The sequence below is a fragment of the Leucopleurus acutus genome (assembly GCF_964270905.1).
Source record: "Leucopleurus acutus genome assembly, chromosome: 9".
NCBI lineage: Eukaryota > Metazoa > Chordata > Mammalia > Artiodactyla > Delphinidae > Leucopleurus > Leucopleurus acutus.
Genome location: NC_139144.1, coordinates 86692224 through 86764312, shown reverse-complemented (window position 1 = coordinate 86764312; position 72089 = coordinate 86692224). Strand labels below are relative to the sequence as shown.

Here is a 72089-nt window from a genome sequence, read left to right as displayed (position 1 = left end):
AATTTTGACTTTGAATTGCTGGACATTGTTCAGTATTTTGGATCTGATGCTTTGATTTTTTTCTTTCCTACACTAAAAAAAAAAAAAAGAATTTGTAAAAGCGATGAATGAAGTTGCCACTCATCCATATCCTGACAGTGTATCCTTTCTTGGTTCAATGATTCTCATTAATTCATCTGTCTTTCAAGTCTTTAGTGATTGCCTTCTATGTGCCAGACACTATGCTAGGTGTTAGGAACACTACAGTGGAAAAGACAGTTTCTAATGTTACTGCTATCATACCTAATGAGGAAAAACCAAATACATTTTAACTGTGATTAGAGAAACATAGGGGTTTTAACTGGTGCCTGAAAGCAAAAAGGAGCCCCCCAACCAGCCTGGCACTGGACCCCGAAAAATTAGAGCTGTAAGTCAACAAAGGCAGAGCAGGAAGCAAGTATCTTCTCTTTGAATCTATTTTGAAAATCAATTTCTTAATCTTATTCGTACTTCATTTTAGTTTTCTTTCTCGAAGCATCCATAGATGATGTAATGCTTCTCCTGTGACTAGATCCCAAACCCCTCTAGTGGTTGGTTCAGGGCTTCCTGGCGCTTCCCACCACCACACAAAGTCTTGCTCTGGAAGCTCAGAAGCTGAGCCGGGATACAGCTTGTGGGAAAACCAAGATGTGAGACAAAATATATTAAATGCTCCTCAGAGCTCAGTGACAGCACTGTGTGCCTGTGAAGGGAATTTAGTGAAGTGTTTTTCAAATAGGTTTTTAAATAGCTTCAATCCTGAATGGGCTTAGCAGGCTGACAGCACTGCAGAGCCATGCAAATAGCTATCTGGCCAGACAACATCTGACTATCCCTGGGGGAAAGTCCCCATGCTCACCTCCAAAACCCACATCCCAGTTCCGGTTAGGATCAACACCAACACTGAGGCTTCCAGATATCTTGAACCGGGTCTTCTGCCACATACGATTCTTTAAAATCCCAACGGAAAGAAAATACAGAAAAAAAAAAAAAGACGGTCATTCAGTCCAATGAGAAGTTTCCTTTAGAACTTTGTTAATTTCTCCCAATCCCTCACGGGAAGGCCCTTTTGGAATTGCACTCATTTCCCTTGCCCACAGACTTGACCAGTAGTCCTCACACAGGGTTCTGCTTGGAGCTTCTCGGCCGTCTCACCGAGGCGAGAAGTAAATAAGCCCCCATCTCCTCCAATGAATACCTGCTAAACCATGTTCCGTAGAACCACAGTCCTCTCAAACGTTAACAATACAATAACAACAAAAAACAAAAATTAAAAAACAAAACAATAGTTGGGAGAGCCCGAGGGTTCTGTGATAGAATATTTTGGGAAAATAACAGGGTTAAATTGGCTAATTTACTTCAGAATTTCTAAAGGTTTTTTTTAATGCTTTAATGTTTTTTATCAAGCTCCAAGAGAGGGATACAGTGGGCGGTATTTCCCAAACTTGACTGTGGAACCCTTTATTCATAGGGTATATCATGAGATGAGTACTACTATTTCTACAAGTTCCTTCTGAACACGCGTTGAAAAATGCTATCGTAGTCTGCTCTCTTCAAAAATAAACTTGAAGCTCTGATTCATTCTGAATATACATGGGGTCACAGTTGCCATAATGGTGTTGTGTAATGAGATTTTTAAAGAAAAAAAAACTGCATAACTTGTTTTTGTGATATAACAGAGGATTTCTTCTACAGATTGTAAGTAAAATGCCAGATGCATTGTACTGCCTACCTAAATCCTACAGCAATCTAATTGTCAGCAGGTAACATCCGCCTCCTCTTTTCTATCAATCCTACCATCAAAACACAGGGATAATTGGAACAAATCTCCTAGGTGACTCACAGTGAACACTGAACTCTAATAGCCCAGCCTAACAGCTGAAATGGGCTCTGACCAAGGCAATATGGAAAGATATCATGTGTTGGAAAATGAAATGATTGTAAACATCACTATATGCCTCAATTCAGGGCCACTACTGAGAGATGAGGCATTCCATTTAGGGTAAATCAAGAACAGAAAATCACTTTTGTTTTGTTTTGAAGTTCCTACACATCTCCTTAAATTCTTGTTGAAGAGAAAAAGTCCAGGCTTCCTTTGGTTTGAGAGAACACTTAGCCATCAGAGCAGCAGGAAGATGTCCATCATATCCAATCAAAGTGATGGATGGGTCATTTCCATAATCAGAGGCAATCTGAGCAGAGACAACATATATGTCAATCTCACACTCCCCTTTCACCAGGGAACAGAGGAGAGAATATTAAGGCAATGTGTTTTTTCCAAACATAAACTAACACTGCTGGTCAGTGAGAGTCTTCCAGAACTACAGTCCAATCTCCTATTAACGTGTTTAATATGCCAGTGTCGATACTTTTATTTCCAATCAGAATAATTTACTTATATTAAATAAAAATCAGGTATCACTTATCCATTATCTCTCAAAAGCAGAATTCTTCCAATTAATTTTAGTGAGGCATTTTGCAATGGTGGGCAACTGTGTTTGTGGCTCAGAGGGATCTATGAACCAAAGAAATCTTCTCAGTTTCCTTAATCACCACACAGGCTATACCTTCTCAAAAGTACTCACGACCAACATCAGATTACTTAATTATGCAGAGACTTCTCTAAAGACCCAGAGAACCAGTTAAATTCCATTTGGGGAATTACATTTCTACTTGTGATCAATTGCAGTAGAGTTGAGGTTTCTGCTGGATTAAAATTTATTCATTTCCTGTGCTCAGCCATCCTAAGGCATTATTATTCAACTGTTAAATATCCATTTCATAATACCCTAAAGGTAACTGCATTTTAATTGAAGGGAAAAATGTATCAGCCGGTAAGCACGTGGTTGCACATGCTTGAATGATCTGATGTGGATTGATTTCCTTTGCTCATGAATTAACATTCTGATTTATAGCATGTCATTTTTGAATTACTTAAGAAATACCAGACTAGGTCACACCCAGCACAGTGTCCTGACTCTAATTCCAATGAACATGTGGAAGAGACATATCGCTACACCCTAACTTTAAGTGAGATTTGGAAATTTTTCAGAACAACCCAAAAACCCTCAACGAGTTCGTTCCACTTTGTATCTGCAGGTCAAAGTAAACTCTTCTAGCCCATTTATATTCTCTATCTAAGCTCCTTTTGTGATTTTATAGATCTCTAGTACATCGTGCCACAGCCCTAGGAGCTCCAGGCAGCAAAGCAATGTTCTCTAATCTGTTCTTATGCTGAAATCTGACTCTTGGTGTCCTTACTTGCCACCCTCTTAATCTCTTTTAGCTCACTATCTTTTCTTTTTAAATTTATTTCATTTATTATTTTTGCCTGCATTGAGTCTTCGTTGCTGTGCATGGGCTTTCTCTAGTTGCGGCGAGCAGGGGCTACTCTTCGTTGCAGTGCATGGGCTTCTTATTGCAGTGGCTTCTCTTGTTGCAGAGCATGGGCTCCAGACACGCGGGCTTTAGTAGTTGTGGTACGCAGGCTCAGTAGTTGTGCCTTGCGGGCTCTAGAGCACACGCTCAGTAGTTGTGGTGCGCGGGCTTAGTTGCTCCACGGCATGTGGGATCTTCCCAGGCCAGGGATTGAACCCGTGTCCCTGAACTAGCAGGTGGATTCTTAACAACTGCACCACCAAGGAAGCCCATAGCTCTCACTATCTTTTAACAGAGCACGCAGTGGCCAGCAGGTTGGGGGAGTACGGAGGTACATGCCAGGGTGCTGGGTGGAGCAATACCAAATTAGGTTTGAATGGGTCTGTTTCCTGACTGTGTGACAAGAGAAGGACTTGGGATGAGAGCATCAGCCATAGGACCACAGAGATTGCTGTGAGGTTAGGTGGGGCCTGACCCCAGAAAGACAAAATAAATGGGGAATTTGGAGCAAAATGACCTTATTTGCAGTTCACAGTGCAGTAGCTTGTGTAACCTACTCACCGGCATGGATCCCAGCCTCTAGCCAGATAGCCAGCTTGTCTCCTCCCGTGCTGAACTGCAAAACAAGCGTGGAAATGTGAATGGCTCCACCACCACACACCCCTTGTCTGTTCCTCTTTCTGTACTTGATGTGGTTGAGAAGGAGGAGGTGTAGACAGTGATGCTGTCAATTAGCTTTTCATTTAACGTAGGGTTTTTTTGTCCCTTTCCTTTAATATAAACTTAAATACAGGCTAACAAGAAGGGCATCATTTGATGTTTGTAAAAAATCATTGCAGATAACGTGATGACATGAAAATATGTTCATCATATGCCATAAATTTTTAAAAATAGATTACCAAGTAGTATGATACCATTTTTATTTCTTAAAAGGCTAGCTCATGTGTATGTATATATATGTACACACACAGACATAGGAGAAAAAGGGAGGGGGAAAAGAAAAGAGAGGAAAAAATAGAAAGATATACAACAAAATGTTAATAGCTATCAATCCCATAGTTGTGAAATTAGTAAAATAGGGATGTTTTTCATTTTTTGTTTCTCTGTTCTCCATTTTTTGCAATGATTGTGTTATTTTTGTAATAAAAATGCTTGTGGTAATCTTCTGAGTCCTTCATAAAAACAGGATGGTAGGGTCTGGAAGTCCTTTCCAGAGTTTAAATTTTATGATCTAAGGGACTCAGTTTTATTTGGAACAGTGGCTTTGCCAATTGAATCAGTAAATGGGGAGGAAAAGATTATTTTTGCACCATCAACTTCTATCTTCCTGCAGCATTCTAAACATCACAGATAAGGTAAATGAGAAATGTAAATCCCTGCTAAAAATTACTTTTCAAGCGTTTTGAGAGTTTTAGTTTAAAGTGTTTCATGCTTTTTCCTCCAAAGAGCTCACATAGGGAACTTTGGAAAACAAACAACATTCTCAACCACGAACCACCGAAACACCCGGGAGAAGGAAAGTCCAGGAAAATCCAAGGGGGAGGAGAATCTGGGGTTTCCTGACCCAACTGTAGGAGAAACAGGGAAAAGGAAATCAAAAGAAAAGAAGGTAGTAAATATGAGCAAATGTGCCGCGGTGTCATAAAGTAGGCAAACCACTCCTCCCAGGCCTCCTTCGGGAGAACCGCTCTGGAGAAATCCATCTGTCCCAGTGAGTCCGTTGGTCCTCAGCCATAACGTTTCCAAATTTAGCAGGGAGTTGTGACATTATCTTCCCCCCCCACCCTTAACAAACTCTTTCTAGGAAATCTGGGGAAATACTTTTCACTCTTTTGCAAGGCAAGGTGAAAAAGCTTGAAATTATCAGCACTAACTGTTGTCAGCATGTACAGGTTGAAGTAAAACCATAACCTTTTTCCGGCTAGCAAGTAAAAAATGCCTGCGTTTCAGGGCATTTGCCTTTGCCATTTGGTTGCCCATCATTCTGCACACCACAAGAACTGTTTTGGTTTTAAATGAGGCTCCAGCAAGTACGGAACTTTTATCTCTTTTTCTTTTTTTTTTTAAACTCTCGGTTTAAAAAAAAAAAAGAAAGAAAGAAACGAGTAAAAGAAAAACAAGGCACAGCACGGCTACCTTGATTAATTACAGAATACCTCCCCCTTCCCAGCTCACCCAGGGGCCCGAACCACCTCCCCCTTCCTCTGTTCCTATTGGTGCATACGCCTGTTTCCCTGAGAGCAAATCTATCAAGAGGAGAACATTAATTCACTCCTGCAGACCTGCGTCAGCTCGTGCAATAAAAAGAAGAAGAAAGGGAGGTGGGGGAAGCAGGGAGGTGGATAGTCAAAACCAGCAAGGACTGGTTAGGAGGAGAGGAAAAAAAAAAAAAAAAAAAAAAAGGAACAGCTCTGCAGGCAGAGACTGTACTGACGGCCCGCCTGGGAAGACGGGGATTCTAGAAGCATCGAGAGGAAAAAATCATCACTGCACCTGTGTACCTTGAGCTCGTTCATGGGCCGGTTTTTGAAAGAATAGACAATGTTCATTTTGCTCACTAGACCAGGGTGCTCAGCAACGAGGTTATCCATTTCTCAGGAAATCTGAAATGTTTAAGATGAAGAAATACACATTTGCAAGTGAATAATCTGGTGCATCCATTAGTGACTTTTCTCTCTCCTCCATTTCCATTCCCTCAGGGAATGGAGAGGGCCACTCGGCAGATGCTGTGGGACTGGGGACGCTGGAATCAAAGCTAAGAGATGATGAGTCACTGGGCATCCGTAGGGGCTGGGAAAAGGGAAGCCATTTTGTGGCAGCGGAGCCGGCTCTTTCCAGTTTTGTGCTTCAAACAAAATAGCACTGCTTTGGTTGCCCTGTGGCTTGCCTCAAGCCAGCTCTGAGGTGGAACTTCCCCAGCCAGAAAGCATCTTCCCCTCACTAGCAGAGGAACACAAATGGTAGTGGCACCAAAAAAAAAAAAAAGGTGGATTTAGAAGCAGACGCTGCAAAACGCAGCCGGGTTGGTTCAGGCCGGGGCATCGGGGTGCCTGCCTCAGAGGCACTTCTGCCACAAGCCACTTCGGCTCCTATTTGCAGGGCTGATTGCAATGCTGTACAGCTGGGGCACCCAAACTGTGTCCATTACTGGGATTGAGACATGTCTGGGCATGTCTGGAGAGTGATCGGCATGAAAACGGCTCCTCCAGCTGTTGCCAGCATTTGGTCTCCGTAGGACGTGGACAGCAATTTGTGAGGCCAGGCAAAGGAGGGAGCGCATCCTGTTTCGGCCACTCCCTTTTCTCCCTCACTCTCTGTACTGGTCCACAGTCCCTACTCTGAAACCCTTTAGGGACCATACATATTTCAAATTAAGATTTGTGTGTGTGTGTGTGTGTGTGCAATTTTAAAAAGAAAAATACATTTTACACATGTGGCAGTGCTCCATACTCAAGCACATTAATATTTCTGGCAGTAAAATAAGTGAGTAGCAAGTCAGTTCAGGTGAGATTTTGCCCCTAAATGAGTTTAGTTCGGGTCAGGGTTTGCCACCAAATAAATGCAGGGGGAAAATTGTTTTCTAAGTTCTCTGCATTTTAGAATTGCTGATTTAGGGAATCAGCACCTACCAGACAATCTCCTCTCTGGCTCTTTCCTGCTCCTCCACCTCTCTCCTTAACCCCCAACCCCCATCTCCTCATCCCCTCCCCCACCCTCCCAAATCAGTTAGTGCAAGCAGACACCTGTACCCCCCAAGAAAAGCTATGTGTCACAAACAGGCAGATGTAGCACTGTCCAGGTGATCCAGGTGAAGGAAGGGGCATTCTTCACACCAACAAAACTCAGGAAAGATAGCAGAGAAATTGCACAAGACTTTGCTGCCATGAGGTCTAGGAGAATTTGGCAGGTTGGGAGACTCCACCGTTGGCTGGAAGTCAGTGGTATCAAGTGTCCCGATTCCATCATCAGTGGTAGCCATGAAGCACAGCTCTCAGATGGCTTGTGGGTGGCACAGGTCAGAAATCAGCCAGGGGACCTCGAGGGGAGAGTGTGAGCATTAGAGGCTGTCTTGTGCTCACTTAAGCCACTCCTGGACACTTCTAAATAATGCAGTGGCTGCTGGGATGGGCAGATGGGCTTCAGGTCCTAACTTAAGGCAGTGACACTGATACTGGCTGTGAAATCCTAGGGAAATTTGGAGAAGTTAGGAAATAATATGAGAATAATTTCCATTAAATCACCAAGTGGAAGTATAGGCCTTGTTATCAGGGGAAAGCATGGCCCATTTCTCTGATGTTCATTTTGAAACACCTACCTCTTCCAAGGTATAGATAAGCCTCAAAGTTGAAGTTAACGTTCTGTTCTCTTCTCTGAGTAATATTTCTTCATTCTCCTTGTCCAAGAGAACCTAAGATAAATCAGTCACACCTATGATTAGTTTATAGCAATGCATTTGAATCTACAGTTGTGAGGGAAGTGGTGACATTCAGGCCCCAATCCCAAGCATTCTTCTTTCTGTCCTATAGGCTTTGGGGTCATGCCTTTCCCTTATTCTGGCAGCACCCTGAAAGGGGATGGGGCATTAATGAGACTTCGGGCCAGACAGATGCTGCAAATATAGGATGACAGTCAGTCCTGTGGCTGTGTTATGGCTCATTCTCCCTTTCTGGGAACCCAGGGTCAGAGGTAACCTCCAATTAAAAACTAAATGAGTAACAACTTATATTTGCCTACTTTGACTCACACTCTTCAGTTTGCCCTTTGTATTTCATGCCAGAGACTCTTTTTTGCCCTTTCCATTACATTTTTTTATTACCATATCCACTTGTACCAAATGCAAAAACGAGAGGGATAGAACCTTCCTACCCACTGCAGGGGTAGTCCAGACTTCAGGAAGGCCCTAGTGGTACCCACAGGTCCCTTCCCTGGCAGAGGGTACCCAAAGATAAAAGAGGATGGACCTTCAGTTCATATGGACCAGCAAGCCTCTGGAAGAGTGGGCTGTGGGATAATTACTTGAACATCTTCAATCACAATGGAATAAGCAATTCCCTCGGACTTTAAGGAAACTTTGACTGCCTGGATGCTGACAAAGGGAACTCAGACATGGATTGTCTCTCCTGGGATGGTGGGTGATTTCCAGAAATCAAGCTGAAAGGGATAAAAGGCCAAGGCAATGACTGGGTCATTCCAGGGAAATGGACAGCTCAGCGTGGATAGATTTCAAGAAATCAATTCGTTATCTATTTTACCTCAAGCCTCCAAGACTAGAATCGTTGTGGAATCGCTATGATGTTGCAAGAAGTGTTTTTAAATGTCCAAGCATCAGCATATGTGTTATATGGTTTTCCCCCCATATGGTTAAATATTAAAACTGGAAGAAGGTAAAGATTATTTAAAACTATGGCAGTTTTTTTAACAGTTGACATTCAGGTGATCCAAATCATTTCATAACAGAATATTAATACTATAAATTATTTAGGAGGGAAATAATGCATTAAAGTTATTCAATAATTTTTCAAAATAACTTTCACATTTGATTTCTCTTTTCGTTCTTACAAAACATCTGTGAGATAGAAGAATGGTATATTTATCCTCATTATACTGAATGGGAGAGAAGTCAGTATGACATTGGGCAAGTCACCTACCTTCTCTGAGATGCCCAATGTCATACAGTTGGGACTAGAGCCCAGGAGTTCTGGATCCCAGCTCCATGAGTGAGCATTCCATACTTCTCATCAGAGAAGACAAGATACAATCCAAAGTAAGAGATCTTAGTCATCGTGTCTAACTGTGGAGTATTCACTTTGGGAAACAGAAGCCCCCTCCAGGACAGATATCTGAAGATGTTCTTCAGCCTCCAATTCCACCAGAGTTTTTATTTGTTCTTCATTCCTTGGTGTGATCTCAAGAACTTGGTCTCTAAAAAATATTACCCACAGACATGACCTTAAAAACAAAACCTAGACACTGTTTCCTGTTGCTTTCTGCACATTATGTCTCCGCACATAAGAGGTTAATGCAGCAGTCAGTAATCTCTTTGACAATCAAGAAATTAATAAATAGTATACTGACCCACATCCCCAGAATGAGGAGTTGATAGAATGGCTTTACTTCCCCCAAGGAAATGTTATCTAAATAATAATTAAGAGCTGTACCTAATCCTAGCAGGAACTTTGCCAGTAAAGTTACCTTTCCTTTAGCTAATGATTATCAAGTAACACCTGCTGCTCATAAAGCATCGGCTTTTAAAACTTGTCTGTTCCTGTTTTTCAGAAATAAGTTTTTAAAAGGTAGAATAATTAATTTGGTGCTTATAAGTGCTCAAAAGAGGAATCAAATTTACATCTGGGTAGATGTTGTTAACTGAAATGTATCAGAGTGCCATCTCCAAACCCCATTCATGTGGCCCAAACTTGGGGTATTGCTAGGGACAATTGAAACCCAGACAAATCATGGTGTGTGTGTGTATGTGTCTCTCTCTCTACACACACACACACGCACACACACAATGAGTAATAAAGGATATCAAGGACTCCTTGGCAGCAAAGAGAAGTTGCAAAACAAGAAACAAATATCCTTTAAAAAAAGTTCAGTAGTAGAGCTGGATTTCTTATAGCCCTTCCTTGGTGACAGAGGTTTTTCCTCTCTCCCTTTCTCTGAGTAGGCTGACTTCCTGAATCACCACCCTGACCATCTATGCAGTGGGGAAGGGATTGGTACAAAGAGCCATAATAAGGGACCAGAACCCAGACCCTCTGAAATCAAGTATCATCCAATTTCCAGTGAACTCCAGTGGAATACATAAGTGATAGAATGTGAGCTCTTCAAGTCTCTTCTGCCTCCCAGTATCCATTGGCCATAGATGGTCTGAAAAATCTTCCATTTGAGTCTCATTCCTTTTGGTTAATGTATAGACTCCCAGGAGTCCTCCTTTAAAATGGGAAGGCACTGGGTAAAGTAATACATTGGGCTAATATTTCCTGGTGTGTGTTCTAAGGAATAACAGCCCTTTGAGTTGTTCAGCATAAATAAATAAATAAATAAATAAATGTGGGGAGGAGTTTGAGGATCAAAAAAAGGATAGTTGCAGCAACCTAGATCCCCTCTTATAGGTTTACAATATACACTAATTTAGTAAAAGTTCCTAGAAATTCTATAGTTTGTTTAACCCTCTGATTCCCAAATTTATTTGATCATCCACTTTTTTGGGCCAAATTTATTTGGCCACTTCATTAGTTCCCTGGAATACTCTTCAAGAAATGCTGTCTAAAGCTCTTCATAGAATCTTGAAACCAAAGTACTTTGGAGCAAAGATGGATCCTACAAAGCCATGAGAGTTGGATTTGGGCTGAAGTCTGCAGCTCTGGTCCTCCCACTTCATGAGGTCCCACTGCCTAGACACTAGATCTGAAGATGGGAGGACTTAAGGTGACATGGAGGATGAAGTCCGGAAAGGTAGGGAGGCGGATGGGAGAGTAACCCAGCACTTACTGAGATGACATAGAGACAATGACCAAACAGCTTTATTTTCACTGATGTCTGTCATCCCCACATTCTGATCATCAGAAGGGAAAAAGATTAAGGACAGAGAGAAATAGGGTGCATGTGCTCTGTTTTCACTTTTTTTTTTCCTTTAAATTCATTCATCTCTTTTTTTATCACTCATTCCTATTATTTCCACTACCCCCTCTCCAAATCTAAAAGAACTCTGAAAATGCTGAACGCTTACACTCATTATTCTGCAACAATCCAGTGAGATATTCTGTGAATCAGGTAAGCAAAATTCAAATAGGCATCAGAAAGCATAACTTACCCCACAGATGTTTCTCCACAGTAGATATGCCCCCAAAAGGACACCAAAAAACAGGATCAATCGCATAGTCAAGGATCTTCCAAGAGTCCAGAATTCAGTGTCACTCCTGAACTTTATTTATAGGGACCACAGCTGAGGCTGACCTGTTGGCAGTCTAAGAACTCAAGTAAATTCCCACATGGTAAAATTCCCACCTGCATGTCAAATTCTCAAGACTGTAGACACCCACCTGTGTGATATCACCAATCCATACATTTTACATTCTTTCAATGAGATAACAAACTTTGATGGAAAGAGAACAAAATTGCTAGAGCATACCAAGGGCAAATCATGCATTTATGATTTAGAACATAAAGTGCCACTAACTCTGACCAGTGACAGAAGCCAGATTAATAGACCTAGAGGTTAAAGTCTTTCCTGGGTCTCTGACAGAAAAGGGGCACAGCATTTATAGTAATTACTCAGGCATCCTGTCTATCACATTCCATTAGTTGCCTCATTTGTTTATTTTTATAATGTTTACCCTGAAACACTGCAATCACTTAGTCCATATCTGTTGTATCTCCCTGTAGATATGACCTGTTCCAGTCCTCACACTATATTAAAACAAAACAGAAGGCCTTTTTTTTTTTTTTTTGCGATACCCGGGCCTCTCACTGTTGTGGCCTCTCCCGTTACGGAGCACAGGCTCCGGACACGCAGGCTCAGCGGCCATGGTTCACGGGCCCAGCCGCTCCGCGGCACGTGGGATCTTCCCAGACCAGGGCACGAACCCGTGTCCCCTGCATCGGCAGGCGGACTCTCAACCACTGCACCACCAGGGAAGCCCACAGAAGGCCTTTTAATATTCAATTTTGAACTGTTTCTAAAGTGATCCATCTGCATTTGTACCAAATTGATGTCCCTGTTTCTGTGCTTTTTCCCAAAATGAAAATGTCTTTCTAATTATGACAATGAAATTGCTTGTTACAGAAAGTTTGGATTAAAAGGAAGTTTTATTTAATCACCAATAATTCCTCCACCCAAAGAAAACCATTTGGAGTATATCTTTCCAAACTTCTTTCAATGTTTTAGAACTTTTTCTTAAACAAAGTTTAGACCATAACATATATTCTGATTTTTAAACAAAGGTTTTTTTAAACAAAGGCAACCTTTCCTTGTCTATAAACATACATCTACATTGATCTGACTTTGCTCTTCATTGCAAAAGGAGAAGACACACCATTCTATTTTTAGGATTCATATTTTATTATATTTTAGGCTTCACACACACTATATTCAGCCTAGCAAGTATCAACCAACAGACACAAGGAAATTTTCATCTGTCCTCTTGTAACCGAAAGTGGGGTCCAGCTGCTCGCTGCTCAAAAGCCAATAAAGAGGCCAGGTTTATGGAAAGGAAAGTTTGCTTTATTTTGGATGCCTACAACTGTTGGGGGAGTGAGGGAAGGGCAGACATCTGTCCAAAGGCCTACTCCGACAATCAGGGGGCAAGAGATTTTATAGGCGGAGAGAGGGGGCTGCATGCAGAAACAGCACAGTCAGCTCTGACCGTCATCTTGAAATTGGTCATGAGGTGGTCTGACCAGCATCATCTTGATTGTTTCAAGTATAGTTGGTCTTCAGTTCCAGGGTCTGTTTGTTCCCATTTCCTTGAGGCCAATTCTTGGAATCGTGGCAGCTTATGTCATGGCTACAGCCTGGTCATCACGTAGTTTAACTTCTTCCACCTGGCAGGGGTTTCAGTATCTATAAGACAGCTCACAGGATAGGGCTCAGGATATTATCTATAGCCCTTGAGAAAGAACTAAAGGTCCTTGACTATGCTTAATGACTAAACTACTATTATTTGGTCTCCTTTGACTATTTTCCTTTGTTTCTGCATGTTCTCACTTCTCTGATTAAACTTATTTTTTGGCTAAAGTTTTTCCACAGACAAAAGGCAGGCAGAGGACCTGGGGGACAAAGACCAAAGGGTCCTGCTCCATTTCACTCAGTGTCAAATTCTTTATCTGCACAGGCTCTAAATCCCTGGGTTAGAATTTTCAAGTACCTACTTTACGGGTGTTTCTGGTTTTTTCATTCTCTTGGGTGTTGGTGAGAAGAAAGAAACCAAGAGGCAGAGACCATAATTCATCCTCATGTCCCCAGCACCTATCAAGTAGACAGTAGTCATATGAATTGAAATTAACATACTTCTGGAGAGGGCCTGTGCACAGAGACAAAGACCCAACACAGCCAAAAATAAATAAATAAAATAATTTTTTAGAAAAAAGAAAGAAATAAATTAAGGTACTTGCAGAATCAGTAAAAGCTTCTTGGAAAAGACGGGCAGATAGGATTTGCTGAGGAGAGTATGGATTTCTGGTGGTTTGGAAACATGAGAAAGGTAGAGAACTGGGGGGAAATGGTACACGATAGAGTTGGGAGGAAATTTGCCCCACTTGGGCAGACCTGACCCTGGGCATGGTGGAGAAGGTAGAATATGATAAGAAGATACGAGAAGGTGATAGAGGGCCTCACAGTTCAAGCAGAAGACTTTACACCTGATGAAAGGAGCAAATGTAGAGCCTCAGAAGGTTTCTGAGCTGGTAAGTGACTGCAGTCTTGAGAATGATGAATCATGCACAACCGATGCTTTAAGCAGGAAGCCAAGCAAGGAGCTTCCTGGAGAAATCCAGATTTTTAAACGACGCATCTGGGCTGGGTGGTGGCTGGGAATGCATGAGAAGGGCTCCAAGAGGCATTTCAGTGGAAGAATCAGAGTCCCTGGTGAGTGACTGGTGCCTGACTGGGCATAGGAGAAGTCAGGAAAAGGGTATATACCAGTGGGTTGGAAAGGAGGGGCAGATAGCCACCTCCACAGCAGCCTCTGAGCATTTCCTCACCCAGTTGTCACAGTGTGTGAAGTTCCACTGTAGGAATTTGTTTTATCTCCCTTACAATATGCTTTCAAAGAGGAATTTTTGCTGAGAGTTACTACCCAACGAGTTGAGTTCACTGTAAGTGTTAGGGACATGACAGCTCTCTTCTCTTCCTGAAAAAGATAGTGGGGATGAGCCTAAAGCCACATTGGGGATCCAACTGAAGCTCAGACCCCTTGCTCCTGAACCTCGGGCATTCCAAAAAGGAGTGAGGACTCAAGGATGATGCCTGAGATGAACAAAATGAACATTTCCTGGAATGGATGAAATCAGTAATTTTTTTTAATGAATAGAAGAAGTTGGAGGAGGAGAAAGCACAAGCCTTAGTAGGAAGCTGTAGGGAAAACTCCAGAAATCACTGTTGTTTCTCTCTGCTACTGACAATATAAACAGATGCTTATCAGAAGAGAGTATCATCCTTTCTACCACCTCATCATTCTGAAAGCTGGATAAAATAAGTTTTTTTAGATAGCTATATCGAGATATACATGACATACAATAAACTGCATATACTTAAAATATGCCATTTGAAAAGCTTTGACATATGTATATACCCATGAAACCATCACCACAATCCACATCATGAACCTATCCATCAACCGCAATAAAATCTGTTTTTGAGACTCACTGAGAAATCTCCAGATGGAAAGAAACCACTGAAGACCCCTTGCTTTGCAGATGAGGAAATGAGGCCCCAAAAGGGGAAGTGACTTACACAAATCCCCAGGAGTGATCAGGGGCTTGATCAGCAGGCATCCTCAGACCCTGGGTCACTGCTCCAACACTCTTCACTGTCCAGTCATCCAAGGTATTTCCACTCAGTTCTAGGAAAAGACCATTTTAGACCAAACACCTCTTTATCAACCTATCCCTGGGGAATCTGTAATTCAGAAAGAGAAAGATGATAGCTGTCTTTAGAAAAGTGTTCTTGGGACTTCCCTGGTGGCGCAGTGGTTAAGAATCCGCCTGCCAATGCAGGGGACACAGGTTCAAGCCCTGGTCTGGGAAGATCCTACATGCTGAGGAGCAACTAAGCCCATGCATCACAGCTACTGAGCCTGTGCTCTAGAGCCCACGAGCCACAACTACTGAGGCCGTGTGCCACAACTACTAAGCCCACGTGCCACAACTACTGAAGCCCACGCACCTAGAGCCCATGGTCCATGACAAGAGAAGCCACTGCAATGAGAAGGCCACGCACGGCAACAAAGAGTAGCCCCTGCTTGCTGCAACTAAAGAAAGCCCACCCACAGCAATGTAGACCCAACACAGCCATAAATAAATAAATAATTTTTTTAATGATGTATAAGAATACTAAGAATATGTAGAGACATGGAAAGATGTTTACAGAATATTAAGGTGGTTTTTTTTAGAATCCACTTACAAAACAAAACATGCATTCAAAATAATGACTATATAGGAAGGAAATACACCAAAAATTTAAACAAGTGATTTGGCTATACACTTCTGTGTGGTTAACAGTAACTTTAATTTTCTTCAATTTGCTTATAATTTACATAAAAATAAAGAAAGAAAAGACCAAACCTCCCTCTAAGGTGGGATGGGAAACCACAGGTCCTGGCATCTTTCCTTATACCTTGGTCCCAACTGGGTTTGGCATCCCTCCTGATGCTGTGCTTTGTAGCCTTGGCTTTCCTTTTGGTCTGTGAGTTCCTGATTTGGGTTCACCTTAATACTTCATTTTCCCACCTACCCGTACCTCGGGGCTCCTCAAAGCTCACGACCCTGGTGGTTCTCTGCTGCCCTCACCTGCCACCAGCAATCACCGTGTTAATCCAGTGGGACCCAGTTTACACTGGGCCCTGGCCTTCTTCCAAAGACAGCCTCTGTGCTTACTTAGGTCTAAAAGTCCATTACACAAATTCTTGCTTCTATTAAGTCAGTTGGAAAGAACAAATAGAATTCATAGATCATTTGCTGTTTGCAACACCAAGCTCAAAAAACCTCCAGTACAATAACTATTTGTCCTTCCTCAGCTGGAAGATAACCACCCAACACCATATTGTGAAGATCTGTCTTCTCATCCTTCTCTGTCTGCATCAGGTTCCCATTTATGATCACCCCAGCTCAGGTTCCATGAATGGATCCCTCATTTATGGAATACCTACTATGTGACAGGCACTGTTAAGTTGTAGGACTCCAAAGATGAATAAGATTTTATCAGTCAAGAGCTCAATGTCTAGACTAGCACTGTCCAACAGAACTTTCTGCAGTGATGGAAATGTTCTATATCTGCACTGTTTCGAGAATGTAGCCACCAGCCACATGCGGCTATTGACCACTTGAAATATGACTAGTGTGACTGGGGAATTGAATTTTTTAAATTAATTTTAACTCAAATTTAAAAACTGAAGCAGTGTAAAATATTCTTCCTTTAAAAACAATGTAATATTTTGGTAGGACATTTTAACTGTTGAAATTTAGCATCCAAATTGAGATATACTGCAAGTATAAAAATACACACCAGATTTCAAAGACTTAGTATGAAAATTAGAATGTAAAACATGTCATTAATAATTTTTATATTCATTACATGTCAAAATGATAGTATTTTAGATATATTGGGTTAATATTATATTATTAAAATTAATTGCACCTGTTTCCTTTTACTTTTTTAAATGTAGTTATTAGATAATTTAAAATGACACATGTGGCTTGCATTAAATTTCTATTGGATAGCACTGATCTAGAGATAAAAAAAGTGATATCTAAATAAATAGTCTTCAACTAAAATACATTATACATTCCTGGAAATGTATACAAAAGTCTAATGCATAAAAGTTAAACAATAGATTTACCTGATATAACAGGGTAGGGTAGTTAATTCTTAAGAGCTAAAATATATTATAAAATTCCTAATTTCAATATGCATTAAATAATAGTCCTTTATTCCAATTGCAAAAATAATTCATGTTGCTCATTAAGAACTGACATATTACAGAAATAACTCAGAAAGTTAAGGTATCCCTAGAGATAATTAACAGTTTGAGCTATATAAAAACATACTGTTATTACTGGTTACTTTTGTAAGTGTGAGATGATACTATATTTGGGCGAGAGCTAAATTATATTCCATGATATGGATATATTATAATTTATTTAACCAATCCCTTGTATATGACATCCAATTTTTCACTATTTCAAAGCATATTATAAGGAACACTCCTATACTGCCTTTGTATACTTTTTACATATTTTTCTGCTTCTAAAATAATATTCTTATAGTAAAAACATTCAAATATTGCTGAAAATTATAGCAAAAATATGACTACCTCTCATGTTGCCCTCTGCCCTGTCCCAATCTGTATCTCTGATGATTATTACCAGTTGGGTATATACATCTTATCAGAAATTTTTTTTCTGTGTATATATTAATCAGCTTATTTTTTTCTTTTCCAAAATTTTAGACAGACTATACATACTGTCAAACTTACTTTTTAACTTAAACATATATTTAGTAAGCAACAAGGATATACTGTATAGCACAGGCAATTATACCCATTATGTTGTAATAACTTATAATGGAGTATAATCTGCAAAAATACTGAATCACTATGCTGTACATATGAAACAAACACAATATTGTAAATCAACTATACTTCAATTAAAAAATGAGAAAAAAACACATAAATTTTCACACACACAAAGGTGAAATCATTATTTTTCTCAACTCATAAGGAATATCAAGGGTTGAAACCTCAGAGCGCAGGCTTGGCCTTTATAAGTCCCTGGGCTTAGTGTCCAATCTAGCCTCAGACATAGGTTCTAAAGGTTTCACTAAAACAAATACTTGCTACATTTACTTTTCCACACTTATTTCTATCATATGTGGAGAAGACCAGGCTCAGGGGAGATGCCATATATGCTCAAACAAAAGATGCAGTGTTGTGGGCTACTTCCCCTGAGAAAATCCAAATCCAAAAAGATGTGTTTTTAATTTTTTGGCTAAGCTCTCATCTATATTCTCTTGATGAAATTGTCAAACGATGGTAATAGGTATGTAATTTTTAAAGCTGTAGAATTTAGTGGTTGCTTCATTTGTATATAAAGTTTACAGAATCAAAAATTTTAAAAAGATGACACTGACATTACTTGCAATTAGAAATTTCCTTTCAAGATCTTCATCAAGATTTTTTTTTAAATGTCAAGAAACTTTTTTTCGAAGAATAAAAAACCTCCTGATTTGCTAAAAAAAATTATTACTTGGGCAAAGGGGGCCAAAAGGTAAAAAGAAAAAAACTATAGTTGATGTAAAAGAGACAGAAATTTTGAATCATATTCAAAATTTAAATTTAATGAATTAAGTAAGTAAAAGAGTGGATTGCTGGGGCAGAGGGTAACTCTTATGTTTAACTTTTTTAGCATCTGCTGAATTGTTTTCCCAAGTGAGTGCCAAACGTTTTTATAGGCGTTTTGGAAAACACAGAAGTGAAGATAACCCCTCATTCCAAAGAGCTTACAATTTACAGTAGATGGAGAGATGCAATTAACATGTATACATTAAAAGTATAATTATAATATAGCTTATAATTCAGAGCCAAACCATGCAACTCTAAATTAAAAGTGCATCTACACACAGTCATACATTTTTAGAGCTGGAAAGGAAAGGAAATATATATACATTCTATATATATATATAATTTGGACACCTTTCCGTGTCAGTACATATACTTAGGTTACCAATAAATGCTCATTGATAAGAAACTCATTCAACAAATTATGATAGAGCTATACAATGGAATACTATGCAACCATTAAAAAGATATGATATAGGTCTTTATGAACTTACATTGAATGATGTCAAAGTATATTTATAAGCAAAAAAGGCAAGTTGTTGAATAGTGTATATTAATTTTTTTTTTTGGCCGCACCGCATGGCATGTGGGATCTTAGTTCCCCAACCAGGGATCAAACCCTCGCCCCCTGCATTGGAAACCTAGAGTCTTAACCAATGGACCACCAGGGAAGTCCCAATGTTCCCCTTATCTTTGGTTGGTGTGGATTTGTTCTGTTTAACCAGTTGACAATTAGAAGACACTAGGATTTTTCTAATTTTTCATCATTTGAAACAATATAAATATGAGGTAAATCTTTGTGTATATCCATGATGATCTCCTTAGAATAAATTCCTAGAAGTAGAATAGTAGGTGAGAGGTTCATATCTGTAAGTTTTTAGACTTGAATTGCTAAATCCTTCTCTTGAAGGCTCTAACAGTGTACACTCTTCCACTAGTGCCCAGGCTTCTGGATTTTATTTGTACTGTGCTTGGAAAAGTCTTCCCTACTTGAGATTAGGATACTTTCTACTAGTGCACTTTTCTAGTACTTTTATGGTTTCCTTGTTTTATCTTTCAATTTTGTTCCATCTGGAATTAATTTTTATATAAGGAATTAGTTCACATCACCTTTCAGATATATTCTTCAGGAATATATTTTCCAGCATTTTATATGTGTTCTTTAATTTTGATCTTTTTTTTTCTACAAATGAGCAGAGTCAACAGGCTTAAGTCCAAATATGTAATTGATGCTAAAATGCACCCCTTCCAGCATGTCTAATGATTTCCAGCTTTGTCTCAAGTGAACTAAATCTATAAAATCTATTCTTCTTATCACTAACATCGACACATTCATTTTTCCATGTATAAATATCAAGGACTAACTATTCAAATAGATGTACAAACACCAGTGAACAAAGATATTGATGCCATTGAAACTAAACAATACAGTCATCTGAAATGTTCATTCATGAGCTCAAGTACAAAAATCCAAGTTCTGGGGTTTAGGAGTGTCAATGCATACTGTCCAAAAATCCAGTTTTTGAACATCAAACCTAAGAGAGGAAAGATTGGGGGTTCATGATAGCAAGATATGATGTGCTACAACAGGGGTCTCAACTGTGGGAACCCAACTTTCCTGGGAGATCCACAGAAAATGTTAGAGGGGTGATCTTTGAGATTGGTCTTAAAATTGAGGAGTAGTTCAACATTTGAAGAGTCCAACATTTGAAGATTTGGTGACTGGTGTTTCAGGCAGAGGAATCAAGTGTGGGAAGGTGGCAAGGCTTGGAAGGGGCTTCTTAAAGTCCTGATACCATCTTTCTCCACCCCGCCCAACTTCCCCTCTTCAAAAGGAGGGAAGGATATGATGCCAGACCTACTGATTGATTATTTGACCTCATTCGCAATAAATGTATTACTCCAACCCTGCATATACATTTTATACCTTCTTATCTTATCTTTAATTGTGTAATAAAAGGCTTTTCCCTCTTTAAAGGAACTTCAGACAAAAGCAAAGCAGGTCAGGAGATTTTACAGATGACAGCCAAATGACCTAATTTAGTCCTTTGTTGGTGTGGTGGCCTGGGGTACCAGGTAGCCTTGGCTTCTCACCCCTAGAATGCCTGTCTTCACCTGCAGAAGGTGATATTCTCCTTTTTGTCAAGGCCTGGACCCTGCCATCACACAGGCCACCTTCTTTCCCAACTTTCCAGCTATACTCCCAGCCTCTTTCCTTTCCTCAGTCCAAGCTCCCTACCTCCCACCTAGTCCCAATACACCCAAATCACTATAATACTTTTTAAAGTTTTTTTTTCAATATTTAAGAACTTAATCCTACTTCCTCTATTCCCTGAGTCCCAAGACTCTGCACATTTAAAATTAATTAAAAGATTTTAATACCGGAATTCCCAGCTTAGCAGCCATCAGTGTATATCCTTGAACCTCCCACTTAACACAGATGATTTTCTGAAAAGCATGCTGTGTGTTGTATTCTTTTTTTTTTTTTTTTTTTTTTTTGTGGTACGCGGGCCTCTCACTGTTGTGGCCTCTCCCGTTGCGGAGCACAGGCTTGGGACACGCAGGCTCAGCGGCCATGGCTCACGGGCCCAGCCGCTTCGCGGCATGTGGGATCTTCCTGGACTGGGGCACGAACCCGTGTCCCCTGCATCGGCAGGCGGACTCTCAACCACTGCGCCACCAGGGAAGCCCTGTGTGTTGTATTCTTTAGGCAGTGCTGGAGCTGTCACAGACCAGCTCACCAGAGCCACTATGCTCATTTCTTCCCAACTCAACGTTCAGTGGTGTCACTTTGTTAATGTGAAATAAGCAACAGTGGGAGTATTTATATCACAGAAATCAGCAAGTGCTACAAAATCAGGGCTTTTAACAATCAGAGCCAATTGTTAAACATTTACCAGCACACCACTGTTTTAAGGATTCTTTTGGTTTCCAGTAATAGAAATTCACTTGAGTTAGCATAAGCAAAAAGGGGAACTTACTATAAGAGCCAGCGAGTGAAGTGTCATGATGCCTATGAGAGGGTAAACCGATTGGCCTTAGGAATTAACTGGAACCAGGGACTTGAAAACCATCAGAACTTTCCATTGCATCTCTCTGCCCTTCTTTGCTTCATTCTTTTGTTCTTGTTACAACTTGCTTTCCCTGGTTTCCAAATCTATATGAAGGGAAACGTGAAAACCTACTCTGCTCTAAGTCCAGTCACCTCAGGAGACTGATCTCTTTCCTGGTCCCAATTCCAAATTCTCATGAAGGAACTTTGATTGGAAGAAAGTCCTACTGAAATCAATGACTGGACAGGGTGAAGGGATGGAAACAGGCAGGATCACACTGTAACAACATGCATGAGAATCAGGGAAAAAAAGAGGCTCCTAGAAAAGAAAAGAGATGAGGCAGTCAACCCAAAAAGTCCACAACATTTATAAAGACCTTTTCTCAGCTATTAACAGCTCTCACCATCACCACCACAGGCTCCATCAAAGGAGTACATGTACTTACTTAGTATTTATTTAATGTCTGAGCACCTTATAATAGGCAAAAGGAGCTGCTCTAGAAATTATAGAGGATAAAAGATGATTAAGACTCCATAACGGCTGCAAGTAAAAGAAAAGCCAACTTAAAATGATTAATAAGGGAAATTTTCTTGCCTAACAAAAAGTCCAAAAGTAGGATGATTCCAGAATTTCTTAATTTAGCAGCTCAGGACCGAGACTTTTCCATATTTTCACTTTGATATGTTTAGACTAATGTTCTATGGACACAGGTACCTGCCACAGTTGAAGTCATCAACATCACCCGCCAAATGAAAAGGGACAGTGCAGGTCTTTTTTAAGACTGAAGAGACTTTTCTCAGAATGACCCCACCAGCAAACTTCCCTTTCCAGAATTAGATCACATGCCCATGCATGAACCACTCACTGACAAGGGGAATGGCACCACCCTGGTTGCCTTAGACCGACTGGGACCTAATTCCTATAAGGGAAGGAGAACAGTGGAACAAAATGGGGAGCTGGAACAGAAGGAAAACAATTGATGGAGGCTACCACAGACGCTTGCTGCATCTGAAGGGGTGCAATCAAAGAAAAGAGACGAAAAGACTCTGGCCCTAAGTTGCATTTCTCCAAGCGCTTTTGTCTCATTCAACTCTCTGACCTGCCACGTCACTTTTACTAACCCTGGCTGCAGACCCTTCCACTGGGACCTGGTTTTTATCTCCCTGCTTCCCTCTTTTGGTTTACACTAATTAGTAGCAGAGTTGGCTCCCTGCCTGATGTTCTCACTGCTAAAGCAAGATTTTGAACACATGAAACTTCATAGTGACAGAGAGCCCTAATAAACAAAGACAATTATAGACTACAGGCCCCTGTAATCAGGCAGCTTGAGGGCCTGCCTGTGAAAGAGGCCAAGCTCAGAAGATAAAAGATAAGAACTAGAAACAGTACTGTCTGGGATTATAACATTTTTGTTTTTGTTTTTAAGTATTTCATGCACTTCCTTTTGTTCACTGAGTGGAGATCTGCAGTGAGAAATGTTATGCAAAAAAGGACAAGTATAATTTTTTTTTTGGAATATGTCTTTTTTTTGCCAGCTTCTCTGGGCCTCTCTAATAACTTCCAGTCTCATACAAAAAAGTTTGGTTTTCTATTTCCATCTGTAGCTTTGTGAAATTTAAAGTGCCACTCTTCTTTACAGTAAAAAGTGCCTATAAATGTACACTTCAGTTGGTATTAGATACTAAATAAAAGAGGAGGGACATTTTCTCCCTTTTGTCTCCTTCACTACCCCTGCATGTTTGTGCCTGATTTGTATTTCCTCTTACCCTCCAATGCACCTCTGTGGCCATATGTTCCTGACAGATAGAGAATATCCAGGTGGCCTGGTACTTGGAAACTTGTCAGATGTTATTCAAAGCAATAAAGAACACATCATACAAGTCTTTGGTATATTGTTACAGGGAAACCCTGTTTAGAATTCACTAATTGGGAATTTGTGATAATTTGAGGAAGGGCTGGCTGAAGTTAACCTTTGTACTATCTATGGAAAAAAAAAAGAATTCACTGCAGTTCTGAATAGTGTAAACAAGATTGGAAAGGGAATAATTATCTACTTAAAAGAACCAGTTGTTTTGAAAAGCTTTAGAAGTATCCTTTTACATACAAACAGGGTAATTATGATTTAAACAAAGGCTGGCCTGTTTCTAAGGCTTCTTTGAAATGTCAATTACAAATTATTTTTGTTTTTTCACCAAGGCAAAACCCACCCCTGTGTACCAGGCAACAGTTGGTTAGCTTGCTTTCACTTACTCTATTTGAAAATAATAAATCTAAAGTTCTTTTAAAGTTGTATAATTTAATTCAAGCTTTTCACAAATCTAGACAGTTCGTCCATCCTTTAGTCTCTGAGTGACGATTTACTAATTACTAGCATACAACAATCACGAATGCATGGAGTGACACCTGCCTTCACTAACGTGGTGGAATAGCTGGCGAATACAGAAAATCGACAAAGAAAACTCCTCCAGAGCGGTGGCTCCTATTTTGTATCCTACCTAGTAAGAAACACATTTTGCATTGATTGCAACTCAGTACACACACACTAAAACAAAAACAATACTTACCTTTATTATGTGCGACACTGTTATTTTCTATTCATTTGTTACTAAACGCTAGTCACTACGCACTAAATTGATTGCACAGTCTATTAATGGGTCACTGTTTTGAAAACACTACCCTGGAATCTGTTGGGAGATAGTATTCTTTTGTGAGAGAAAGGGATGGTGGTGGTGTCACCAGCAAAGCCCATTAAAAATTCCCAGGAAATAAAAATAGAATCTGGGTAATAAAGTCTAACCTTTTTTTTTCTTTTCCTTTGCGCTTCGCCTAGTTTCAGTTGCTCATGGCGTACTGCGCGCAGAGGCCTCGCACGCCGCACTGCAGCCCAGAGCTGCTAGTGCAAAATGGCCGCTTGGACACCTCAGCTCGGTGGGCCGTGGGCAGAAGCTCTGCGCACGACACTGCAATTCAAGATGGCGGCGGCAGCAGGCCGTGTGCAGAGGCACTGCGCCCAGCACTGCAATCTGGAGCCTTGAGCAGAGCAGCTGTGCCTGCCCCGCAAGATCTCTGCCTCCCTCCCTGCTGACAAGATCCCTACACAGCAGCCCTGCCCAGAGCCTGTTGGGAAGAGTGTGGACTCTAGAGCGAGAGGTCACACCTCCCCATTCTTTGATCAAAGAATAAAACTTTCCTTTCCTTTTGAACCAAACTCAGTCTCATTCTGTTGGCTCCAATGACACCAGGCAGGAGGACCCTTTTGGGGGCCCTAGGCAGGAGGGTCAGTAACAGTGGAAGGAGCTGTAGCTATGTGGTTTTCTTGATGGTGTCCTCCCCCAATTCTCTCAAAACTTTGGCCATCAACCTCACTGCTCTAGTCACTACTGCCTCCTATTCCTCAACATTCAGTACAAAGCTCATTCTTACCTTCACCAACCCTTTCAGCTAAGTTTCCATTTCCCTTCTTTTTTCAAAAGCCCACCCTGAGTTTCTGCCTGATCTACTGATAGTTTTCCAGCCTTACTCACTGCAAATGAGGTAAGATGATGCTATAAGGCCTCTCCACTGAACAGTGTCAGCCCTCCCCTGTTTTACTTAACTGCTCCCATCTCTGCTCAGCTTCTGACCCTTGGCTCCATTCTCCATGAACAGTCCTTCTCTAGCCTCTGGACTCGGTTTGGTATTTGGGGTCTGGTCTCTCAAGTTCTTATCTAATCACTGTTCATTAAGAACATGGATAATGTGTTATCATCACGGTAAAAACAAAATCTCTGTGATCAGACAAAACCCAAGACCCAACTCCCCAACTCACCAGCTCTATGACCTTGGGTATACCATTTAATTTCCCTGAGCCTCGGTTTCATCATCCATAAAATTGGATGCAAGCTTGTGAAGGGTAAATTAATCCTTATAAAATGCTTACTTTGGTGTCTGGCATATAGCAAGCACTCTCTAAATGTCACCTATTATCAGTATTATTATTGTTGCTGTTATTGCTACTGGCTTGCCTCTCCTTCCACCAAAACCACACCACCCAATCTTGGAGGGCAGAGGTTCAGAGTTTGAGACTATCTACCATGTAGCTATAGTTTCCAGTTCCCCTATTCCCCAACCCCTCTCCAAACACCTATGTGTATACTCTCATTTTTTGCCACATCCATCTCAGTTAAAACCTTCCCTGGGCTTCCCTGGTGGTGCAGTGGTTAAGAATCCACCTGCCAACGCAGGGGACACAGGTTCGAGCCCTGGTCAAGGAAGCTCCCACATGCCGCAGAGCAACTAAGCCCGTGTGCCACAACTACTGAGCCTGCGCTCTAGAGCCCATGAGCCACAACTACTGAGGCCCGCGCACCTAGAGCCCATGCTCTGCAACGAGAAGCCACTGCAATGAGACACCCGCGCACCGCAACACAGAGTAGCCCCCAGTCGCCGCAACTAGACAAAGCCCGTGCAGCAATGAAGACCCAACACAACCAAAAATAAATAAATGAAATAAATTTTAAAGAGAAAAGAATATATTGTTTTTTTTAAAAAAAAAACTTCCCTGCATCCCATAGTTCCCACCCTCACAGTTCCTGACAAGACTTGTGAGGCTTGATGTAGGTGGACATTGCTACACAGGTCAGTTCTGACCATTTATTTGCATGGATGGACCACAGATAGGAAGCAAGCCCAAGAATTCCATGCCTCCCCACAAGCAAGCTACCCAAACAGGTTACAACCTTCTACCATAAAAACCACAGGTACCCAAGTTTTTCCCATTCAGCAAGGACAGACTGAAGAAGGGACTGTTATGAAGCCCAGGGGCCCCACCTTGACAGCTCACACAGGCTCTGAATACAATGAACACCAAGCCACAACTGATGTTTGCAGCCCTAGTTTCACGAACTATCTTCCACTTCACGTGTTCTGTACCTTGCTCATTAATTCAGTTCCAATGAGCCTGGCCATGCTTTTGCTCCTCATCTTACAATGCCCTTGCCTTATTCCTCTGATTCAGTGTATTTCTTTCTTTGGCTTTGGCTGTCCTCCCAGCTGTGTTTGGTCTGTTTTTCAATTAACGTACTTACAAATTACCCTAATTAATCCCTTCATATTTATAGCCCCTGGTTTAACTCATCCATGATTCCTTCTTCCAGTGGACAGCTATCTCCCACCCCCCAACTCTGACCTGTGCTAGCCCCATAGATGAGACCATGAAAAGTAGTAGTCTTTGACATACATGACTTTTCGGATAATAGTTCATTGCTTATATTTTAGATCCACAAGCAACACATTTGGGGCATGGACCCATCGTACTCTGTTATCTAGAATACAGTCATTGTCCTCTTCCTGATGAGATTATATCAGCTTGGATATCACTTAGGGCTGTGTGGGAGGTGGCAACTGACTTACCTTGAAATCAGGATTTTTCCATCTTCAGAGAATAATGGCTAAGCTCACAGTAATTAAGAGCCCAAACTCTGAAGTCAGATGACTTGGGTCTAAATCCTGCCCCTGCAACTTACTACTATATTTTGAGTTTGTGTTTTTGGCTTTTGGTATTTGGATTTTGTTTTGGTGCTATTTAAATAAACAAGATAACAAGCATCTTGATCATATGAAGTTAGAAAATATCAGAATCATTCACTAAATTTTAGATATTGGCCCCTGCCCTGCTTTCTCTGCCTCTGCTTTCCTCAGCTCCTCCCTTTTGCATTCATGAATCCCTCTGCATATTGATTCAACTGCATTATTTATCTGCCATGTTTTCTGGCCCTGTGCTGGGTCACAGAGATACAGATAAGTCATGGACTCTATCTTTAAGGGTGGAGATATATATATATATATATATACACAAACAAATACATGCATTAAAATGTTAAGGGTGCTGAGATAGAGAACTTTTCAAGGTACATTGGAGCATAAGGGAGGGCACAGTGAGTTCTGCCTGAGGGGACAAAGTGGAGGAGGGTAAAATCAAGAAGTAAAGGAAGTCTTTGTGGAAAAGGTTGATGCTTGAAGTCGAAACCTGAAGTTGTCCTCTTTTCACTTGCAGCCTCAGACCTGTTCCAATCCTGAGGAAATCTGAATAAGACAGTCTCCACAAATAAGCTGAGAAATGTCACCCCATGTCCTGGATTCTAGCGGCCTAGTTCCAATGGCTGGGACTTCCACATTGCCTCCCGGGTCTCTTTGTTGCCGTTAGTTAAGGAACTTGAAATTATCAGGAGTAACTCCCAAGCCCACAGTCATAGTTCTGTTGTATTTCTCCCAATACCCCATAAAAGGCTCAGTTCTTAGTATTAAGCTGCAGTCTTTATCAATGTAGTATCCAAATTCGTCCCTAAAACTTAAACCCTTCTTTGAACTCCAGCACAGAGCCCCTGCTGCTTATCTTGTCCTTGTCAGCCCTCTTCTCTGGGATCTGGGCCTTGTTTGATATCCCACTTGGGGTTCTGCCATCCTCCAGAATAGCCACCCATCTACTAGGCCTGCTTGAATTCCCCACCACTGGGGTCCCCGCCTAACTGGAAAACTCAGCCCCAACTATGTCTGGATTGCGGCTAACTTTCAATAAAGACTCTTTCTTTGACAAATTTGAGTTAGGCTCTTCTGAGCCCTCTTCTCATCCAGATCTCAACCTTGGCGCCCATCCTGTCTTTGGCTGCCCAGTCCAGTTTTAGCAAGAATTCTGCTAAGTAAGTTTAGTGACAGTCCCCCACCCTTGATATCTGAGCACCCTTGACATCTGATCAAGTTCCTCATCCTCTACCTTTGCTGTATAAGTCCTTGGTCTGCCTTCAGCAAGAATCATGCCAGGTCAATTTAGTAGAAATCCCCCTACGCTTGATGGCTCCTCTTAGTAATTTTCCATCCACTGACACCCTTACCCTGCTCCTTGGTTATAAATCCCCACTTGAACTTGCTGTATTTGGAGTTGAGCTTGACTTCTCTCCCCAGTTGCAATAGACTGGACCCCTATTACAAATAGTCTTGAATAAAGTCTTCCTTATCATTTTAACACATGTCAGAATAATTTTTTCTTTAATACTTGTCATGCCCTTTGGACAATAACCACGGACAGCCCATGGCCCAGCTGTCCTTCTGGTCTACTCTAGGAATTCAGTCTTATTCCAGCTCCTCCTCACCAGCCCCAAGCTGACACATGTGCATCAATACAGCTTAGGTAGGTAATTCCCTGGCGGTCCAGTGGTTAGGACTCCACGCTCTCACTGCCGAGGGCCTGGGTTCAATCCCTGATGGGGGAACTAAGATCCCACAACCTCACAGCCAAAAAAAAAAAAAAAAATACAGCTCAGGTAGAGCCACCTGTAAATATGGATCTGGAGAATATGAGCCAATTCTATTCCAACCAACATTACCTAATTCATTCAGTCAATCAGATAATCAAAATATATGAATAAATTTAAATAGTTTCTAAACATAAATATATTTTCAAAGAGGCTCCTTATTTGTATTACAGATATAAACAAAATACATACACTCAAGGCATAAAGTATCTGTCTTGTGCTCTTCTGAATAAAAAAAATCACAGTGGATACAGATCTTTGATGCTCCAATGGTGCCATAAACAAATTCACTGGTCTGTTTTTGGACAAAGAATTATCTGAAAATTTTTTTTTTTTTTTTTGCGGTACGCGGGCCTCTCACTGCCGCAGCCTCTCCCGCCGCAGAGCACAGGCTCCGGACGCGCAGGCCCAGCAGCCATGGCTCACAGGCCCAGCCGCTCCACGGCATGTGGGATCCTCCCAGACCGGGGCACGAACCCGTGTGCCCTGCATCGGCAGGCGGACTCTCAACCACTGTGCCACCTGGGAAGCCCTATCTGAAATTTTATCTCTTGCATTCCAAGAATGTTTTTGTTGTTAGTAGAGAGACTTTATTGTAAAAGCCTCCTCACCTAGAGCTCTGGTCATTTTTTGTGTTTTATTCATCTCTTTCATTTGGCTTCAAGTAAGGTAAGGACTAGATAAAATTCAAAATTTACTGAATTTTATGTTAATACCAGGTCCAGAATTTCATTCTTGAATATCTCCCTGCATTGGGGTTGTTACCGAAGCGTTTTGAAGGAAATGGCGGGTCAGCCATTCATTGGTTCTCATGGCTTTGCAGTGGAGGCAGGGCCTTTCCCTGATTTGGCAACCTCCCATATTCCTTTGCCTCTGAGCTATTTTTCTCTTCTTAATACTGGCTGGTGATTGGTGGTGTTCACTTTCACTCTCCTTCCAAGAGGAGGCTCCCGAGTTAGATACTTCACTCTCACACTCAGTAGTATCACTGTCAGGTTGTGTCTGATTCACCCGGCTGAATTCAGAATGGTGCCTCGCTCGTCTTTGTTCAAGATATGCATTGACCAAAGCCACTTCTGAGTCAGTTACAAGAGGAAGTTGGTTCTGTTTTGGTTTTGTCATCATTTGCAAAGAATCCCTGGCACCATCTTTGTTTTGCCGCTTATAGGAAGTATCTTTGCTTGCTAACAACAATGAAACAAATCAATAAGTTAGGCACATTGCTGGTTACTATAATCTCATCTTACCTAAAAAGGAAGCCTATCGCGTGGGCTCACTCTTTGCTGCCATTTGCCAAGCCACCACTTTTCCCCACTCATTTGCAAGTGTTGGCAGCTGACTTCATTTTCCAGTACCATACCAAAACTCCTAAAAACCAAAAGGGTCAGATAGATGCTTGACATATTACTTTTGAAGTTTCATGGACCCTTGATATAATATCAAGGGAAAGGTCTCCAAACTTTTCCAGAGAAGGACCTTTTTACCTTTGCCTTGATGGCTTAAAGATGCAAGCGTGTATATGAATGTGATTTGGGTAGCAGAAAACTAAAAAGGATCTTCTCTTTATACACTGGTGTGCTGGAGTTGGCTCACACCAGCCAGTTCACAAGAACTGATAAACTTTCAGGAATTTTGCAAGATGGCTGTTAAACATAGTTATTGGTAAAAATTAAATTGTATAAACTTATCACTAAATCAATTTGTTACAAATAAATGTAATAAATACTCAAAACTCATCACTTCCTAAATTATTTTACTAGATTTTATTGTGAGGTTTGCTCTTGAAGCTACTATTTATGTCTGTTGTCTCTGGATATCAGAAATACTATGCAATGATGTGCTACTGTGCATCTCTTCCTAACTCCTATGTTCAGTGACATCATGTTGGTAACCTGAAATTAGTTTTGGTGGGAATAAAAATCAACAAGCACTAAGAATCAGGTCTTCACTTATGGTTTTCTTGATTGTCTAGACTTAAAGTAATGGAGAACATGTTACTGACATAGATTACATTTAAAGGTGTCATGCCTATAGCCGCTATATTGTGAATAGCACCCAAAAATGAGGAAATATTCTTCCAGAGTATTCTAAAACTATTATCCAGCTCAACAAAGATGTCATATACATCATTAACAACCAAGTTCAGTTCCAACATACATCTTTCTGTTTCTTTCATCTTACTCCTTAACTTAAAGGAAAGTATCAATAACATGCATATTAGAACTACACTCATTCATCTATTGCAGCTATAGGTTGGCTAAGGCTATAATCAAAAAAGTATTTTGTGAGAATCAGTGGCCTATATGGAATTTACCATAAAGTGTATTATATGTTTTATTATTTGTAAATTGTCTGATATACATCCTTTATGTTAGCAAAATCTTTTAAATGATATATACACACATTTTTGGAGAGCCAGTTGTTAGACATTTATCAGCACACCACTATTTATAGGTTATTGAAAAAGATGTCATATATAGCTCATAGTTCTGTGGTAACACTAGCAATAAATGTGTGTGAAAGGCAAGCTGTGTGACGGGAGAATGCTGAGGAATGAAAAGACAGCTTGAACTCTACCTACCAGTAATTTATAGCCTCTAGCAGCTTTGCTGAAGTAGCTAAGCAGTCCTTCTGCACCAAAGCAAGGTGTTCATCCAGTGGGCCACCACAGGTCTGGGGAGGCTCTATAACACTCTTGGCTATTTACCTCTGTTGTTTGCTTTCCACACACAACACATATTTCTCTCATCATAGTCCAATATCAAATATGCACTGGCTCTCACCTTTACTTAGCGAACTGCTTGTCCCATTGTCTTCATTCTTTTTCTTCTCAGACATCTGTTTCAGAAATATCGATTAGTAATAGTGATCTCAGTTGGTTGTTTTTCCCTCGTATTTACTTGTTAAGAAACACTATTGCCTTGGGCCCTTTGACAATGTCTAATTTTAAACAGTGCAGTTCAATAAATACTTACTGAGTTCCTATTATTGTGATCCTACTTCTGCTGCCCATTAAGAAGACCATGCTTTGATAGCAGGATCTACCAAAATGTTTTGAACCCAGCAAAATGGAACAAAGATGGAGAGAAAATAATACTGATGAGAAGCTATTAGTTACAAAGTTTTCTTATACTCACTGATTTTATAGAGAAATATCGTTTAAATGTCATTTAAAAACAGATATGATAGTACTAGGATTAGTTTTAAATTACTTTTTTAAAAATTTTTGGCCATAATGTACAGCTTGTGGGATCTTAATTCCCCAACCAGGGATCAAACCCACGCCCCCTGCACTGGAAGCACGGAGTCTTAACCACTGGACCGCCAGGGAAGTCCCAGTTTTAAATTACTTTTTAAAGGACATTTTATCAGGTCATGTTATGATAATTCTTTAAGATCTTTATATGAATTCATAGACTTATATCTCCTAAATCCTTCGGAAACTTTCCTCCACAATGCAACCATAATATATTACCTGTGAATATGGCAACTAGAAGAAATTGATTTCTTTGAATAGTTCTAATTCTGCCCCAATATTCCATAAATATATTTGTCCCATTTTTCACGTGTCCCACTTTTTGATGCTGAAAATGGTTTTGCTAAAAGATATGCATACAAAGCAACTCTTTCAAAATATATCAGGTATGTTAGAAATACTCATAACACTTTTGGCACATAATAGTTCTGGGAATCTATCACTGGGAAATAAACTCTAAAAGAGAGAAAGTTTTCCGTACAGAAATATTTATCCCAATGTAATTAGGGTAATATAAATACAAAATTCAAAAGTCGGCTCAGACTTCCCAGGTGGCGCAGTGGTTAAGAATCCGCCTGCCAATGCAGGGGACAAGGGTTCGATCCCTGGTCTGGGAAGATCCCACATGCTGTGGAGCAACAAAGCCTACGTGCCACAACTACTGAGCCTGCGCCCTAGAGCCCCCAAGCCACAACTACTGAGCCCACGCGCCACAACTACTGAAGCTTTCATGCCTAGAGCCTGTGCTCCACAACAAGAGAAGTCACTGCAATGAGAAGCCCACGCGCCGCAACAAAGAGTAGCCCCCACTCACCGCAACTAGAGAAAGCCTACACGCAGCAACGAAGACACAATGCATCCAAAAATAAATAGATTTTTTAAAAAGGAGGCAATAGTTAAATAAATTATGATGTAATCATACAATGTATAGTTGTAAAAATTATAATAAAAGTATATTCTAACATGAGGAAATAAATGTTATAATATTAAGTTAAAAATCAAGATGCAAATTTATATATGCCGTATGATCACAAGTTAGCTAAAAATATGAAAAGAAAAAAGACTAAGGGTTGTACGCAAGTGTTAGCAATAGTGGCTTTGAGTGTTAAAACTGATTTTTTTTCCTTCTAATTCTTCAAATTGTCTACAATTAGGGAAAAAATGAATTTATGTAGAAAGTCATACTGCCTCTGGGTTGAAAAGTACCACACTTGGTTATTCATAACTGCAATCTAAGATCTTTGGTCCACTCCTTTCTTAATACCTGATCTCCACAATGGTAGGCAAGTTTCTCTAACGAGGTACCTCTTTGCTTTCTGGGTTACTGAAATCATTCTCTGAAAGCTTTCAGTGAAATCCTCTTTTAAGATACCTGTTTTTTAAAAATGTTTTTGGGTGGCCTTATTTTAAATTTAAAATGTATAGAGATGATTATTAAAATATTAGAAGTTTATGAACCTTAAAAAGTTAACAGTAGTTGATTATTTCTATATAATCTGGAGTGGTTTTTATTTCATTATTTCTACTTTCCTATAATGTCCACATTTTCTATAATGGGTACTTTTGTAATTCAGGGGGAAAGTGTTTTAAAACACTTATTAGGTTTATATCTTTTTCATGGAAAGCTTCCATATTTGACTTGATGTCAAATCAAAATGTAATTACAAAATCAAAAGAAAGATTTTACATCAAGCTAAGTGGAATCATATGAACTGTGGTTACCAAAAGCATTTTATTAAGTGTCTTTGTGTGTGACTCAGCTGAGTGAAAACAGCAGAAGTGCCTGCCCTGAAGTGTAGGGTAGGACAGTGGTGAGATCTGGGCTATGGCTCTGCCTTTCTTCCATTGTGATTTTACCAAGCCACGTAACACCTCCTAAGCTCAGTTTCCACATATGCAAAAAGAAGAGCCTGGACTGGTTTTGTTTGGAAAAATTCCAGCACTAGCTGTCTGAATAAACACTAAAAATATATATAAACTAAATATAGTATATATAATCTCTGAGAGCAAAAGGGTACATGCATCTTAGATAGTGGCAAATCCAGAGGAAATCAGTGTGCTTCATGTTTGAGGGTAATTACCACCACATTTCCATCACGCTTTTACCATTACTTCAAGGTTTGTAAATAAATGTTCATAATTTAGCAGAGAAAATGAAGTTCAAAGTGAAGGAAAAATTCCATCCTTTTTGACTAGCTCTCATGTGGTTCTCAGATTTCAAATCTGGGACCCTTTAGAAGAAGCAGTTGAGTGGATTATAGTTGCCATAAGGGTACAAAGTGAAAGACAAAACCTCTAAGATAATTAAGGTTTTAATCAGCACTGAATAGATATAATTCAACATTTCAACTATGCTATGAAACAAACAAATGATATGGCAGGAAACCTGGGTCTATTCTCCTCTCTGTCATAACCACTCATGTGTCATTGGACAAGTCACTTAATTTCTTTGGGCTTTATCAATAAAAATACAAAGGATAGATACTGATATCTTACTTGCCTACAAGCAGGAGGCTGGACCATAAGCTCTCTTAAGGTCCTTGAAGCTCAGGGCTCTGTGACTCCAAAAGCTGATGCAAGCAAGGGAGCAGAGAAAGAACTTAGACCTCTCAAGGGGGTCTTCATGATGAAATTGCCAAGAATCAATTTCAACTTTTTGTTAATTTTCTAAAGTAGCTTTTCTTGCCAGGCTAGACAAATTCAATGTACTTAGCTAGGGAGTCTAAGACATGTATAAGCTATCACTATTCTAAATATTCTTTTGGCAAAGTATCTATCTTAAGCATTTAGACTTTAGATGAAACTTCTTTTTAGGGGGAGGAGGTGATGAGGGGAAGAGACTTTGATTATTACAATGGAATCCAGCTGGCATAGACATAACAAGCCTCCTCCTCTCCATCTAGAGCTGGTAACAGCATTCAGCCTAGCTGACCATTGCCAGCCTAGTGCTCTGGCTGTAATGCTAAATGGTGGTGGTTTTATTTTTTGAGGTTTTTTTTGCGGTACGCGGGCCTCTCACTGTTGTGGCCTCTTCCGTTGCGGAGCACAGGTTCGGGACGCGCAGGCTCAGTGGCCATGGCTCAGGGGCCCAGCCGCTCTGCAGCATGTGGGATCTTCCCTTACCAGGGCATGAACCCGTGTCCCCTGCATCGGCAGGCGGACTCTCAACCACTGCGCCACCAGGGAAACCCAGTGGTGGTTTTATTAATCATCAGCCTGGTATTAATGGTCAGCAAGGATTCCACATCAGCAATTTATAAGACCTCAGTTACTCATAATATGTGGGAGCATCACAGCCCTGATTAAGTGGGCTATCTCACTCCTTAGGATGGCATTTTTTCCCCTGGTAGGTGGTCTAGAGTGGTGACTTTAGCTCTGTTTAGTTTAGTTCTGTATCTTTTTCTATGTGGAGAATGTAATGCCTCATTCTAAAAACCCAAAATCCTACAACATGTATCCTATATTATATATGACAACTTCTGTATCTTTGATTAGAATTACACAGCTACAAAAGGAATTTGGAGGTCATTAACCAGTAGGGAAGTTTATCCCAGTATTACTTAGCATTTGGACAAACTGAGAACAACCTAAATATCTCAAAATTGCAGATTTGTTATGGTGCAACCATGACAAAATTATGTAGTCGTTAAGAGTGCTGCTATGTAAATATAATTTGAGGAATGATTACAATATAATATTAAGTTTAAAAAAGCAGGTTATAAAAATATATAAAATATAATGCCAACCATCTAAGATCAAAGACAGACAGATGAAGAGAGATATACTGTGATGCAGAAAAAGAAAAAAACTAGAAGAACATACTCCAAAATGTTAACAGTGGTTTTCTCTAGGAAATAGGATTACAGTAGTTTAAATTTTCTTCTTCATCCTTTTCTATATTCTTGGGTTCTCTAGAATGATACTGCATTATTTTTAAAACTAGAAGACAAACTTTTAAAAAGTAGTTTCACCAATGTAAAATAAATTTATTTTATGGAAAATCCCCTAGTATACAGTAAATATATTATTTAAAATGAAAAAGGATATCCTACCCAGAAAGAAGCCCGAGAGAAGAACCAATATAATGGTTGGGAGAAGACCAATAAAATGACAAAATACCAAAGCAGGAAGTTCCCTATTGTCTCACAAGAGTCACCCTTCTGGCATTCATAATCTTGATTTGGAATGGCAAAACTTGTAGGTATGGGGGGAGGATCCACCTCCCAAAATAAAGAAAAAAGGTCTCCCATGATGGCTTCTTGAACATATTCCCCTCAAAGGGATGAAGAAGACTGGGAAGTACTTCACTCCATGTGTACGACAACTTCCTTGGCAACCTATTATGACATATTCTTCAGTAACTATGACAGGAACTGACAAACATTTCTTGGATTACTAAGTTTTTGGAAGATCTGTCTAAATCACTTCTATGAAAGTTTAAGGTATATGCCCCATATCTCAATATGGTGCACTCTGCCATAATCTTTTTTTTTTTTGTCCTGAAACTTGTATATACAGTATTTTCTTTAAATACAGTATTTTAATGTCTTTTTTTTTTTTTTTTTTTTTTTTGGCTGTACCACATGGCATGCAGAACTTGCCTGACCAGGGATCGAACCCATGCCCCCTGCATTGGAAGCGCAGACCACCAGGGACCACCAGGGAAGTACTTTAATGTCTTTAAAATCTAAGTCTCTGAGGTGTCCATTCATTTTTTTCAGTCTCTTTGATATATATCATATCATTGTAAATTAACATACAGAGTTCTAATGTATTATTGACTGAATTGTGTTCCCCAAAATGCCTATGTTGAAGCCCCAAGCCCCAATTTGGCTATAACTGGAGACAGGGACTTTAAAGAGGTAATTAAGGTTAAATGAAGTCATAAGGATGGGGACCTAATCCAAAATGACTCTTGTTCTTATGAGAAAAGGAAGAGACATGAGGGATGTGCAAGCACAGGAAAAAAAGGCCATGTGAGGACACAGAGAAAGGGGCCATCTGCAAGCCAAAGGACACAAGGCTCAGGAGAAACCAATCCTGCTGGCACCTTGATCTCAGATTTTCAACCTCTACAACTGTGAAAAAATTTCTGTGGTTTAAGCCACGCAGTCTGTGGTATTTTGCTATGGCAACACTAGCAAACTAATACATAATGCCAACAATACATCTAATTTAGGTAGTAGTCGTGTTCCTTTTTAAGCCTTGAATAAATGCACAGTAATTCATAGATTACATTAAGAGGGAAAACATAGATGTACCTGTTGTGAATTACATCAAACATGCACAATTTCTTCTTATGAAAGAGTCAGACATGGGTTGGGGAGGAAACTCGTATTCTAATTTTGACTGTACATTTGCACAATTTTCAAGTTAGTTCATCTCTATATCTAAAACTAGAGCAAAACACCATTGCTGCTAAGGCAATCTAAAAAATATAAAAACTCCACTCCAAAAAAATTGGTTAGATCTTTAAAAGCACAGCATACCTGCAGATTTTCATTAACATGCAATACCACAAGGAAACTTCATTTTCTTCTATTGGAACTTAGGAGCATTTTAGGAAAAAATTTTGGTCACTGGGACGTACAAGATGTAACAATCCGTTAGCTTATTATGACACGGCATGATGTTTTTATTAGAGGCACACTTTGCATCCCCACGAGCAAGTCTCCAGACCCTGCGCACGCATCCTGGACCATGCCGGTCTGCTTTAGGCCCTCATCGCCTCCTCCAGGAAGCTCGCGGGGATCCAGGGCTGAGCCCGCCGCGACTCCTCGGGGCTCACTGCGCCCCACTTCACCTGCCTTTCTACAGAACCTACCGGGCTCCCCCGGGTTAAGCTCCTCCAAGTGGTAACCAGGGAAGATTTTATTTTCACATCCTCGCGCGGCTCAGCGGCACATTGTGGGCGTTTGTATTTGTTAGATAAAAGCAAACTGTAAGACAGGAATAAAGACGCAGACCAACTGAAGAACGGACTTGAGGATATGGGGAGGGGGAAGGGTGAGCTGTGACAGGAGAGTCATGGACATATACACACTAACAAACGTAGTAAGGTAGATAGCTAGTGGGAAGCAGCCGCATGGCACAGGGATATCGGCTCGGTGCTTTGTGACAGCCTGGAGGGGTGGGATAGGGAGGGTGGGAGGGAGGGAGACGCAAGAGGGAAGACATATGGGAACATATGTATAACTGATTCACTTTGTTATAAAGCAGAAACTAACACACCATTGTAAAGCAATTATACCCCAATAAAGATGTTAAAAAAAAAAAAAAGCAAACTGAACTCCCTGATGAACCTTTTCCTCAGGATTAGAAATTCTTCCAAAGAATATGCAGGAAAAGTAAAGAGTGGGTTTTTTTTTTAGAAAAAAACCCCTCAAAACCACTAACAACTTTAACAAAACAATTTGGTTTTTCTTGTTACTGCTGCACCCTCGTTACACGGATATTTTAGAATTTACATCGGGTCAGAACACTTAATTTTTTTTTTTTTTTTAAACACAGAGGTATGAGAAATGCGTTGTCATTGCTGATGGTGTCTGGACCCATCATCAAGTACTCTGTATCCTACACTTGGCCACCCTGCTTAATAAAATCTGCTTTAAAATGTGTCCATAGGGCTTCCCTGGTGGCGCAGTGGTTGAGAGCCCGCCTGCCGTTGCAGGGGACACGGGTTTGTGCCCTGCTCCGGGAAGATCCCACATGCCGTGGAATGGCTGGGCCCGTGAGCCATGGCCGCTGAGCCTGCGCGTCCGGAGCCTGTGCTCCGCAATGGGAGGGGCCACAGCAGTGAGAGGCCCGCGTACCGAAAACAAAAAAAAAATGTGTCCATAAGCGCCCTAAGGAAGCTAAAGTTATATTAATATATAGAAATTCAGCTTCTTATAGTTATTACTTTTTACTGCTGGCTCAGAACCTGGTATGAATTTTTCCGGCTGAGCTTTCTCCCCTCACCTGAGCTGGCGCCACAAATCCAACGGCTGTTTCCCTGGTAACGCTCCTAGCCCCTGTCCCTCCCCCACTCCCCTCTTCTCGCGAGAAGAAAGAGTCTCGTACTTCCTGTAACTGTAGCTCCACAAGCCGGTCGCTTTCGCCTTAATGCTTGGCTTCGCGCATGTGCAGTGGAGAGTGGCGCGAGCCAGCCGTTTCCGGGCGAAGAACGCGGTGCGTTTTCGGGGTTATCTTTGTGGTGTTTGGACTCTTGAGTCCACGCGGGCCGTGGGAGTTAACGTGCGTGTGGACCTGCCGAGGGTTCAGCCAAAGGGGAGTGTGGCCAGACATTCCACTACCCGTGGTGGAAGGGAGGAAAGAAGCCGTAAAGTTTGTGCTGCGAGAGCCAGGGAGGGAAGCTCTCCGCATTGGGTAGTGTTGACTCGGGGGCAGGGTGGCGGGAAGGGTACTGCTCTTACTCTGTGGGAGACGACTCCATGTATCTGGAACAAGTCTTAACACTTGTCTGCAAGAGATGAGGCCTAGGAAAACAGACAGAGGAAATAATAAATCCTAATGTGGACCAAAACTGCGCACTCTCCCCAACTCACCCGTATCCCCTTCACACCATGAGTATTCGCCCTTCTCAAACTTAAATCCCTATATTTTATCAGCAACACGAATCAGAGATCTCTGGCGTGTGTCGGTCGCGTGCAGAGTTGTTAAATAAAGATCATAGGCAGTTAATGACTTATGCACGAGCATGTGGGAGGAGAGTAATGACATATCTTATTTGGAATACTTTCTCCCAAAACTTGGTATTTTGAATTTCTTATAGCCCTTGGCCTAGTCCTTGTGACATATTCCAAAAACACAACAGGGCGTAATTGCAAACATAGCCACTAACCCTTAAATTACAAAATAAGATATTTTTCTTTATTGGAAGTGTTAAATTATTCTCTGAAGGAAACAGCCAGTTCTATGTTGATTACAGTGTGGTGCCAATGAAGCTGTAATTTAGGGTTCCCTTTTCATATACTAATATTAAAATTAGAAAAAGTTAGGAAAGACATTTGAAGATGAGGAAAAGTAGATGCAATTTTTAGTTACCTTATAACAAGTTTGATTTCTTAAATGGAGAAGTAGTTTCTTTTAATTAATTCTGCTTTTTGATTTTGAACAGATGCAAGGGGAGCCAAACCCTAGTGCTTCCCTTATTGACAGAACCATCAAGATGAGAAAAGAAACAGAAGCTAGGAAAGTGGTTTTAGCCTGGGGACTCCTAAATGTATCTATGGCTGGAATGATATATACTGAAATGTAAGTTAATTAGCCAAAAAGGGAGGGAAAAGTGAAAATTTAAGAGGCCAATGGTTGGTTCCACAGGTTTTGTGTTTGTTTTAATTTTTGGTGTGGTTTTGTTTTGTTACTATTAAAAAGCCTTTTTAATTTTTTCAGGACTGGAAGAATGTGTAGTTTATATTATAATGTGAGATACTGGCCCCTCTGGTATATAGGTAAGTAATTAATTTTCACTGCAATGTAGTTACTCCCAGTGAAAAACTGTGTTCCAGTTTAATTCAGCTTAGTATTCATTCCTTTATTCGACAAATATTTGAGTGCCTGCTGTGTTCCCAAAACTGGGAATACACCAGGAAGGGAACAAGGAATATTCTAGTAGAAGAGACAATCAAATTAATAATACGATTCCAGATAATCATGAAAAATAAAGTTTGGAGCTGGTAAGATTTGTGTTTGTATTTGTCTCCCTCAATTGCCTTCCCTACTTCTCTACTTTTTCACCTTTCAAGATCAACCCGATTTCTACTCCATTGATGACTTCCTCAGTTTCCTCATCCTTCCTCTCTGTCTGCTCTTCAGTAGTCCTTGGGTATAAAGGGTCCTTATGGCCATTGAAGTAAATTCCAAAGTCTAATACATACATTAAGCTAAAGTCTGTGATAGGGAAGTGGTGTGGCAAGTGGAAGAGCAAGAGTTTTGGAATCTGCATACCTGAGTTAGAATCATGGCTTCAATAACTAGCTGTGAGCTACTGCAAAAGTCACTTGACTTCTTTACAACTGGTGGTTGATCTTTAAAACAGAGATGAAAATGTTTACTGTAAAAGCTTGTAAAGATTAGTGATAATATTTTGAAACTCATTGGTAAATGCCCTACACATAATAGACATTCATTAAGTGAAGTGGTAACTCTTAGGAATAAGAAGATAGTTTTCAATTTGTTGTTAATCTGCTAAAGTATGCATGGTTTTGTTTCCCCCTTTAAATGTTCCACCCCCCTTTTAAAAAATAAATAAATTGTTCTCTTCCAGAGCTTGCCCTTGGATTTCTCTTCAGCCTAAACGCTTTATTTGATTTTTGGAGATATTTCAAGTACACTGTGGCACCAACAAGTCTGGTTGTTAGCCCTGGACAGCAAACACTTTTAGGGTTGAAAACAGCTGGTAAGTGTTTCATATCTTTTGCAAAGGTGGGTGAAAGGTTGGCAATAAATCTTTCTCAATTTAATTTTCTCTTCTCATAGACTCAGCTAGAAGGGACTCCTAAGGCCATCTGGTTCAACTGTATTTAACAGTTCTACAATAAATGGTCTTAAGATCAATGATTATCTTTCCTATTTATATAAATTGAGTAACATTCACAGTCTCATGGAATTTTGTTCCATTGTTTAATTACTGTTAAACTTAAATTACTAACTTTTGCTACATTAAAGCCAATTTCTTATTTTGAACTCTATGGAAATGGTAAACAACCATTTGTGTCCTTTGGTAGTAATACTTTATGTAATTTAACAGCCAGGTCACTCTATTACTTGCCCTTTTCCTGAAGGAAAAGATTCAGTTCATTAAATCAGTTTTCATAGAAATTTTATTTATACTTACACACAATTATTTGTTTGTTCCTTCTAGTTGTACAGACTACTCCTCCACGTGATCTGGCAGCACCCCAAATCCCTCCCTCTCCACCTTCTCCTTCAATTCAGGGTCAGAGTGTATTAAGTTATAGCCCATCTCGCTCACCCAGTACCAGCCCCAAGTTCACCACCAGCTGTATAACTGGATACAGCCCTCAGCTACAAGGTCTGTCATCAGGTGGCAGTGGTTCTTATAGCCCTGGAGTGACCTACTCACCCATCAGTGGTTATAACAAGGTAATGACTCTTTACTCTTGGCCAATCGCATTACCATTTTAGAATTGGGAGGTTTGAATTGAAAATCATCTAGTGAGTCGAAACTCCTTCTTTTATCAATGAAGAAACCCAGGACCAGTGGATAATTGACTTGCCCAAATTGCCCATTTAAGAGCTAAGAATAGAAGCCAGATTTCCTGACAGCAGTTAGAAATTCTTTATATCACATCTTAAAACAAAAGAAAAGATTTAGCTTTTGAAAAGATAACGAACTGAGGTTCACCATCTAGGATTTTTCTGCAGTCTTTAAAACAAGTTGAAATTATGATGATTTTCTACTTTAGTTTCCTTTACTCATGTTTTCCCTCTTTCTTTGCTTCTTTATGTGAAACTTTTATATATTCTTATAGAATATTAATGCTTTTCATCATACTGGAGTATCTTCTAAGCTAGAAACTGGGATTGTCATGTAACTTGACTCTTGAGTATGAATACTCTCCATAGGATGATTAGAAACCTTCATACCATCTCCCACAGTAAAGTGGACTTTAGTTTTAATTTTTAGGCTTGATAGAAACAAAATTGACAAATTTGAAATTGTGACTCCAGCCTGATGCATAAGGCTATAAAATAGGCATTAAAAGAGGGATGGTCACATTTTCAAGTACTTTTTTTTGGCCACACCACGTGGCTTGCAGGATCTTACTTGCCTGACCAGGGATTGAACCCATGTTCCCTGCAGTGGAAGCACAGAGTCCTAACCACTGGACCACCAGGGAATTCCTGGGATGGTAACATATTCAGATGCTGACACTAGTTAGACTAATATCTCTATAGTTAAATGAGAAATATCTGGAAATGAAATCAACACACTGTCTGCCCTTACCCTTTTACATAATATTTCTTTGTAATGAAATTCCATACTACTGGTTACCTAATAATAATTTTCGCAAGTAATGGAATTTAGAAAATTTTGTATAAGTTAAATATTATGAGGGTAATTTATAACCCATAGGTAAATATGACTTTTTAAAATAGTTTTACTTTGTTTTCATGGGAAAAGTACCATATGATCATTACGGAAAGTTAGGAAATTAGTAGAAAAAATCACTCATCATCCTACCACCCAAACATAATTTCTGTTTAATGGCTATTTAATACTCATCTAGTGGATATACCCTAGTTTACTCTTGAATATTTAAGTTATTTTTATTTCTTAAAAATTATTATTAGTATCTACTAATTAGCTCTGTACATAAAGCTCATAACATTGCTTAATTATCTTGTTTTCTACTATATTATAACCTTGAGCACAAGATTATGTGTTTTTACTCATCTTTGTTTCCTTAGCACAGTGTATGGAATATAGATGCTATATGTGTCTGTTGAATCAAAGTAATACTTTGGAAAAATTAATGAAATTAATAATTATTTTTCTGGAGAAAAAAATGCTAAAATTGATACAGCCACTATGGAGAACAGTATGGAGGTTCCTTAAAAAACTAAATATAGAACTACCATACGACCCAGCAATCCCACTACTGGGCATATACCCTGAGAAAACCATAATTCAAAAAGAGTCATGTACCAAAATGTTCATTGCAGCTCTATTTACAGTAGCCAGGACATGGAAGCAACCTAAGTGTCCATCAACAGATGAATGGATAAAGAAGGTGTGGCACATATATACAATGGAATATTACTGAGGTATAAAAAGGAACAAAACTGAGTTATTTGTAGTGCGGTGGATGGACCTAGAGACTGTCATACAGAGTGAAGTAAGTCAGAAAGAGAAAAACAAATACCATATGCTAACACATATATATGGAATCTAAAAAAAAGAAAAAGAAAAAAAAAATGGTCAGAAGAACCTAGGGGCAAGATGGGAATAAAGATGCAGACCTACTAGAGAATGGACTTGAGGATACAGGGAGGGGGAAAGGTAAGCTGGGACGAAGAGAGTGGCATGGACATATATACACTACCAAACATAAAATAGATAGCTAGTGGGAAGCAGCTGCATAACACAGGGAGATCAGTTTGATGCTTGTGACCACCTAGAGGGGTGGGATAGGGAGGGTGGGAGGGAGGGAGATGCAAGAGGGAAGAGATATGGGGACATATGTATATGTATAGCTGATTCACTTTGTTATAAAGCAGAAACTAACACACCATAGTAAAGCTGTTATACTCCAATAAAGATGTTAAAAAAAATAAAATGGTAAAATTGACAAAGTAGTAGAAAACCTAAATAAGGAAGAAAATTTTAAAACTATTAATCAAATACATCCACAGAACACATTAGGGCCCAGAAGTTTTACCATTGAGTTCTTTTAAATTTTCAAGAAACAATTACTTTTTAAACTTTTGATTATGGAAATTTTCAAACACACACAATAATGAAGGGACAAGTATAGTGAACTCCTGCATATCTATTACCCATCTTCAACAGTTTTCAACATTTTGCTATTGTATGAACAGATCATTCTGATCCAATAAAACATGTTAGAAGTGTAAGCTCCAGAGTTAGAAAACTGGAGGAGATTGGTTCAAGATGGCAGAGTAGAAGGACATGTGCTCATCTCTTCTTGTGAGAGCACTGAAATTACAACTAACTGCTGAATAACCATCGAAAGGAAGACGCTGGAACTCACCAAAAAAGATACCCCACAACCAAAGACAAAGGAGAAGCCACATTGAGACAGTAGGAGGGGCGCAATCACAATAAAATCAAATCCCATACCCACCAGGTGAGTAACCCAGAAACTGGAGAACAATTATACCACAGAACTTCTCCTACTGGAGTGAAAGTTCTGAGCCCCATGTTAGGGGGTCTGGCAACATGAGTAGGAATCCCCAGAGAATCTGACTTTGAAGGCCAGCAGGATTTGGTTGCAGGACTTCCACAGGACTGGGGGAAACAGAGACTCCACTCTTGGAGGGCACACACAAAGTCTTGTGTGCACCAGGACCCAGGGGAAGGAGCAGTGACCCCATAGGAGACTGAACCAACCTACCCACTAGTGTTGGAGGGTCTCCTGCAGAGGTGGGGGGTGGCTGAGGCTTACAGTGGGGACAGGGGCACTGGCAGCAGCAGTTCTGGGAAGTACTCATTGGCGTGAGCCCTCCTAGAGGCCGCCCCACCATATATCCTGTAGGCTCCATTGCTGGGTCACCTTGGGCCAAACAACTAACAGGGAGGGAACACAGCCCCACCCATCAGCAGACAAGTTTTATTGAGCATGGCCCTGCCCACCAGAGAAAGACCCAGTCCCTCTTAGATAGCCTCATCCACCAGAGGGCAGACAGCAGAAGCAAGAGCTACAGTCTTTCAGCCTGCAGAACGAAAACCACAATCACAGAAAGTTAGACAGAATGAAAAAGCAGAGGATTATGTCCCAGATAAAACCCCAGAAAAACAACTAAATGAAGTGGAAACAGGCAACCCTCCAGAAAAAGAATTCAGAATAATGATAGTGAAGATGATCCAGGATCTCGGAAAAAGAATGGAGGCAAAGATTGAGAAGATGCAAGAAATGTTTAACAAAGACCTAGAAGAACTAAAGAACAAACAGATGAACAATACAATAACTGAAATGAAAAATACACTAGAAGGAATAATAGAATAACTGAGACAGAAGAATGGATAAGTGACCTGGAAGACAGAATGGTGGAAATCACTGCCTTCGAACAGAATAGAATCAGAAACCTGGAATGTTGTCCTGGTATGATCTTGAGAAGTTACCTAACCTCTTATACCTAAAATTAATACAGTAATAATATTTACCACTTACTGAGAGGATGAAATAAGGTAATGTAAATGAATCATAAAATATTGTGCCCCTTGAGCAAGATAAAACCAGTTAATGAAACAGTAACCCAAATACAGTCACAATATATATAAGGATTTAACATGTTAATTGAAATAAAAGAAAAATCAATGTGGAAGAGGATTAACATTTTTATTTGTAAACAGCATTAAATATTATAAAATTTGTTAATCCTTAATTTATTACAAACTAATATAAATTGATGATGAAACCCCAGTAAAAAAAAATTGTCAACATACTGGAGTAAGTAGTTAATATAATAGGTAATACTACTGACAAGTAATTGTATTTTTAAGGTGTTTAACTTAATAAGTATAAGGAAAATGCAAATTAACTATACATTTTTTTAAATTTTATATATCATAAATATTTTTAAATAGTAATGCTGATGGACACATACCAAATAGGTATTCCTATCTATTCTCTTCTGATAGGAGTATAACTTAGTACAACATTTTCATTTAATAGAATGGAAATGTGTATTAAAAATGTTCATATGCTTTGGTCAAGTCATTTCAGTTCTAGGGATCGCCTAAAGGAAGTCATCAGAAATTAAGCTAAGATTTATGCACAAAGATGCTGATCATAACATTATTCACAGTAACCAAAAATTTTAGACAATCCAAATGTCTAGAATATAAGAATGTAAAAATAAATTATGATAGATTTGTATTACAAAGTATTATATAGCTAATAAGAATATTTACAAAGGATTTTTATAGAAAAATTCTTGTTAACTTTAAAAAAACAATATAATGCTAAAGGGTATTATCTCAATTATATAAAAACAAAAATATATTAACATATATGTACATTTAAAGAGTTGAAAATACATGAAATGTGAAAAAGGATTATAGTATCTCTAGGTGGTAGAGTTACAAGTATGGCTTATTTTCTTCATGCTTTTCATTTTTTAAAATATACATATAGGGCTTCCCTGGTGGCGCAGTGGTTGAGAGTCCGCCTGCCGATGCAGGGGACACGGGTTTGTGCCCTGCTCCGGGAAGATCCCACATGCCGCAGAGCAGCTGGGCCTGTGACCCATGGCCACTGGGCCTGCGCGTCCGGAGCCTGTGCTCTGCAGTGGGAGAGACCACGGCAGTGAGAGGCCCGCATACCGCAAAAAAATAAAAAATACATATATTACTTTTTTGGAAAATAGACTATTTTTAGAACAGTTTCATGTTCACAGCAGAATTGAGAGGAATAGAAAAGAGATTTTCTGTGTACCCCTGCCCCCGGCACAGGCACAGCTTCCCCCGCTATCAACATCTTGCTGCAGAGTTGTATGAATAGAAGAGCCTGCGCTGACACATCATTATCACCCAGAGTCCATAGTTTACATTAGCATTCACTCTTGGTGGTGTACAGTCTATGTGTCTGGACAAACATATGACATGTATCCACCATTATGGTTTCATACAGAGTAATTTCATTGCCCTAAAAATCCTTTGTGCTCTGCTTATACATCCTCCCCCTACCCCAACCTTTTCCACAATCATACAATATGTAGCCTTTTCAGATTGGCTTCTTTCACTTAGTAGTATGCATTTAAGTTTCCTCCACGTCTTTTCATGGCTTGCTAGCTCATTTCCTTTAGTGCTGAATAACATTCCATCATCTGGATGTACCACAGTTTATCCACTGACCTAACTGAAGGACATCTTGGTTGCTTCCAAGTTTTGACAGTTACGAATAAAGTTACTTATAAACGTCTGTGTGCAGGTCTTTGTATAGACATAAATTTTCAGCTTTAGGGGGTAAATGCCAAGGAGGAGGATGTTATGGTAATAGTACGTTTAGTTTTGTAAGAAACTGCCAAACTGTCTTCCAAAGTGACTGTTTTGCATTCTCACCAGCAGTGAATCCAAGTTCCTGTTACTCTACATCCTTGCCAGCATTTGGTGTTGTCAGTGCTCTGGATTTTGGCCATTCTAATTGGTGTGTGCTCTTTGAAAGTCAAAAACCAAAACAAAGAAATTTCAGTTAAAGAAAAATAAAATAAAGTTCTTTTATTTTGTATAGTTGGCCAGCTATAGTCCCTCTCCATCTTCTCCATACCCTACCACTGTTGGACCAGTGGAGAACAGTGGATTGAGATCTCGCTACCGTTCTTCACCCACCGTCTACAACTCCCCTACTGACAAAGAAGACTACATGACAGACCTACGAACCTTGGATACTTTTCTTAGAAGTGAAGAAGAGAAACAGCATAGAGTTAAGCTGGGTACATATATATTTTATTTAGATCTATTGTACGTATTTTTGTGTCATTTTACGTTATCTTCAACCTTTACTATGATCCCATGCATAAATGTTTAAGTCCTTTAGTAATACACCTTGTGTAGCTTAGGAGAGAAATACATTTTGGTTTTGTATTTTGTTCAGTTAGAAGAATTAAGTTCACCAAAATTTAAGATGTAAAATATAGCTGAGTTAACAGAAATCTTGAACCTTTTGTCTACATTACTATTGAAAGCTTTTTCGTGTAAGTTATACTTTGTTTAAAAGTTGAGGTCATAAAACTGTTTTTGATGCGGTCCGCAGCAGAGCTTCGTGAAGTGATAGTTGTCTCCTTTCAGGTAGTCCTTGGGAAGGTTGGTGTGGCAGGGAGGCTGGAGAGAGCATGGATTTACTCCAGAAGTGCTGTTGTTTTCGGAACATTTTTTAACTTGTCTCTAGTTTTCCTTGGGAAGCAGTGTTAGCAAATCTTAATCTATTTGGGGTGGATTTGATTATTACAAAGTCTATTATTGAAACCAAGTTAGGCTATTGAGCCGAGTAATGATTTTTCCCCCTCAGGAACTTTCACAGAAAGCACATTAGGTGCTAAAGCATGGCCACAGTGAGGAAGCCAATTATTGGACCATGGCTCTTTGTGTCACTTGAAATCTCTCTATTGATTTTTAATTTAATTTTGCCTGAAAGTGCCACAAATGTCAAAGAAACAAATCAATATTATCTTGTTATTTGTTGATACATGCTTTTTTTTCTTTTTAAATTTTGAAATATTTCAAGGATACCGAAAATTGTAGAGTGGAATACAAAGAACCCTATGTACCCTCTACATATTTTTGTCATATCCAGGTATTTTCTGACTTGCATTTTTATTTCTTCGTTGACATATAGGAGTTATTTAGAAATATTGTTGGAAGTATTATTGGTGATTGGTGTTGCTTTTAATTTCCAAGTGTGTGAAATGAAAGGCTTTGTTATCTGTTTTTTCCTAAGTTAATTGTACTCTGGCTAGAGATTTTGATCTGTACCCTATTAATTTTTTAATATTTTTTTTATTTTTTTCGGTACATGGGCCTCTCACTGTTGTGGCCTCTCCCGTTGCGGAGCACAGGCTCCGGACACACAGGCCCAGCAGCCATGGCTCACGGGCCCAGCCGCTCCACAGCACGTGGGATCCTCCTGGACCGGGGCACGAACCCGTGTCCCCTGCAGTGGTAGGCGGACTCCCAGCCACTGCGCCACCAGGAAGCCCCCCACAGTTTGTTTGTTTTAGCCAGTTTGGACTGATAGTTCTTTCTTCAGTGGTGTCTGAACTGCTGTTTAACTAACTCATTGAGCTCTTTGTCTTCTTTTCTTTTTTCAGTTTTCAGAGTTTCATTTGGTTCTCTTTCAGATATGCCTAATTTAGAGTATCTTGTTTTGTTCTTATATTTTCAATTCTTTTTCCTATCTCAATCACTTTAAACATGCTTTTTAAAAGTCTCTGTCAAGTAGTTCAGTTATCTAAAGTTCTTGGAGATTACATGCTAACATTTTTTTCTTGTTGACTCATTTGCTTGGAGACATGTTTCCCTGTGATTTATGTAATTTTTGTTTGTTTTTGGTAAGCTCATCTTCAGAAGAATTTTATCTGTGCTTTTTCTGTCCTAGGCAGGCTGGATGGAAGCCTTGTTTCCTGCTAGCAGTTTTATATTTGCCTCTACCGGGTGCCTAAGGAACATCATTGACCTTGAACTAACTTAAGTAATTTTGGGGCTTGGAGGTTCCTGGACCTCACAGGGAGTGTAAACGGGCACTATAAACCCATGTGAAGATAGATCTGTAATTTTTAAATCTCTGGGGGTTTCTTTTTAAACAGCCTAAGAGAGACAAGCTTCCTTATTATTTCCTGGTGTCGGTGGACAGATGTTTTTTCCTTATCCACTGAGAATGTGGCCCTTTGAGGTTCCTGGCTCTATGCAGGGTGCAGGGAATAGAGACAGGAAGAAGGTCTCAGTCCAGCTGTCTACCTCTCCTGGACCTGTATCCACATTTCCAGTTCCCAGGCACTGAAATCCAAGCTGATAGGTTTCCCAAAGCCTACAAAATGCTCCAGAGCAGCCACGGCATCAGCTCACGTGCAGGCCACTGGCCACTCTGACTTTCAATTCCCTCTTCATTTTTAGCCAGTGACTCTTCCTCTTACATTATTGCAAGCTCCATTATTCATTTAAATTATATATTTTATTTGATAAGCATATATATATCTGGAGATGTTTCAGGTTACCTGATTTGTTATGTTGCCAGACTTCCAAATCTCTTTGTGCTTTGATTCTTTGGTCTTTGTGGTTCTCCAGCTACAGGTTTTGTGCTATTTTGGTGGTGGTGGTCATTACAGAGAAGCCCTATTGTGTCCCTTGCTATATATATTTTCCTTGTACTTTGGCTAATGTACAACAGATATAAAAACATATTTCTGTCATCTGTATAAAATTTCTTTTGTCATCTAAAGCCACACTTTATTTAAATTTTAGTTCAAGTTTTCTCTCAGAAGCTTGATTATCATTTTCAAAGTTAATAGTCAAAATAATTAATCAAAATAGGATAAACTTTGTGCTCTATCATGACCATGTCTCTTACCTTCCTTTTTTAGTCCCTATTTATTAAATCATTTGTGCTTGTTTAAAACTTTTCTTGACATTAATTCATTCCTCTAAGTCAGTGTTACCAGAAGTCCTACTTGAAATTTTTTTACCCCAAGTGTGGTATTTATTATATGTAATTATTTATTTTCATGTCAGCATGAAACTATTTTCACTAGTGCTACTAGCACAAGACTGGCTAACCTTCAAGGTTTTGATGCTGTGACTTGAAATACTGCCACATATCCCTTTCATGATTTCTCGTCTTTTGTGCCTGTAAACATCACTAGAAAAACAGTTTCATTATTTTACAGTCATTCCTTTTAAAAATTCTGCTAAGATAAAAAAAAAACTAGTTTTTATTTGTGACTTTTGTGTGAGGGTATAAAATATTAATTGATGCTTTTGATATCAGGTAAACTCTGAAAAAATAAACTCTTCATAAGTATCATATAGTTGTCGTTGAAAATTTGCTCTTTATTCAGGAACTGGGCTAGATGCTCGGGAAAAAAAATACTCCCTGCCCTCAAAGAGCTCAAATTTTATTTGGAAAAAGAAACAGACCTTAAAGTGTGATAAGTACTGTGGTAGATTCCTCTGTAGTATTAAGTCCCTAAATTTGACTATTTACATTTCCTAAAAGTAAATTTATAAATTTAGAAGTGTAATCAGCAGATGGTCTCTTAATACAAGGCAGGAATTACTACAGACTATAAATAGAATACAGTGTAGTACAGGGAAGAGTGAGTTTAGCTGCTAGCCAAAAGACTAGTTTATTAATAAGAGGCTGTAATTATCCCATTCAGAAAGAGCTTCCAAAAATTCAAGCAAGAACTCCTTAGCCTATTTATTTCCTGAAGAAATTTGTCTTTTGTTTCTCTCTGAATCATTTGAAAGTCTTAGAGAATGAAACAAGCTTAATTTTACAACAAAAATAAACAGACACTTTCAGCCACTTAGAGAGCATATGGCTCTCAAGGTGATACTGCTCAGAAAATGTTCTTTTTAATTTTCCATTTCTCTGAAGAAGAGAGAACGTTGGGAGCAGGGAGGAGAGGAGGCTTTGTCTTTTTTTTTTTTTTTTTTTTTTGCGGTACGCGGGCCTCTCACTGTTGTGGCCTCTCCCGTTGCGGAGCACAGGCTCGGGACGCGCAGGCTCAGCGGCCATGGCTCACGGGCCCAGCCGCTCCACGGCATGTGGGATCTTCCCGGACCGGGGCACAAACCCGTGTCCCCTGCATCGCCAGGCGGACTCTCAACCACTGCACCACCAGGGAAGCCCGAGGCTTTGTCTTTGATTGCCATTGTCTAGATTCCTGGATACCCAGAGTTCATATACCAGCTTCAGGTATCAAAATTACTACAACACACTGATAATCTTTAAATTAATCATTGTAGGAAGCCCAGATTCTACTTCGCCTTCCACCAGTCCTACTTTCTGGAACCACAGTCGTTTTATGGGGGATTATGCACAAACTTTAAAGAAGTTTCAGTATCAGCTTGCCTGTAGGTCTCAGGCCCCATGTGCTAACAAAGATGAAGCTGATCTCAGTTCTAAACAAGCTGCAGAGGAGGTAAATGGAAAATAAAAATGACGTGATATTTATGATTTACAGATTGTTAGAAAGTCTTTTCTTCTTCTGGAACTTTTTTTTCTGTAACCTCCACTTCTACTGGCTAGAAACATAAATCTGGCACACATTAAACGGTAGAAAGACTCCTTAAGTTTGTGTACCCAAAACTGAATTATATTGTACGTTTTACTCTTTATGACACATAGTTAACATTACTTTCCTGCCTAAAACATTTTTCTGCACTCATTTATATTGAAAAGGTATCTCAGGTATCTACTTGTACTTATTAGCATATACAAGACTCTTGCTCTTGAAGTATTTAGATTAGAACATTTGATATTCTGTAACTTCATCAGTTTAAAAGCAAATAAAGGATTTAAATTTTGTTCTTAAAAGCAAGAAGAATGTTCTTCAAACATATCAATGTAAGGAATTTTAAATATATATGTGTGCATGAATTGCAGCTACTGCATATTAATTAGATCAGTATTGATATTCATGACGTTTTTTCCAAAGTATTCCAAATATTTCTGAGGGTTGGGGAAGGAATGATTGATAACTGGCATTTTATTTGATTGTTCATTTTAAACATTTTTAATAGGTCTGGGCAAGAGTGACTATGAATAGACAACTTCTTGATCATATGGATTCATGGACAGCCAAGTTCAGAAATGTAAGTTCTGACATTACTCTTTGGACAATATTAGTGCCTCTTAATGTACAAAGTATGTTGTTAGAATATCAGTTAGAGATGTTAATTAGAATATCAGAATTAAGTATTATTAAAAGTACAATTTGTGTGGCACATATATAAGAATAAACATGACGTTTACCATATAGTGTCCGTATTCTTGGGGATTTTTTTTCCCTCTGTATTTAGCAAATCAGTGTATTTTGAGTGGATAAAGGAACAGTGTATTTAGTTGCTAAGATTTTCCCTTTCCCAACATCTCAATTTTACTTTTCAAAGAGCTTTCCTGTCAGTCTGTTATGTGTCTAGAAATGTGAGGGGAGCAAAAATGAGGTCCTTAATGTCAGAAAACTTCAGAGTTAGAGAACATAACATATGCTTGAAGCTACTTCAGAGTATATCAATTTCTTCGATTTTTCTAAAGAAGAACCTTCTAATCTTTGGCCTAGAGGTTGGCAAGGCCAGCTCTTGCATATACAGAGTGAGTTAGTTCCCTGGTTTCAACCCTGCCTCTTTCTGTTGTTCTCTGTAGTACCCATTTGTCCGGATTCCAGGGGGGCGAATTGGCCCCTCCTTCACTGCAGGAAGCCCCTCCACTTAGATTCTGTAGAGGCTGCTGCTTCTTCCACTGTTTGATCCTTCAACACTCATCCACCCACTGTATAGTTTCTAGAAATATGTTGAAATCACTTGTTCTTTTTATTCTTTTTTTTTTTTTTTTTTTTTTTTGCGGTACGCGGGCCTCTCACTGTTGTGGCCTCTCCCGTTACGGAGCACAGGCTCCAGACACGCAGGCTCAGCGGCCATGGCTCACGGGCCCAGCTGCTCCGCGGCATGTGGGATCTTCCCAGACGGGGGCACGAACCCTTGTCCCCTGCATCGGCAGGCGGATTCTCAACCACTGCGCCACCAGGGAAGCCCCTTTTTTATTCTTTTACTATAATTTAAATAGGGTATCAAGAAGGAGTGCTGAAAGTAGTAGCCTACTTTCTTGAACCAGAAGCCTGATTGGCTTTTTTGAATAAGAATTCCAGAGCCAGCCCTAGAACTACTCAATCAGGTTTTCTGGGAATGAGGCCTAGATCTCTCTCCTGGAGCTAGTAGATAATTTTGTTGCAGGCTAGGAGTGGCTGGCAAGTAGGATACACTTAATAAATGTTGGAAGAATGAACAAGTGAAATGATGTCCTAGAACTGTACTTTCTTTTATTTCCACTCATAGGCTTATCTAAAAATGTTAATATATTTATAAAGTCTTGGTCAGAAGTATTAGCTTAGAAGAAATACAAACACAGCCCTTTATCTGAATTCCTTAGGCTACAATGTTCTGAAATTTAGGGTTTTTTGTAGTTTTTTTTAAAAAGCAGTATATGCATATACCATATATTTTGTAATACAGTAGCAGGGTCTTGTTAGTACTCAGTAATCAACCACATTAATGTTTCTGCAGCAGAGCATATGAACTGTCACACTAGGTAGGATAAAGTCTAATAATAGCTTCACAGGAATTCAGTTCAGGTCTTGCCATTATATCAAATTTTCTTGCTAAATAGATTATAAAAACACTTCATTTTCAGAGGCTTTTTAATTCAAAAATTTTATAATGAATTGTATAGACTTGTATTTGATCTGAAGCTTGTTTTCATCCTTCTACTTTATGGTTAAACAGAAGTGTGGAAACAGAAATGGTGGTTGAAGTTGCTGTGAACAAACACAAAACACATAACACAAAAACTAGATGGGGTATTTCCTTGGGCAGTCTTTTCACATCCCAGAATGAGTTTGATATCAGCCATGCAAAGTGGAATTTGAAATTCCTAGTCCTAAAGTGAATATTGTAATATTCACAAACTAGTTTCAAGTACAGTAAAATCTGTTTTCCACATGGTTAGGGGATTGAGTGAGCCTGCTGAGAGCTAATCTATGTTATGTTATGTTAATCTAAGTTATGTTTAGTTTTAAAAACTATTCTGCTAATCACAAACCAGTATAAATGCTACATGTGTAAATGTGTGAATAATTACCCTAGAAATGTAAACTGAAGATGATCCTTTTAGCTAAGTATAATGATCCTAGAAAGAGGAATTTAAGAAAAACTTAACATGTAGCTGAAAGTTTTATATCTTTAAAAAATAGGCATATGTGATTTAAGAATATAACTTAGTCAAGTTATACTCCGTTAGCATATTTACTTATCTCTCTCTAGACTTCAGGTAGCTGCTACTTCCATTCTCTTTCACTATACTCTGTTAATATTCAAGTACAAGACAGCAAAAATAGTTTCATGAAAATAATTATTTGAGAAATGCTTTAAAATTGAGTGTGTAAAATCATTACCTCATTTCTTCCTAGTGGATCAATGAGACAATATTAGTGCCACTTGTACAAGAGATTGAGTCTGTCAGCACACAAATGAGGCGAATGGGTTGTCCAGAGCTGCAAATAGGAGGTATGTGAAAATAGAGCCCAGCGTTTGAGTTCCTTCAGTGAATCTGCCAAGTGGAAAATTTCTTCTTGTAATGGGCTGTTTAACAACACCTTTTGTTATCTTGAGGTGAAGAAAAAAACTAAATGTCTATAATATCACTTTTTAAAAAATATAACAGTTTTATTGAGATATATGCAGTTCACCCATTTAAAGTCTACAATTCAAAGGTTTGGGTTGTGCAAACCATCCCCACAGTCAAGTTTGAATAGTTCATCACCCCAAAAGGAAACCCCATAGACCCGTTTCCAACCACCACCCATCCTCCAGCCCTAGGCAACTACCAGCCTACTTTCTGTCTCATTATATAGGCCTGTTTTGGATATTTCATCTAAATGGGATCATACAATATGTTGTCCTTTGTGACTGGCTTCTCTCACTTAACAATGTTTTCAGGGTTCATCCATGTTGTAGTGTTTATCAGTACTTCATTTCTTTTTATTGCCAAATAATATCCCATTGTTTGGATCTACCACATTTTGTTTACCTGTTCATCATTTGATTGACATTTGGGTTGTTTTCACTTTTTTGGTTATTATGAATAATGCTGCCATGAACACATACATACAAATGTTTGTGTGAATATATTTTAATTTCTCTTGGGTATTACCTAGAAGTGGAATTGCTAAGCCTTATGGTAAATCCATGTTTAACCTTTTGAGGAATTGCCAGACTGTTTTCTAAAGCAGCTGCACCATTTAACATCCCCACCTACAGTGTATAAGGGCTCCAGTTTCTCACATCCTTGCCAATACTTGTTTATTATGTGTCTTTTTCAGTTATCCTAATGCATATGAAATGGTATCACATTGTATTTTTAGTTTGCATTTCCCTGATGGCTAATGATGTTGAGCATCTTTTCATGGGCTGGTCCATTCATATATCTTCATAAGCAAAATATCTTTTCAGATCCTTTATCCAGTTTTTTTTCCCCTTTACCTATTTTTAAATTGGGTTACTTGTCTCTTTATTATTGAGTTGTAGGTGTTCTTTATATATTCAAGATACAAGTCTCTTATTAGATATTAATTTAAAATTGTACAAAGCATAAAAAATTGTACAGTGCTAATTTAAAGTCCCCTTTTTTCAATATAAGAAAAATACATTTTTCTTATCTGCTAAAAATAAAATTATTAAGGTTTTGTGTAATATAATTTGCCTAAAGTATATATATACTATAACTTATTTAGTGTTAAATAATTAGGTTTCAAAATAAATAAGGAATATTTTAGTGAATCAGCTTTCTAGAGAATAAATTTCTCTTTGAAATACGTAAGGGCTTTGGATTGCACATTAACACTTTCTACTTGCTTTTGGGTATCTTTTTTTAATCAGTCTTTATTCTCTGGAATAATTAATATAGTGTTGTGCATCACTAAAGTACCCACGTGTTGAGTATCCGTATATTTTGTATATAATGTATACAACACTCACATTAACCTTGAAAGCTAGCTTTTAGTGCCACATTTTATGGATCAGACTACTAAGACTCAGAGAGGTTAAGTAACTTGCCCAGTGTCACAGAGCAGTGATTTGAGGCCAGAGCTTTCTGACTCCAAAGTCAGAGGGTTACTTTCTTGGTAATGTTATTTGAACCTATGCTTATCCTTTTTGAGCTTTTTTATAAGCTATAAAAATATGTTATCTTTCACAACATTTTTACCAGTGTGATGTGCTTTTTAAAAAAGAATAACATTGTTTTATCACTATGAAAGCAACATGCATATGTTCATTGTAGAAAATTTGGAAAGTACAGAAATACACAAAGAATATTACCCATGATTGCACTCCAGTAGATAACCACAGTCAATCGTTTTAAATCACAATCACTTATTCCTTTTGGAGAAAAATACTATGATACTATATATATCAATGGTAAGTTATACCATAATTGAACAACATTAAAATGTGAAAAGTGTATATTTAGGAGTTGAGCAAATAGTACATATGTATGTATATATTTTTAATTAAATTGGGGTCATACTGTTTTGTTACCTGCTTTTTTCCCTCCACTTTTTCTATTTTGTTAAATATTCTCCAGTACTATTTTTATGGCTAGTTTGTATTTCTTTTTTATGTATGTAATATATTGTATTTAAGTGATCTTTATTATTTAAAATTTAGAAGATTTTCCCTTTGCTGTTATTAATAATGCTGTAAGTAAATGTCCTTTTACCTAAATACTTGTGTACATTCATAATTATTTCCTTAGGATAATTTCTTAGGAGTGAAGTTGTAAGTTCAATAGGTATAAATATATTAAGGCTTTTAATACACATAACCCTTCAAAAAGCTTATACCAATTTATATTCTAGCAATAATGTCACATATAAGAAAGCCTTTTTCCCAGCATTGGGTATTACTAGTATGGTTGTACATTTTGAAACTTTTTGTTGGTTTATTCATTTCTTTGGATAGTTGTCTTTCATGAAGTGATGAGTGAAATCACTCATAAAAAGTGTTCACTTGTCACTGGCATAATGGGCAACTTTTAATTCAACCTGATTTTGAAAGCTCTCATGTGTCTTTTTATATATACCCCACAAAAATCTTCTATTAGTTGTTTATAGATCTGGCAAAATGGATTTGGCTGTTTTTGGAGTACGCATGTGTTTGTTTAAATCTGGCCACCTTGCCAGAAATGATCAAATATTTTGTAGGTAAAGTAGATAATGCAGCTTGTTAAGATAAACTATCGTTGCTTTCCTTTATTCCTTCAACATCTATTGAAGGAAGAGCATTTGAAGTTTTTTCAAAGATCCACATAAGGAATAATCTGTTTTCTGTGTGTTTTCATTTTAACAGAGGCTAGTATTACTAGCTTGAAGCAGGCTGCTCTGGTCAAAGCTCCACTCATTCCAACTCTAAATACAATCGTGCAGTATCTAGACCTCACGCCAAATCAGGAATACTTGTTTGAAAGGATCAAAGGTAATTATTGATTTGAAGAGGGAAAAAATGAGAGCTTTTTCACTAGTTTGAAATTTTATACAAGTAACATGGAACAAAAAATTTTTTTAATTATAAGTATCACTGAAGTATGATCTTATTTTATAAATATGTATTTAATAATGGCTTTATTAAGGCTTATACTTGAACAACTTTTGAGTTTTATATTCTGTATGCTTAAAAATGGTCAAAATAATGTAGTTAGCCTTGAATACATTAGTTACTAATTTTGTTCTAAATAGGGAAACTTAAATATGAGCTAAATGGGCTCACATGAATATTTCACTCATTTTCTATTCTTAAGCTACCAAGAATGGATGCCACAATGACATTCTTTATAATTTCAGCATGCCGATCCTATTTCTTTCGATTTTTATAAGTCATATGTAATACGTTGCTTCTTTATATTTCTGTTATATTCTGATTATTTGGGGGAAATATGATCTTCTGAGGAGACTGACTTGAGACTCAGGAAATTTAGCCTCCCTGGTACTCCCACATACTCTCTTTATGCCTCCCTACATTTATTTGGATAAACTCTGTAAAATGTTCTCATCACTAAAACAAGTTTTAGAAATAGTATTTCACTCTTTAGATTTATCATAAATCTTAATTTGAAAATGTAATGTTACCCCTTCTCTAGTCTAGGTTTGGACTGAGGTTTAGGAATAAACATTTATCATGACTTACTTAGGAATAAACATTTATCATGACTTACGTACTTACTTACTTATTTGTGGCTGCATTAGGTCTTCTTTGCTGCGCATGGGCTTTCTTTAGTTGTGGCGAGTGGGGGCTACCCTTCGTTGTGGTGCACGGGCTTCTCATTGCAGTGGCTTCTCTTGTTGCGGAGCACGGGGTCTAGGCAAAAGGACTTCAGTAGTTGTGGCTCGTGGGCTCTAGAGCACAGGCTTAGTAGTTGTGGCGCACGGGCTTAGTTGCTCCAAAGCATGTGGGATTTTCCTGGACCCGGGCTCGAACCTGTGTCCCCTGCATTGGCAGGTTGATTCTTAACTACTGTACCACCAGGGAAGTCCCCATGGTGCTATTTAATTTTTTATATCTTGTATTTCTTTGTCTGCATGTTTTGATCAGGTTTTTAGATGTTATACTTTCCTTATTGTAACCCTTAGCCTTTTTTTTTTTTTTTTTTTTTTTTGCGGTACGCGGGCCTCTCACTGTTGTGGCCTCTCCCATTGCGGAGCACAGGCTCGGGACGCGCAGGCTCAGTGGCCATGGCTCACAGGCCCAGCCGCTCCGCGGCATGTGGGATCTTCCCGGACCGGGGCACGAACCTGTGTCCCCTGCATCGGCAGGCGGACTCTCAACCACTGCGCCACCAGGGAAGCCCCCCCTTAGCCTTTTTTTTTTCCTTCTTTCTTGTATATTCTTAGCTTGTTTTATTTTACCTTTGTTGCTACAGAACTTTCCCAAGGAGGCTGTATGAGCTCATTTCGATGGAATAGAGGTGGAGACTTCAAAGGCCGCAAGTGGGATACAGACCTGCCCACTGATTCTGCTGTAAGTCCCCAGTTTTATCAGTTTGACATTTTTGTTATTGGGTTTATTTTTCCATTATAAAAATGAATATTAAAAAGAACTTAGAGGGAATTCCCTGGCAGTCCAGTGGTTGGGACTCAGTGCTGGCTGTCACTGCCATGGGCCCGGGTTCAATCCCCGGTCAGGGAACTAAGATCCTGCAAGCCACACAGTGAGGCCAAAAAAGAAAATAAATAAATAAATGAATAAATAAATAAATAAAAATGAAAATAAAATAAATAAAAAGAACTTAGAAACTAAGTAGAAATACAAAATTTTTGTACCAGCATCTTAACCCAACCACTGTGAATATTTTGGTATATTTTCTTCTCTTTTTTTCTTTACTTATATTGTGCTATTTTTAATGTTTTTATCGATACAGATATAATAATCCCATATGTAAAATTATGTCTCCTGCTTTTTTTCACTTTTCAGTGTTATTTGCACTATTACACACTGTCATTTAACTGTTCTCCTATATTGGACCTAAAAGTTTGGGAGACATGTAGTGGGGGAGGGATTTTTGTTTTTCTGTCTTAAATAATACTGCCAGGAGTAACATAATGCATGTTTCTTTCTTATTTAGGATTATGATTTTAAGAAAGATTCCTAGAATTAGATTTATGAAATCAAAGAGTATAAATTTTTTGAGCATTTAAGAGTTTTTCAAAATTATGTTTGTTTTGTTTTTTATAGTGACTGTTATGTGTGAAAATGAAGTTTAAATGCTGATACTCAAATTCAGAATTGAATGTATGTGTATTTTATTTTTTATTTTTATTTATTTATTTTTTTTAAACATATATTTGTATTCACATTAGCAAGGGAGTTGGCTTTCTTTTATTATTTATTATTATTATTATTCTGGCTGCATTGGGTCTTCGTTGCTGCGTTCGGGCTTCCTCTAGTTGTGGTGAGCGAGCTTCTCACTGCAGTGGCCTCTCTCGTTGTGACTTGCGGGCTCTAGAGCTCAGGCTCAGTAGTTGTGGCACACGGGCTTAGTTGCTGCGCGGTATGCGGGATCTTCCCGGACCAGGGATTGAACCCGTGTCCCCTGCACTGGCAGACGGACTCGTAACCACTGCGCCACCAGGGAAGCCCCATGTATTTTATTTTGATTTTGCTGTTAATTACCTATATGGGTGTGAATGATCCCCTTAACAGAAAACTAGGAATGTCTTGCTCTAATCTTTTCATTTCATAGATTTCATCTTACAGATACAACCACTTGAAAACATTTTTGCTAATTCTTTCTTTGGAGAAAAACTTAAAAATTGGAGTCATGGGCTTCCCTGGTGGCGCAGTGGTTGAGAGTCCGCCTGCCGATGCAGGGGACACGGGTTCGTGCCCCGGTCCGGGAAGATCCCACATGCCGCGGAGCGGCTGGGCCCGTGAGCCATGGCTGCTGAGCCTGTGCGTCCGGAGGCTGTGCTCCGCAACGGGAGAGGCCACAACAGTGAGAGGCCCGCGTACCGCAAAAAAAAAAAAAAATTGGAGTCATTATAAACATGTTTTAAAAGTACCACATACATACTTGATCGATTTTCATGCTGACTTTGAAAAATTGTTTCCTCGTCTTCAGATCATCATGCATGTGTTTTGCACCTACCTTGATTCCAGACTACCTCCACATCCTAAATACCCTGATGGAAAAACATTTACTTCTCAGCACTTTGTTCAGACACCAAATAAACCAGGTATAAACAACCTCTCCTAAAAGGATGAATTGAGCTTTTCACATGAAATACATCTAGTGGTTTGGTTTTGTTTTTTTAATGTAGCATATTTCCTTTACAGACGTGACAAATGAGAATGTTTTTTGCATTTATCAGAGTGCTATCAACCCTCCCCATTATGAGCTAATCTACCAGCGTCATTTCTACAGTCTTCCAAAGGTACTTCTAAATGTAGCAGTTGCTATTACTAATGTCATGGATGACTTGCTTTGTTAATATTTTTAAAATTAGATTCTCTTGTTTATGGAATAGGTAAACTTTTTAAATTAGGGGAAAAATGCTAGTTTTGTATCCCTTTTTTTAAAACTCTAAAAGTAATATGTGCTTAATTTGGAGAATTAAGAAGAAAAGGAAGAAAAGTTCATTATTCCATTATTTACAGGAAGCTCTTGTTAACATTTGGTATAATTTTTTTGATAAATTACATTTTGGTCTTTTTCTGTACTTATTTATGGGTTGAAATCATATTATTTATGTAGTTTTATATCCTTTTTAAAATTAATGTTACAATTTTCCATGCCTTTAAGAATCTTCGTTAAAACACTTTTTAATGGCTATTTTAAAACTTCACAATAAAATTATAACATAATTTATTTAACCACTCCCCTACAGTTAGATATTTTGGATGTTTCTAAGTCTTCATTATCATAAATACCTTTATGCATATAGCTGTCTGCATTTTGGGTAGTTTTTTAGCCTGAAGTCCAAAAATGGAATTCTAGGTTATAGAATATTTTCAAGGCTGTTAAAATATGTTATCAAAAAGATGATTGTACCAGTTTACACTTCTATCCAGGTATTTTACTTTTGATTACAAACATCAGTTCTGTTGATGACCTTTGCAGTTATTTTTGTTACCAGCATCTATACTAAGAAATTTTACATAGACTATAATCATAAATTGTATCCTTCACTTCATCAGATACCCGGAAGAGAATATTTCTTTTTTTTTTTAAGTTTAATATTTCAACTTTGTAAGTGTAAATATTTTGGGCCATTCAAGTTCCATGCAAATCCTTTTTTTTTTTTTTTAAAGAAACACTGTCTTTAAAAATCATATATCCTAAGATTTTTTAGTAAAAACACTAAATCAGAATAAGCAGGTATAAGTTAATCAGTAAATTGAAAATCTAAATCAGGAGCTATTTCACAGACCAGAAATTACATATAATAGTTTGATTTTAGTGCTGGCAAAATGCTGCCTCATAGTCCCTTGTAGATAAAATAAATTTACATTTAATATGTTACTTACACTGTTAACATACATCATAATGTATTTTGAAGTGTGATTAAAGGTTTTTTAATTCCAACATTGTTGTTTATGCTGTTAATTTGGGGGATAGAGTATTTTTTGTGTGTAGGATACAGGGGTACCAGCTTCAGAATAGCTCCCATCCAGACCTTCATAAATGCTGCTCCCCGTGTATGGGAACTTCCCAATGTGTTTATTTCTGCTCATCTTTCAGGTCTCAATTTAAAAATTTCTCTCTCAGGGAGGCATTGCTTGCCTCACTACTCTGGGTTTAATGCATACGTTCCCATGGCACCCTACACCTTCTTCTTCCTCATAACATTCATCACACTTTATTGTAATTCTGAGTTTCCTGTCTGCCTTTCCTACTAGACCTTAAGCTCCTCAATTACATGGATCCTCTCTGTTTTATTCACCACAGTATTCCCACTTCCTAGCACAAAGTGGGCACTTTGTTTAATGAATGAATGAAAGGCTGAATTACATGGAATTCCGAGTTAGTAGAATATAAATTGATAGGATCGCATTTACCTATCAGGCTGAATGGTTTGGTTTCGTTAGGTTTAAATCTTGCTGTATTTTTTGTCTTTGTTCCAGGGCCGAAATAATATGTTTCATACATTATTAATGTTCCTCTACATCATAAAGACCAAAGAGTCAGGAATGCTTGGGTAAGTACTTATGCTTTAAAAATACAAGTACTTAACTTATACACTGTTTTCCTTATGTTCAGATTCTGCAGAAGGCAGCATCATATACTGAAGATTTGTGGACTGAACAGTAAGAGATATGGCTTCTAGTACTAGCTCACCCCTGTCACTAACCAGCTCTGCCATCTTGAGCAAGTCCATTACAGTAATTCCTTGGAACCTCCGTTTCCCCATTGATAAAAAGGCAATTTGACCACATCATTGGCTTTACAGCTGTGTCCCCCAGAGGAACAACCCTGATATATCAGGCTCTTGCCACTTTAAAATTTAAAAACAAAAACAAAACTGGAGTTCTATTTATTCAAGCTATCCCACTTCAGACACAAAGCCTTCTGCAAAATGTTTACACTTTCAGAGAGACTAAGTCAGCACCAGTTCCATAATATTGTTAATTGGGATGGAAAAATGGTCAGTTGAAATTGTTTACTTTGTTTATTCTAAATACTTAGTAATGAAGCTCACATACTGTTACAATAAACTCAAAATTGCTGTCTTGTTATTTAGATGATTTGAAATTTTAGTCCTTCAAATAATATTTGAAGTAAATGGACCTCAGCTAATGCTGGGTAAATCTGGTAATGCAAGGACTGGAAGTCTGAAAATCTGTGTTCTGGGTCCATCTCTGCCTGCACTGTGTAGAGGTTAAAAAAATGTAAAGGGAAGGGCTGAATAGAAAACATCAGGGGTCTGTTCCAGTTTGGTACGCATGCTTCTTTTCAGTTTTATAGGTGCCCTGTTTTATACAGGTTCTGGAACTCCACTGTCCAATACAGCAGCCGCCAGCCACATGTGGCATTGAGCATTTGAAACATGATTAGTCCAGATTGAGATGGGCTATCAGTGTAAACTACACAGACTAGAATTTGAAGACCTAGTACCAAAAAAGAAAAAGTAAAATATCTCTAATAATTTTGTATATTGATGACATGTTGAAATAATGCGTTGGATATACTGAGTTAAAGAATATTTATGCTACCATGGCTCTTTTTTCCTTATTTTTTTAATTACAAAAATAATGCATGCTCAATATAGAAATATTTAAACAATATAGCAGTGTATAAACTAGACATTGAAAACTCCCCTCTGATCAACTCTCTCTTCTTATCAACTCTCCCTCGAGGTATCCATTGTGTTAACAGTTTCAGGTGTACATTTTCAGACTCCTTTCTGGGGAAAGTTGATTTTTTTTTAGTTTTCATTTTGTTTAAAAATATATTGTACCCAAACATATTACTCTGTGACCTGCCTTTTAATCTTATGGTATATCTTGGATATTCTTCTGTGTCAGTAAATACAGACTTTTTTCCTAAATTTTCTAGCAGTATTTAGAAAGATATACATGTATTAGAAAGATGGAATGTGCTATAAATATATTGTTTTGTAATTCTTAACAGTGTTTCTGGAAGACTATTTTGAAGTGAGGAATTAACTTAGAAGTATTTTAAATAAATAATGAATTTTTGGTTTTAATTGAAAATTTATCTTTTCTCTAAAAATCTAAATTGATACTTGATACATAAGTGATTTGTCATGACAGCATGAAGCTTGTGTTGAGTACCATATATAGTTTGTCATATACGTAAAAATGTAAAATCTTTAAAAGTATTGGATTGGCCAAAAAGTTCATTTGGGTTTTCTGTAACATCTTAGTGGGGCAGTAATTTACACAGAGGCCCAAAAGAATTGGTATAATATTTAAAGTGCTTATCTTCTCTGAATGAGGAACTTACATGTGGAAAATGAAACATTTTAGACTAAAACTAATCTGTGTTTTATTTATTTGGGTTTTTTTTTTTAACCAAGGGAAAAGTCTTTGAAATTAACTTAAAATATGATTAATCTTTTTAATACATTTTGGAACAATCAAATGTTAAAAACTGCTCTCCTATACCTTAAAGGAAGGAAATTTCCTTTGCTTAAAGGAAATAAGCAAGTGGCTCAAATATAGACCATTTGGAATCATGCCCATAACACAGCAGTTTAATACAAATCCATTATCAGTTCAATGCCACATATTTGTGCGGTAGTGGAATGAGATGAAAGTTTTACATCCAAAAGGGAAAAAAAACCTAGACAGAATTGACTGCACAGTAATTTGTGTCCTGTTCAGTAAAAGACACCATAAATAAAGTTTAAAACTAAATGACAAACTGAGACAAAGACTTATAATTTCAACATTTAGAGCAAAGCCAAGTTGATATCCATCATGTATAAGGAGCATATACGTTAATTAGAAAAGAAAAATATAAGAAATGGTCAAAGACACGAGAGACTTTCATAGAAGAGTGTCGTGCAGATGGTTAATGAACATGAAAAGATGCTTAGTCTCATATACAATCAAGCCAGAATTAAAACATTTTTTCTATCAAATTGAAATTTATCATTTGCAGTGTTGGTGAGGGTATGGAGAAATGGGAAAATATAGTTGATGAAATGACCTTTTTTGAACAGGTAAAATTCTCTAAGAGGCCTAGCATCTCTAACTCCTCAATTTTTAAAAATTTAATTGACACTTTTACTTAAATCCTACTTGCTAAAATTGTCCTGTTTAACTCTATCTGTTGTAATAATTCTTGAGGTCCACTGAAAAATTAATTTTCAACACTCCATAAGTCCATTTATTCTAAATTTGGGTTTTAAGCACAGTTAAGAAAGTAATTACTGTTTCTGGAATTCACCTGATAAACCATGTGTAACATAACTTATTTCAGAAAAGCACTAAATGTTAATTAAACATGTACCCCTTGTAAAGACTCCTATTTTAGTTATTTGAGAAAAGACCTTAAATGCTGGGCAATCAATTCCACTAAAACTTTTTTTTTTCTCTTTATAGGAGAGTTAATCTTGGTCTATCCGGTGTGAATATTTTGTGGATTTTTGGCGAGTAGTGGGTCATTTAATTCCAAACTTTTGGACTTCATTTGACTGAATCAGAAGTTGAATCTAAGTATCTCTGAGTCACTGCCTCTTCTGAAATAAGATACATATGTGTATGTTACAGACTTTAGATTTAACAAAAAATTAGCTATTATGAAACTTCTTTGTAAAAGTATGCCCTATATCTTCTACACCAAGAAACATTACTTTATCATTTCAGGAAAAAACTGCAATCCTTCAGATTTTTGTTGGCCAAAACAGTGCAGTTCCCCCTTAATTGAGTCCTTCTTCACTGTAACCCCCCAAATAAGAATCATCTGCCTGATTCCTCCCCACAAAAATTGTTTTTTCAGTTGAGTTATTTAGTATAAATAATTTTTTTAAAAAAGCAAATTGCTTATTTTTTTTAGTGTTTATATTACCCCAGTGTTCAACAAATTAGCCCAAGGCCCATATTTAAAGAAATGAGATAAACTTTTAATAGTTCATATGCATTTAAAAAATATTATTGGAAGAGGTTTGACGGTATTAATGTTTAAAAAGTCAACTCTTGATGAAGTTCACAGTCTTGAACATGGTTTGAAAGATGCTGCCTGATCTTCCTCCTGCCCCCCTTGCCCCTGCCTCCACTCCAGTCTTGCCTTGCCCCTCTCCTTCCATGCCCCAGCCACACTGGCCCTCTCTCAGCTCTCATCCCAGGGCCTCCGTGCACTCCCGCTGCCTGAGACACTCCGGCCCCACTCTAGCCAACCCTCCTCAGCACCCTTCTAGGCTCTGCCTAAATGTTGTTTTCCCAAAGAAGCTCTCCCTTCCCCCCACTCCTTCCATTCCCACCTCCCGCAGATCCCCTGACTGTTTTCTCTCTTGGTACCTTTCACCTTTGCTTCATATCACCGACCATGGTTTGAAATCACATAGGCACGTGCATTTCTTTATATGTCTCTCTAAACCTGTGCTGTTCAATACAGCAACACCTGAGGCTGTTAAGCACTTGAAACACACCTAGTCCAAATTGCGATGCGCCATAAGTGTAAAATCACACCGGTTTCAAAGACTTGATAGGAATAAAAGACTGTAAACTAAGAAATAAACAACTGTAAAAATAAAAAGTCAACTCTTGGGTTAAATTTAGCTGATAGAATTAAACTATTTAGGTCTTAGTTAAGAGGCTGAAGACATCAAGAAAACAATTGCCTTGGTTTTAATAACTCAGTTTCACTGTTCCATAATATTGTATTGAATTCCCTTTAAAATCATATATCTTATCTGTTTAAATTTTTTAGATATGTTCAAAATATCTGGAAAGTATGAAATAACCAAGTTTGTAAGTTTTGCTTGACTCTCCATCTTTATTATCTTACATGTATATGTAGTATATCTAAGGCTAGTTAGCAATTGCATGCATTTTTGGGGTTGACATGTTACTAGAGACTGCTTTACCTGGAAACGACTAAAACTAGTATTTTCTCAATAACTCCGTGTCATTATTACATATGCAGCTCGTTTTGTGTAATTTGTAAATCTTGTTCCTGTTTTTTAAAAGTCAGATGTCCAAAGGAAAGGAAGTTTCTATCTTTTAACTGCTTTTGATGTATGTTAAATTTGTTTATGATAAAATACCAATTAAACATGTTAAATATAAGAACATGTAAAAATCGAAGTCTCCTGTTTCAGAAGTTGGTGTGTCTACTTCACAATTACAAAGAATAAAAAATGATGTGTCATTTCTTATATTAAAAAAAGTTTGTGTGTCAGAAATGCAATATACAGTAAATATTTCACGTAAAAAGACTAGGGGTACACATTAAAAAGAAAAGATATTTTGTTTGCATACTAAGGGTGGTATGGGTTACTATACTCTGGGTGGCTTTCATTTATTAACTTGTCTTCACAAATGTTTGAGCCAGCATATACTTACTATAGCTTTTATTAAAAATACTTTGATGAATTAGTTTGAATTCATACTTCAGGAAGACAGTGCACTGCAAACATGGGAAATTTTTTGGTCCTTGTGTTAAAATTAGTAAATATTTCTCACAAGTTTTTATTTTCTTTGCTTGACTCATCCTTGTGGGATCAAATCCACGAATCTTCTAGATTATGTTCACTGTATCACGTATTCTTTTTTTCTCTATGAATATCAGCCTTTTCTTCAGCCAGATTTGTTTAGAGGCATGTTTATAATTTGGTTCCTACTATAACATAAAAATGCTGTGTTGCTTGACTTTCTCAGATATACACTTTAAACTGATATTTAGTGGTGAAGACATGCAGCATGTAGGTGGCACTTCTAAACTCAGCTTTGTGATTATAAATCCTTTGAATGCGGGCATTCCTCAAAGGTCATGCTTTGGTCCTTTGTCTCACTGCTTATGCTTTTCCTTAGAGATCTCATTCATTCTGTGACTTCATTTATCACCTCTGCATTTGATTCCCAAGTTCATCACAAACCATACTGTCTCTCCTGAGCTCTAGTGTTACATTTCCTGTGACCTGTCAGACATTTCCACCTGGATATCATGCACATTCTCCATGTGTGGAACTGAATTCACATCTGCTGAAACAGCTCCCTCTCTAACATCCCTTTTTCTGTTCATTGTACTACCAGTCGCCCACAGTCAAAACTGTGCTGTCATCTTGACTCCTTGAGCTCCCTGGGTCCCCAATCCAATCAGGCAGCAATCTCATCCATTCTTTCTTAACAATGTCTCTTGCAGCTGTCCCTTTCCATTTCTGCTGCCACTATGCTCATTTACACCCTTATCAGCTCACACAGGACTACTACAACAGCCTAATTAATCTCACAGCTTCCTAATTGTTGCCATGCTTCCAGATTTTCCAATTCATCCTGCACACTCTCTTGAAATTCATCTTCCTAAAACACTTGTTTGATCATTTCATTCTCCTGATAAATTCCTTGGCCTGACATTTAAAACCCTTCATAATCTGGCCCCAAGCTAGCCTTATCCACCTGGATCCTTGGCTTCAGCCATTGTAGGCTGCTCCTTGCTGGGCTGTCTGCATGTATCTCCTGCCCATCCTGATCACTCCCTGGGGATGTCCCCTCCCCCTCTACAGTCTACCCTTCCCTTGAGACTTTGCTCTAATTAAACCCGCTATTTTTTGGAGCTGATCCTGACCACTGCAGCTGGCAGTCATTTCTCCCCCAGGGTGATTAGATCTGTGCCCCTTTTTTGGCACTCAGCCGCCATATGAATGAATTCAGAAGTGACTTTTAGTCTCTAAGGATGGGTACTCATAGCTTGTCTCATCCTCATGAAAGACCTGAGTTTTTTACTAGTCTGAGCTGTGCTACTGTTCAGGAAGACTGATGATGGCTAAAGCTACCTTTTGGGAAAGGCTTGAGTTCTCGTCAAAGGACACCTTTTGAGCAGCCAGGTGCACTGACTTTCCTTTTGTGTCTAGGCCTAAGGAGGAGGAAACATTCCCAGGCCTGAAGAGCTGCAGCAGGGACATTGCCTAAAACGTGTAGGCATTAGGAAAATACACAACCAATTCCCAGTACTCTTGGGGGTCTTCCTTAGTGACCTGAGGTGAGGCCGTTAAACTTACCAGCAGCACATTGTCCCAGATCTTGCAGGGTCCACCGTGAGGGGCCAGGAGAGGCTAGCTGGCCCACCCTTCCGTCCAGGTGGCTTCAGTGACAGCACTCCCCTGCTTGTAGGTAGGGCCAACAATACCTGAGGATAAGCAACAGAGGGCTGGAATCTCTGGCAAGAAGGCCTTGGAGAAGGATCCTTGCGGGGGTGGGAGGGGCGGTAATCTGCCTACTTAGAGTGAGAGGGGTTTGCACATCAGCACCTGTGCTTCTTAGGCCCCAGTGACATTGCCACATCTCATTGTGTATGCCAGTGGCTTTGTGCTGAGCCTGCTGGATTGTTAGGCATTAGCTCTGAGCCACATCTCTAATTTGACCCCTGAATGGTCATCAGTAATTCCATTTCCACACTGAATGAGCTGCACTGATCTGGGGGACAGGTTATGGATTCTACAGGGGGTGGCACCTCAGTCAGGGTTAGGGAGAAGAGTCCAATACAGCACGATGGGTATGAAGAACAGCCTCATGGGTGCCCAGAATTCTGTCCACCTAGGACAACAGTGACCCCAAAGATATTCCCTAGCAAAGTCACATGCAAACAATCCCAGGCACTGCTGTGGATGAAACTAAATCCTTTCATGCCCCCAAAACGAATATTCCACAGTCAGTCTGGCTAGACGAGCCACTGGCCTGAATGGGCTGAGACTTCGAAGGACTGAGCTCTGTCACTATTGGGGCAGGGCAATTAACTTTTTACACTGTGATTTCTGGGCATAAGAAAGATACTATTCATACCTCAGAGATCATTGAGAAGCTGAATGAAAATAGTGGATGACAGTGCTTTTGGGTAAGGAAAAAATGGCTTTAAAAAGTCTTTCAGAATAACATTAGGATAAAACTAGGAAATGGCCCCTTTTAGCATTGTAAAGCAACTCTGTCATTCCTGGATCATGCTGAGATGTATACAGATCTTCATGCCTTGACACACACCCACCCCAACTGTCCTAGCCCAGCTGTATCTGCCTCTTGCTCCCTCTTTCCTTCCCCCACCCCAGACCTGGCCATTTCCCAATCAGAGACAGTACTGCCCTTGTATCTTGAAGGCTGGGCTTTCTGGTCTACCAAGAAAACACTGTCTCCTTCCTTTCCCATTTCTAAACTAGAAGGAAAAAAAATAACAATCCTGAATCAGACTGCTTTCATGAATTGCATCCCATAGGAGGAAAGTCAGAAGGTGGTGATCGGCTCTGTTGGGGGCAAAACTTGTTTTTTCAGGAGCCGCAGCCAGGCATGATTCTTCCTCAAACACATGGTACGTAGACTGCAATCAGGCAACTCTGTGATAGTTTTGGCCCAGAATACAGGCATTAGCTTACTGAGCTCCAACTCCAAAGAAAGGCCCCTTTTGTTCCTAATGGGGAGGGTATCATCCACTGGACAGCGTGAGGAGAAGAGTAGTCCTGCTAACTCGTGAAAGTGAGACTTGACAGAATGAAGTCTGAACTAAAGCCATCAGCCCCAAAACCTGCTGGTTTGAAAAGGTGTTATATGGCTTCCATCTCAAGTTAGCCAACCACCCTTAAGAATAAGTTCAGTACAATGCTCTGCTTCCAGTTAAATGTTCTGCATGCATTCTTTAAAGTTTTTTTAATGCCATCTTGAAAATTCCTGGAGTTAACTACCTTAAAGCAGTGGTTAGACTCCACTTAGACCAAGTGCCTTGGATAGAACCCGGAGGCAAAGTCCATATCCTAGAATACAGTGTCTCTTAAATAAAACAGATATTTTTCTGTGTAGCCAGAGAAATGATCTTTCATTTAAACTACTGTATCTCTCTGAGTAAGTTGCTACTTTCTCCTACCACAACTCTATTTCACCACACATACCCCTCTC

General features: G+C 38.9%; 2 protein-coding genes and 1 pseudogene across 6 annotated transcripts in view; 1 reads left to right on the top strand and 2 right to left on the bottom strand.

Moving 5' to 3' along the window:
* The window catches only part of LOC309966641 (carboxypeptidase A2-like), a 10563-nt pseudogene extending 1385 nt beyond the window's left edge, over positions 1 to 9178 (bottom strand). Inside the window, exons 1-6 of the transcript in view lie at positions 9071 to 9178; positions 8413 to 8547; positions 7712 to 7804; positions 5898 to 5999; positions 3914 to 4012; positions 2131 to 2210 (exon numbers count right to left, since the gene is read on the bottom strand). The product of the transcript in view is annotated as a carboxypeptidase A2-like (transcript). The remainder of the gene's footprint in view (positions 1 to 2130; positions 2211 to 3913; positions 4013 to 5897; positions 6000 to 7711; positions 7805 to 8412; positions 8548 to 9070) is intronic.
* A 5265-nt stretch (positions 9179 to 14443) lies between these two features.
* Positions 14444 to 39046, bottom strand: SSMEM1 (serine rich single-pass membrane protein 1; the record flags this gene model as incomplete). 2 transcript variants are annotated; one of them, XR_014326481.1, is made up of 3 exons in its annotated part: positions 14444 to 14960; positions 31578 to 31632; positions 39011 to 39046. XR_014326481.1 is itself a non-coding variant. In XM_082847074.1 (3 exons), 3 exons carry the CDS (start codon positions 36298 to 36300, stop codon positions 29524 to 29526), a joined length of 708 nt encoding a protein of 235 aa, XP_082703200.1. In that variant the 3' UTR covers positions 28600 to 29523. The 2 variants fall into 2 exon arrangements, 1 of the variants encoding a protein (XP_082703200.1); XM_082847074.1 differs by lacking the exons at positions 14444 to 14960; positions 39011 to 39046 and adding exons at positions 28600 to 29978; positions 36103 to 36300.
* A 108-nt stretch (positions 39047 to 39154) lies between these two features.
* Positions 39155 to 68313, top strand: TMEM209 (transmembrane protein 209; the record flags this gene model as incomplete). Of its 3 annotated transcripts, none has more annotated exons than XM_082846969.1 (15): positions 39155 to 39220; positions 40170 to 40306; positions 40445 to 40503; positions 41319 to 41450; positions 41916 to 42157; positions 47992 to 48193; positions 52224 to 52399; positions 53001 to 53072; positions 55442 to 55538; positions 58380 to 58505; positions 59947 to 60044; positions 61645 to 61759; positions 61860 to 61957; positions 63648 to 63721; positions 66594 to 68313. In XM_082846969.1, 15 exons carry the CDS (start codon positions 39155 to 39157, stop codon positions 66646 to 66648), a joined length of 1749 nt encoding a protein of 582 aa, XP_082703095.1. In that variant the 3' UTR covers positions 66649 to 68313. The 3 variants fall into 3 exon arrangements, 2 of the variants coding, with proteins under 2 accessions (XP_082703095.1, XP_082703096.1); XM_082846970.1 differs by lacking the exon at positions 39155 to 39220 and adding an exon at positions 39261 to 39418; XR_014326476.1 differs by lacking the exons at positions 61645 to 61759; positions 61860 to 61957; positions 63648 to 63721; positions 66594 to 68313 and adding an exon at positions 61161 to 61333 and having other exon boundaries at positions 39157 to 39220; positions 59947 to 60815.
* Positions 68314 to 72089: the final 3776 nt, after the last annotated feature.